This window comes from Rhinichthys klamathensis, unplaced genomic scaffold, assembly GCF_029890125.1.
Source record: "Rhinichthys klamathensis goyatoka isolate OS25496 unplaced genomic scaffold, OSU_Roscu_1.1 h1tg000292l_1, whole genome shotgun sequence".
Taxonomy (NCBI): Eukaryota; Metazoa; Chordata; class Actinopteri; order Cypriniformes; family Leuciscidae; genus Rhinichthys; species Rhinichthys klamathensis.
In genome coordinates, this window is record NW_026606811.1 from 86901 (window position 1) to 158989 (window position 72089).

The 72089-nt window shown below is 39.4% G+C and overlaps 3 protein-coding genes across 5 annotated transcripts in view; 1 reads left to right on the forward strand and 2 right to left on the reverse strand.

Moving 5' to 3' along the window:
* Positions 1–1053: 1053 nt before the first annotated feature.
* kiaa0232 (KIAA0232 ortholog) lies at positions 1054–29681 on the reverse strand. 2 transcript variants are annotated; one of them, XM_056269902.1, is made up of 8 exons: positions 29362–29681; positions 8896–9443; positions 8318–8503; positions 6529–6598; positions 6338–6425; positions 2429–5738; positions 2122–2230; positions 1054–1933 (listed from the first exon to the last, which is right to left on the reverse strand). In XM_056269902.1, exons 2-8 carry the CDS (start codon positions 9127–9129, stop codon positions 1917–1919), a joined length of 4014 nt encoding a protein of 1337 aa, XP_056125877.1. In that variant the 5' UTR covers positions 9130–9443; positions 29362–29681; the 3' UTR covers positions 1054–1916. The 2 variants fall into 2 exon arrangements, with proteins under 2 accessions (XP_056125877.1, XP_056125878.1); XM_056269903.1 differs by having other exon boundaries at positions 8318–8458; positions 29362–29680.
* Positions 29682–35364: 5683 nt separating this feature from the next.
* Positions 35365–49916, reverse strand: ptpn5 (protein tyrosine phosphatase non-receptor type 5). The gene is made up of 13 exons (XM_056269901.1): positions 49726–49916; positions 44545–44743; positions 43325–43435; positions 43107–43184; positions 42677–42915; positions 42086–42272; positions 41909–41993; positions 41723–41802; positions 41194–41331; positions 40619–40729; positions 37720–37880; positions 36099–36212; positions 35365–35849 (listed from the first exon to the last, which is right to left on the reverse strand). Exons 2-13 carry the CDS (start codon positions 44710–44712, stop codon positions 35756–35758), a joined length of 1566 nt encoding a protein of 521 aa, XP_056125876.1. The 5' UTR covers positions 44713–44743; positions 49726–49916; the 3' UTR covers positions 35365–35755.
* Positions 49917–57134: 7218 nt separating this feature from the next.
* The window catches only part of ptprja (protein tyrosine phosphatase receptor type Ja), a 26018-nt gene continuing 11063 nt past the window's right edge, over positions 57135–72089 (forward strand). Inside the window, exons 1-11 of one of the 2 annotated variants that reach the window (XM_056269896.1) lie at positions 57135–57339; positions 65867–65888; positions 66390–66587; positions 66804–66890; positions 67531–67779; positions 68865–69116; positions 69240–69515; positions 69649–69909; positions 70482–70733; positions 70913–71170; positions 71691–71954. In XM_056269896.1, the coding sequence (XP_056125871.1) occupies positions 57286–57339; positions 65867–65888; positions 66390–66587; positions 66804–66890; positions 67531–67779; positions 68865–69116; positions 69240–69515; positions 69649–69909; positions 70482–70733; positions 70913–71170; positions 71691–71954 (2173 nt within the window). In that variant the 5' untranslated portion in view covers positions 57135–57285. The remainder of the gene's footprint in view (positions 57340–65866; positions 65889–66389; positions 66588–66803; positions 66891–67530; positions 67780–68864; positions 69117–69239; positions 69516–69648; positions 69910–70481; positions 70734–70912; positions 71171–71690; positions 71955–72089) is intronic. The other variant, XM_056269897.1, reaches the window with a different exon arrangement.

Here is a 72089-nt window from a genome sequence, read left to right on the forward strand (position 1 = left end):
AAAAAAAAAAACATAGAGGGTACTTTTAAAATGTCAATTTTAGTAATTTCTCACTTGTAATATTTGTAACAAAACACAAAGCTGAATCGTCCAGGCTAGATTAAAGCTATGTTCGATCTGTTAAGGTCAAGAAGCAGACAAAAGGGAATAGATAAGTCACAGGTGTAAAAGATGGTATTAGATCACAAAACAAATTTAGGATGGACTGGATTTTGCATTATGAACATAAAAGGGTTACACCGTACCCCATTCCACAGCCATTAAAATTATATAGGCAAGCAACCTTTCAAACTTTGCAGGAAAAGTAATTTGGGCCTTATTCAAAGGAAAACAGAGGGGAATGAGATTAAATTAAAGTAACATTTCAAAAATAAACCCCATGTATGTTCCTCTTAGCCTTAAACAAAAATACATCAATATCATAAGGTTGTAGAGTTATTGTGTGCCAAAATACTATATTGCTTTTATAAACCCCTCTTCATATTAGATCTTGCTACCATGCCATGAGTATGATGCATAAGTTCACACTGAAACAGCCACAGATTTCTAAAACAAGTAGGAGGTAAAGAACATGAAATTAAACAACCTTCAAGCAATCAAATGCTGTTACTGGAAATTATCAATTTTCCTGTTAAAAAAAAATAAAGTAATCAAGCCATGTTATATGAATAATCAGTGGTCACAATTTTGTTGATTAAAGAAAGGCGAAACAAATAAACTGAAAAGCCCAAAATTTACACTAACCTTAAAGAAACAATACATAACATTATGGCTACAATAGCAAACTGCAACAGATATACACTATCAACTGTAAGGTGTAATAGTTTTTTTAAAGACTTAAGAAACAACTTATCTGAAATTATATGGGTCAAAATATTCTGTTAACTATTTTTCCATTATCTGCAGCATTTATATTTTACATGCTTTCCAGATATCTTGCCATACTTGTATTCAGGAAAATGTAAACTATTCTTTGCCACCAGAACTCTCTCCAAAATTAACTTTTATGAAAGGTAACTTCACAAATCAAACCAAACTGACAGTAAAAAAGAAAAAAAAAGAAGTGAAAGAAATAACCTAGCAAATTGTTAAACCTTTATCAAAATGGCCGGGAAACTCGGTAAACTCAAGCAAAGAAAGCAACTTCAGATTTCAAGGGCAAAGCTCTGTTTCTACATTCAACATTTTAGTTTGCTTATTGTTTTATTACACTTTCAATATATTACCCTGCTTTATTTCTTTAAGATGCTTTCAAAGCAGCATGGTAGGGGACAAAAGAAATTTTCTTTCAACACACCAAATCTCACACAACTCTATCCTCTACAAGTCATTTAGAAGGAAAAAATAAGACAAAAAGCAAAATTATTTGGCAGGGGAAGGGGGTGTTGCAATTGTAGTGCTTTCAACCTGACTTCTGAGTATTCATAGTTCGGTCACAGAAACTTTGACTATTAGAAGGACTGAGACTAGGTTCACAAGCACATGCACAATCAGTAGGACCACAGTTATAGTGTATCCTAGATCAAACATAAAAGTGAAGCTAAAATCTATAAGGGGTAGTAAATAAAGAACAAATCTTAATGCTTAACTATGCCTTTTTATTCTTTTCAAAATTGATCAACCTTGGACTTAACAGACTGAAAACAGGTCTATAATATATGCTGTTGACCAGAATCATCTATCTGTATGTTCAACCTATTGCCATGTTTTCCCCTCTCTATGTTTTCATCTTGCTGATACACCATTTTAGATGAACTGAGGAATAACAGGGCTTAGGACAGGGTGGTTAAGTGAGAACCCACTGTGGGCCCAGGGCTCACTGTTCTTGTAAGGCTCCTCCTATCCCTCCTCTGGTTTATGGTTGAAAGTGATAGGAGGAAAATAGCATAGGTATGCCTCCACGTTAAGCAGAAGATTCATACATTACTGCTTCCTAAAAGCAAAAAAAAAAAGAAAAAAGAAAAGTATTTAGTGTTATGCAAATTCCATTCAATGTAGTGTCTACAACTTTACATTCAAATTAATCATGATCATTATCTATTATAACTTAATGGGTTTGTTAAAGCAGAGTACAATTAACTTCCCTGTATCTAAAACTGTTCAATTGTGTATTCTTCTTACCTCCACACTGAGAACCTGGAAATAAAGGAGAACATAGAGTACTCTGCCACCAGCACTCTTCTTGCTGCATATTAGTTAAGCACTGTTCTCCAAAATTCAACAGAGGAAACTGTTGAAGTAAGGAGACAAAGTTAGTTTTTATCACTAAACAATATCAAGTACAGTCATGGTATATGTGAATTCAGTAAGTGCAGGTGATACCAATGTCTATATTAACAGCTAAAGACATGCTAATCTATTGTACAATTGTCCATATGCATGTATCTGAAAGTGACAGTTTGGTCAGACTGGCTCTGTAGTCACTTACCTCATGCATATCTTGAGCAACATCAAGTGACTTCCCAGTTTCAGGAATCTGATCAGTTGCAGCACATTCGCAAGACTCGGTCTCTTTGCTGCATTCTTCTTGTTGAACAGAGGACTGCACATGAGAACATGGCGTCGAAACCACTGCCGTCTCACAATGTACGCAAATCTCTTGTTCAGAAATCGGCAAAAGGGTGCTCCCACCCTCCTGTGAATCAAGTGACGTCTGGGCACTCTTCTCCATGCCAGACTTCTTTAATCTGGGTAGGAACTTCCCAGACTCTAGCTCAGATTTCCCATAGTAAGGGCCCTCACACTCTGCGTCCTCCTCGAGAGGCTTGAGGTCAGCCTGTGGGTCATCAAAGAGGTCTGCTTGACCAACTGGAAGACTTGCTTCCTCTTTCTCAGACTCTACATCTGACTCACTGCACCCACCTGGAGACAGTTCAGAGGCAGATATTGGCCGGAAATGGGTCCTTGGGGAAATTCGAATGGCCCGATACTGAGTCCGATTGATGCCATATAACCAAGGGCAAAAGGGCTCATTGTCTGAGCATAATATGGATTTTGGCTTGAATCCCGGGCTGAACGAGGCCATATCCTCTGGCTCAAAGGAGCACTCCACATGCAGGACCTGGGAAAAAGGGTTGTTTAAATCAAAGGATGAAAATGGGTAATCAAGTCCTGACTCTTCTCCACTGAACCCTCCGCATGATCCCAGTAAATCTTCATGGAAGACAACAGAAAATCCCTTATTCAAACCATCCCCTGGTCCCTTGGAAGTCTGCTCATTTTGACCAAGGGACACAAGAGGTCTCCACAACGACCTGTGGCCAGGAGCAAAGCGACTGCTCGTGTTCATGAACACATCCGCTCCTGCAATGGTTACCATGTCAGAAGATGTGGCTGCTGCACACTGCAACAAACTGCCACAAGCATCACCAGGTGGAACCATAGCCCATTCTCTGTCGCCACTTAGAGTCTTGAGTTCTCCATAAACCCCACCGAGGATAAATGAGGTGCTGTCCTGTGAATTACAATTCCAGGGCTTGGCCGGTGTTGTGTAATCCCCATCATTTATTTTAGAGAGCTTGTTTTTAGGAAGTCCCTCATCTTCTTTCTGCCCATCCCAAAGATGATACTCCGAACACTGCACATCTTTCTTTTGAATAATTTCACCTTTTACATCCTTGTCAAGACAGCTGCATTGGTAGCCAGGAGCCTCCTCTGAAAAGAAGTGCTCCCCTGTATTCTTTACCCCAAGTGTTAAGACACAGTCTCGGTCTCCAATAGCCATCCAAATGTCTTTTATTATCCCTGAGGTGTATTCATCATTTTGTTGATTTGGGACATCTGAAAACACAACAGCATTATGGAGTTTACTCTCATCCTGCTCTAATGCTATGCCACAAACAGACTCCAATTTCGATTTCTTATTGAAGGGCTGGTTGGACTCTGCACCTATATTTGTTTCTTCCTGCTGGTGACTCGAGTTCTCTTGAAAGAAATCTAAAAGCTCCTCCTCTAGGCATAAAGGTGGGATAAGGGAGATACAGCTGACCTCTTCATTGCCAAACAAAACAGATTCATCTGCCAGAGCATTGATCTGCTCACTATCTGACCGTGTCTCCTCTGAGTGGGACCATGGACTGCAGGTCCTCGTTGATAAGTTAGAGCAGTGTTCCGTTTCATCAAAGGCACTGTTTTTGGTCCAAATTAGCAAACGGGATTGTTTGTTTCTTTGTGGATCTAAACAGCTACTTGAATCTACATTGTCCTGACCCGCTGTGAGAGAGTCACAGGGAAAAGAAAAGGAAGGGCTATCGTACTGCAACTCAAAAAGTGAAAAGCAGTTTAGGTCAGAGATGCTACCACTGGCTTCTTGGAGATGATGCCCTACAAAAGCTCCAGATAGTTTGCTAAAATTAAATGGAACACTGTCCAACACTGGGGAGAGCCTGACTGGAGAGTCACCAGGACAACTTTCTCCCTCTAAATCCTCCAAGCTAGAAGATGAACAGCACTCCCAGACTTGGGCAATGTTTTCCATATCTTGAGTGATAGAAACATCTGCTTCTGAAGCTCCCAGAGAATCAACCCTTATTGCACTTTCCCCTTGCAGCTCAAGGCCATCTAAAACTACACATCCTGCTTCAAAGTGTTTTCGCTCAATGCTCTTCTGTCGAATCATGTTCAGGATTCGACTTTCTTGTACCGCATCTGAGGCACTAGGATCCAATATGGATTGATAAAGATCAACTTCATAGAAGTGAGTGAATTCAGACAGATGCTCATCATCTAAATCTTGACCATCTTCAGGAGGATGGCAGCTTGGAATCCCATTCAGTTCAGGAGCCTCTTCATCACCTTCACCAGGCACTTCAATGAAGTGGCCATCCACAAAAGTGCCTGCTGCAAGGTATGCCCTTTGAAAACAAGAATTTGCAATGCAGATTCCTTGAATTCTCTCCGATAGACAGTCCACATCAATGGACATAGCTAAGTCATTGGAAGAGTCTTCTGTACTCCGATACTTTGTCTCCAATTTACTTCTACTGAGAGGGACAAAGTACTCCGAGATGGGCTCTGTGTACCAAAGAGGCTCCTCCATATATTCCTTTTTATTGGCCTCTCCTCCTGACTCCTGTGCCTCAACTAGATTAGCATCTTTGCGGATCTCCCTCAGAGGTCTCTTGCCTTTTTTCATGTAGTGCTGCTGCTTAGGTGGGCCTCCAGTGGTACTGACGTTGCCACGTGCATTTTTCCGTTCCTCTTTGTCGATGACTTTTAGGGCCAGTTTGACCTGTCCACTGCCACTTCGGCCTCTTTTGTTTCTGCTGCTGACCTCTCGAGACTTGTGTCTTATGCGGACTGCTTTGCAACTAGGGGTCTGGTCACCCTGGTTACCACTGGAGCTTGAGCCAGCCTCACTCGAGCCAGAGGACCATGATCTGGGACGAAACCTTCCCTCAGATCGGTGTCTGGCCTGCCTCTTACTATGAGGTGCAACCTGATCATCAGGCACTCCTGTTGCACTTCCATGGAATCGGTTTTCCTTCTCCCTCTTAATGCGTCGCTGCTGGGCCCTCTCGCTGGTTGTGGTGGTGGAACTGGGTGCATCAACTGTTCGGTCTTTAAAGGCTTCACCTTCGCTGGTGCAGTCTTTTGGAGAGGATGTGTCTGTGCTTGTTTGAGGGACAGCAGATGATGATGAGCTAGAATATGTGCAGGCTTTAGCTTTGTTCCACACTGTCATAATTTCTTTGAGACAAACAGGTTTTTCTGACAGAGGTGGAAAGGCTTCATAGTACCTAAGAGGGAATAATAATAATTTTACTATAAATAATAATAAGAAAATTAAATAAGAGCAATAACGTCAAATACTGCATTAGGTAATCTTAATGTTGCTAACGTTAATGTAACGTTATGTAACGGTAATGGTCGAAGGGTGGTGATGGCGCAGTGGATAAGACACATGCCTTTGGTGTGAGAGACCCGGGTTCGAATTCACTGTGAGACACCAATGTGTCCCTGAGCAAGACACTTAACCCCTAGTTGCTCCAGAGGCGTGCGACCTCTGACATATAGCAATTGTAAGTCGCTTTGGATAAAAGCGTCAGCTAAATGAATAAATGTAAATGTAATGTTAATGACTGCTGTTGTAATCATACAACAAACAATTTTTCTCATCTCTATTTAATATGTTATGCAAGTACACTCACTAGGCTCTCTAAACAAAACACTTCCCATTAACCTTAAAGCATGCAGCACAGACTATATATTTAATCACAGCCTTTTCTGGTTTAATAAAGGCTACATTGCTATAAAATCATACTATTCGTTATTTACATAGAGATCATAACCCCAGCTACGCAACAATCCATATTATTACATTACAGACTTTACTTACATCTCAACCTGGTCCTTAGAAGAAAGGGATTCATCTGGTTCAGGAGAGTGAGATATATCAGATTTTTTATTTCCTTGCTTTTCTTTTTCTGTAAGACAGTAATAGCAAAGCAATTTAATTGAATCACTGCGATACACAGTTACGACTGCAGTAGGACAATGCAATTTTTGCATAACCTGCATGAGACCAACCTGCATGTTTATTTTGAATATCCTTGAGTTTAGAGCAAAGCTCCTCGACCAAGCTTTCAATTCCAGAATTCTGAAGGAGAAAAAAACAAACAAAAAAAAAACAGTCATTTAAACTTGCAGGGGAAATTATACAAATCACTGGTTTTGTGTGATTTAGACAATTAATAAATAGATCAAAATAAAAATCACACAGAAAAAGGAACAGTTTTCATAAAAAAAATAGGAACTAAATATAAAATTTGTTTTAAAAATTACTCTTTGATTTGAAAGCTCCAAATATACAGGACACGATAACATTAACCACATTGTTGAATACCTGTGAACTGGTTCTGGTGAATTTTTTTTACAGAAATAAGCATAAACACTGTTAAAGGCTTTGAGGCAAAGCCACATTACTAGAGCCATTACTTAAAGGTGACCTATAGTTCAAAATTGAATTTACCTTGGTATAGTCAAATAACAAGAGTTCAGTGCATGGACATGACATAGAGTGAATCTCAAACTGGACTGTTTTCGCGTTCTCATTTAATTCACGTTTATGAAAAACACCCCTGAAAAACGGTCGGTTCTCCACACAATACCGACTGTGACGCAATAGTCGGGATCATTAATATGTACGCCTCCAAATATTTGCATAATGCCAGCCCTCAATGCCAGGGGGAACTGCGCAGCCGAAGCATGGCAGTTGCTCAGTGTGGATGTACACATGAACACAAAAGTATTTTTTAGTTCCTTCATCTGGGCCTCTGAAGAAACAATGGGTTAATTTTATTTTCTCTGGAAATTTCCAAACATTTCACCGAGTGTTTCCTCAACTTGGGCCAATACAGAGCTGGCCTCGGATCGAGCTACCAAGCAACACTTTCTGATGTGTAATTGTTCAAGTTCAGACAGGTAATCTTTCTCTCAAAATCGTTCAATACTGTTTATGCATCAGTAAGTCAAGCCAGTGACTAAAATATCAGCTTCACATCGTTTCTTTTAGTAGGATGAAAATAATCGTATTTAATTTGTGAACAAATTATATACAGAAAGCGATCAAAGAACAATCTTTCCACACAGCACGAGTTTATCTGGACACTTGCCAAACTCGTTATGAAATCAATGACGCACGTTACTGCACAACGAAGCTCTTACTGTATTTACATCATCGTGTTTGCATTGGTGAAAGCAGAGAGAGTGCAGAAACTGCTTTGCAATGATTAGATCTTCATTCTCGCGATCAACAGACTGTCATCTGCTCAATGCTCATCACGGCAACATTTTATGTGATGGGAATAGATCTAAATACTTTAAAAACATCTCACGATTCGTTAATCTCGATAGCTGTTATAGTAAAAACTTATAATAGCAGTAGTAAAAGTATTCGGGAGAGAGTTTCACATGTAATGCGTTGCTATTTCATATGCAAGCATGTCAGCCAATCACAGCAGTGGCCGTTACACTGAATCCCACAGCAGACACGCCCCTTCAAACAGAGTGTTCAAATCAGAGGCTAAAAGCAGGCTAGGAAAAATGCCATTTATTTCTAAATTATGATTATTTTTTATCTAAAAAACATACTAACATTATAAGGGTAACCCAGGAAACATTATTAAAAAAAAAAAAAAAAACATTCTAGGGCACCTTTAAGTAGAATTTTCTTACACTCTTAATGAGGAGTGCTATTGTTGATTGTTTAACCATTCTTTGCTTCACTAATCCCACAACACAAACTCACAACAGTGGTGTGAAAAAGGTTGTAGGAATACAAAACAATTTGATAAAGTCCGTGAAGTAAAGGTCTTACTTCATCAGATGCTGAACGCAAACATTGCACAGCAGCTTGTTTCTTCATCTCTTCAAGACTAAGGTCAGTCACTCCCTTCTTCTTGCTCTTCCCCCATTTCTTCCCTGTTCCTTTCTCCCAGCCCAGGAAGATGTCATTTTCCTGTGCACAAGGAAAGTTGCTTAGTGTTGTTTGGTGTTTTTTTATCTGAATAATTGCAGAAATAATCTATAGATTAATAGAGTCAAAATAATCGTTACTTGAAGCCTTAAACTGAATGCAAAAAAATAAAATAAAACTGAGAGAACTACCGGTACTACTAAATACATAAAATATATGAAATGCTCCTGTATTAACTGATCAACCACCATTAAAAACAACCTGCTAGAATGATTTCATTAAAGTTGGTTTACATTAAAAACAAATCAATTGTATGACTTCATAAAACTTACTGCACACCTGTTATAGACTATTACAATTTTGGGTAAACTACTGCTTTAAGATGTTTTATTAGAATTGTAGTCACTTAAAATACAAAACAAGTCACTGAAAATATTAAAAACAAAGAACAACATTTTTCTGAAACATTTTCACTATACCTGGTCCTGCAGGTCATAGTCATAGCTGTCGTGCAGTAGCAGACTAAGGACATAGCGGGTGTAGATCATTGCATCTATGCCACATTTCTCCAACTCCTGACCCAGCCAGCTCTGCACTGGCCCTAGTGACTGCAGTGAGGACATCTCTGAGGACGACACAGGGCCTGACAAAGGGAAGCCCCGCGCGACTCTTTCAGGAGCAGGGCCGTCTGACTCTCCACTCATTGGACGCATGAGACTAGGTTGGAGCCATTCTTAAATGCAGCTGCATGTTCCCAGGTGGACATGAAAGTGCAAGACGGAGTGGTGTGAAAAGGACAGAGCTGATATTATAGTAGGGGAGGAAGGACTCAATCCAGCAGGGCAAACACAGGAAGGTCTACATGAAGAGTCATGTAGATTCTTCTGTATATTTGTATTGCTGTAAGCAAGAGAGAGGCTCTAATCTTCAGGCATGGCTTTGACCACTGGAAGCTAACAGCTTACTGAATAGGCTCACGTTCACTCATAAGGGTTCATCTTGGAGGACAGCTGGTTCCAGGCTCAACCTGAGAGAGTAAAAAACAACAGCATTTAGTTTCATACTAAATGTTTTTTGCTCTAGAGCAATTAATATACCAAGTCTTATTATAGGCCTAATCCAGTCTTTCAAGATATTAGTCTAGAAAAGACCTTTGTCAATCATCACAGCAGCAAAGAGTGTTCAGAACTTCAGCTGGCAAAAGGCTTTTGGCAAAAACCCACAAACCAATTTAGCCCACACGACTTATGAAGACAAGACCTTAAAATAGATAGTGGTACATAATGCAAAGTATTTCAAGGTGCTCTCACAGTATAGATTTTGGGGCACACCTAAACTCTTTAGGTGTTATGAAAATACACTGAAAGCCCTTTCTGAAACTAAGTGTGTCATGGCATTCAAAGGAAAATACAAATAAATTAAAACAAAATAATAATGCATGGTGATATTTTGAGACTTTTACTGCACATGATTAGGTCAATATTTAAAAAGTCAGTTTAACAAAAATATGTTGTGTGTTGCAAAAGTTGTTTTATTACTGAATTATTGTGGATTTGTTATAAATTCAACGCTTACATTTCCAGTGCGTGCTGTAGCTGATCATAACATTGGAAGCATCCACCCAAAATTGATAATGAAATGAGACGAAACAGAATTTTTTTTTTGCAGTATCCTGTAGTGTTGTAAAAAATCAAGTAAAAAATGTAACATCTCTTTCAAGTGGACGCATGGAAGTGACGTGAGATTGAATGCACTGAAAAGCCCTCGCACTACTCATATGCTGAGAGAGAGATACGACAGTAGAGCTGCACGATTAATCTTTAAAAGACTGTGATCTCGATTCAAACACCTACGCAATGATCTTCCATTTCATCCGTCTATTAAACCTTTGACAAAATCATATCGCAACATTAAAATCTGTGTTGGCTCTGCCGCTGACCCTGACCCAGAGAGAGTTGTCATGAAACAGCAGTCTTTTCAACCTCATAGTATCATCATTTCTGATACAATAGTTCAAATTATCATAGAAGTACTTGGATTAGGGGTGTAACGATATTTGAACCGAACCGAAAAACCGCGATACACCACCCACGATACGTATCGCGATACTCTCATGGCGAACCGAACACGCCCCGCCCCCTGCTGCCCCGCCCAGCCCCGGCTCATTGCACCTCATGTGTTATGTGTACACAACGAATACAGGGCTGTTGCCTAACCACCATTAACCACATATAATCGCAATAAGCTCAGTGTTTTGTTACTTTTGATAATAAGCAAGGTGTAATCTTTCAAATTATGTCTATTTGATCACGAAATGCAAACAATAAATGCCGTTTTGGCGCTCTTAGATGTGGCGTGACGGATATCACTGTATGCATGCGGATCATCTCTTCCTCAGTTACAGAATAAACATGAATGGACACCCGAAGGTATGTTGAAAGATACAGTATACTTACTGAAAGGCATCATAACTCGTGTAAACACTCAATCAGTGTTTCAACAGCGGAAATACGTCAATAAAACGCTTAGTTTTTCACATAGCTTTATATTTACCTCAGGCAAGTCATTCAGTGTCCACAGCTTGCTGGTTTGCTAACTCTTTCACTAAATAAATGCTATATATTAGCCTATATATTATATTTTACTTAACCTGTTTATGATATCTTGATTATTTAATGTATGTTTAAAATAGTTGTCATGAAAATAACAGCAACTGTGTAAATTATTATATAACAATAACAAATTAGAGTAAAAACATGTTAATGCAAAAATTGCCTTATGTGCAGTTTACATGTTTTCATACAATTTGTTATTTGAGTGTTGATTATTATTATATCATTTAGGCTAAAAGTCTAGGCTCTGTTGTTAAGCTTTAATGTTATAGTAATGTGCAAGTAAGGGCTGTAGTTTACAGCATTAGCAGATCATTTTGTTATCCTTGAGAAACGTTTACTTGTAATTGAATTAATTTAATGACAAGGACACAATTTGTTCATTAAAGCACTGTTTAATAAAAAATAAAAGCAATTTTAGCTTTCTAACACCCCCCACCGAAATGAACCGAACCGAACCGAACCGAGACCTCAAAACCGTGGGACGAACCGAACCGTCAGGTTTGTGTATCGTTACACCCCTAACTTGGATAAAAGTTTAGAGTTCAAATATAAATGCTGATGTCTATGATAGTGATCAAAATTGAATAATTGATAGCGCTTAAAATCAAATACATTGTTTCGCCACTTTTCAGTTAAAAAATGCATTTGTTATTGAATAATTTATTCAAGAGAATGTAGTATGATGCTTCTGAAATAAGTCAGAAAGATGTGATGAATTTTTTTTGTAAAAAAATTAAATTTTCTCCCAAGTGTTAAAAAAAAAATTGCGATTCTACAAATATATATATTATATTCACAATACATATAGAATCGGCACCCAAGTATCAAATCAGGAGATAGGTGTATCGTCCCAGCCCTATCACTAACATTATTTAACATGAATTAACATGTTGTTAACATGATGTTAGCATTATTTTACATCTTACTAGCATGTTTTAGAACGCTGCCAGCATGAATTACCATGTTGTTAACATGATTCAACTTTTTGTTAGCATGTTTTAACATGTCGTTAGCATTATTTAACGTTGCTAACATGAATTAGCATGTCACTAGCATTATTTAACATGTTATCATGAATTAACATGTTTGCTAGAATGATTTAACATGCTGTTAACATGATTTAGCATGTTGCTAACATGTCCTTCCTAAGCTAGTTGCTAGGCTTTGTTAGTGATAGTGAAAGTTGACCCCCTCAATGAAAGATTTTTAATGTTCATTTTTAAGAAAACCATTAGTCGGATCAGTTTGAAAAGATATAGCATACCGACTCTGAAGGTCTCAAGTCTGAAGGTCTAACCCGAGTTTTGCGTTGTAGCTTTAAAGCTCTACAAGGAGATACAGTCTAAATTTTGGCTCAGAAAAAGAAGACATGTTGAACCGTTTAACCAGATGAATAGCTTTATTTGAAATTATTCATTCTAGAATGATTGGGGTGATTTTGTTGGGGAGTGAATCTGCATTGAAAAACAAATTACAAGCATAGATAAATTCAATAGAACAAAGATACAAATGAAAAACAATGCTTTATGTTTTTCAGGTAAATCTAACAGTATTCACGTACAAAAATGTAATAATCAAATGTAAAATAACACTGCATAGTCTTCACTGTATCAATTAAATATAATTAATCTTTGTCAAAGCTACAAAAGGGATTTTCTCTTTGTATTTTGTTGTTTGAATAACATTAATGATACAGACAGCAATATTAGGCTGCTGTCACTTTAAGAGCTAATGCACATATCCAATCAAAGACTATAGATAAAGAAAGACGGTTATTTATGAATAGGAGAAGCTGCAACACACAATATGGCAAAATGCATTCTTAATAAAAGAGCCAATTGCTGATTGGTAAATTCATTGCGTCACTGCAGCTACCATTAGAAGCTCTGTTTCTCATATAGAAACCTAAGACTCGCGCTTGGGACTGCACATGCGCATTGGCTTGGCTAGCCTGAAAAATAAGCTTTTTTAACGCTATTTATTTGAGCATAAGAAATTACATTTATGGGACAGTTAATGTCAGAGTTTGTTGCTGATTTGAAATATGTTACTTGATTGTGAGTTCGGCAAGCAGTTTTTGAGAATTCAGGATTCCCCCCATTCAAATACATAGATTGCAAATACATTGCAAATATGGCCGCAGAGTGAACAGACCTTCCTTGAATGGGATCCAATTCATAGTTATCACGTTACGTCACATCTTTAAAGTTAAGCCCACCTGGAGGGCAAAAACAAGGCCTTCCTGCCCGTCAGTCATTTTTACCAGGTTTGTATTAAGAACCAATGTAGTAAGACGATGATACTGTATTAGAGACCACATCCAATATACACCTTATTAATGATGCATACTATAGACCAGCGAGGAGATGAACCCAGAATATAAACGCAACAGTTTCTCATCAAGCGTTTATCCATAGAAAACCTTTATAAAAAATAAAAAAAACATGTAGCACGTTGCGTTCATATTCTAGCTCATCTGCTCGCATATAGCATGCATTATCATCAATACGGTGTGCACTGAGTTTGATCTTTTAATATCACTGTTTTTGTACATAAAATCACTTTAAAGGGTCATGAAACCCTAAACCAAATTTTCTGAGATTTTAACAGAGGTATGTGTGTTGAACAACATTGAAGACAATGTTAGCATCTGTTAGATTTAATAGTAGGGCAAAAATGGTTAAATTTTAGTTTTTTCCAGCTATTTTCGTCTTCCGGGTTTAAAATCTTCATCGCAGGCTGTGACGTGGCAGAGCACAGTGTAGTGCGTTGATGACTCATCGGTCTCTCATAATTATTAATGAGACTGAATTTTTATATCCTATGAGAAGACACGGTCTCTTAATTATTCATGACACCACGTGGATCTTTCCACAGACATGTCAAACTGTGATATCGCGTAGTAAAGGAGAGAGACAATCATGGGACGCAAGTGCCGCAAACATTTTACCCGAGAGAGCTTCGAGAATTGGAGAATGTCGATGACCAATGCAAGTTACGTCTTGCGAGTAATGCGGTACCAAGTCCTGAGGACTTTTCTATCCCTTCAGAGTGTGTGTCTAAAATGTAACCCTGGTCATTTTACTTGCCTTTTGTTAAATAAGCGGTCGTTATGAACATTTTAGATATTTCGATAATATATCAATTGTATGCTTAATGCGGGAGACTTGTGAATGTGTAGTGTTGACGTGCGGGCCGGGCGACACCGTGTTGTGTGTGTGTGTGTGTACGTGCAGGCAGGCGAGCCTTCGAAATGATTCAGGGTCAGAGAGAGAAGCGGTAGGATGTGTGTTTGGACGAACGACTGAAAACTCTGAGATTATTGTTCATTATTGATCGTACATTGTACAGAGGTCAAAATTATTGTACAAATACGATAATTATCGTACATCTGGCAACACTGCTGGCTGATGACAGTTCCCCCTCTCCCCTGCCGTGCCACACCCACTCCCTCCCTTCTTCTCACAGCCATCCACGCCCATTTAAGTTGCATTTTTCAAAGATTATGAGCTAGACTTGAGCTGATAGAGGGGGGTTTCATGACCCTTTAAGTGTTTTTCACATAGGTGTTATAATGTCCCGCTGTTTTTATAGTCTAGATGGAAATAGGGTCCACGCACACCCCCCCGCTTTTTTTATGCCACGCTTCATTTTTAACCCTTTGGTGCACCCAAAAAATCAAAAAATGATATATAAAGTGGCATAACATTTGAAGTAAACAACATACAAAGACATTTGTAGTCAAAGTAATTTTTCAACAGTTTTTACTAGAATCACAGGCTTTCGGAAATCGAATCTGTATTCTTGACTAGCAGTGTTGGTTGCTTAGTTGGTAGCTAGCTAAAGTTTTGGTTTTATTTTCAGGCTCAATACTTCATACATACTTACCATGGGGAAAATAAAACATTGTAACACAGCTGAAGTGCCTCCAAAGAGGATTCGTTCCCTAACATGTATTTTACATGTCTCAACTCTTTCTGAGTCTGGTAATTTTACCACCCTCAAGGGGGCCCAAGCGACAAGCTATCATATCTACACAGTATCCGAGATATGAGACTCTGTGAAGCAGCCAGTTCACCATACCGCATGATGGATATTTGTGAACAGATTCCATTAACATTAAAGGACTTGCCTTTGGATACAATTGGCTATCACCAAAACTGCTATAAAAGCTTTACAGGGAAAATAGATCGTTTACAAGTGTCAAAGGCTTCTACATCTGGTGAATCATCATCATTGAAAAAGGACTCTCTGCGCCATGTCAAATCTCTGTCAATTCAATCTGAAGGAGCTCCAAGAAGGTGTTCCTTCTTGTTTCCCAATCAGTGCAATTGGACCGCCTCAAGAAAGTTAAAGGACAAGTTTGGTATTTTACACTTAAAGCCCTGTTTTAAGATCGTTTCTGATGAAATAGAATGGTTGAGATTGAAATTTGGACGCATTCTGCTGGCTAAAATTGAGACATGTTTTAAATGTATAGCACAGCTGTTTAATGAGGAAGCAACATATGATAGATAGGACAGAACAAGAAAGGCTATTAATAATCTTTCACTGCGCAAAATTATTACGATTGAAAGACTCCAATACCGTGCGGCACAAAGCGCTTATGCGCATCCCGAGCGCAGAATGATGCGCTTGAAGCAACACGGAGTCACAGCGCGCAGCGCGTCGAGTCTGCATTGAAAAGTTCAAAGCACAAAGGAAATACATATTGATGCGTAATCTATTATACAGTATCTATCTATGCAATAGTTTATTGATCCTTTTCTTTTAAGAGTTTTAAATTTCAGTTACTGTGCGCATGAAGAACAATTAGTGCTCTCTCTGACTCTACTCTAGTGTTGTGATTTAACAGACACCCGGTAGAAAATAACATGATTTAGTTACAGCAATAAAGTCCAGCAATATAAAGTTGTTCTCTTACGAGAGGTTCTCTCGTATTGCGTAAGCTAGCTTACGCTGCGGGAAAGATTCATCTTTGCTGAGATATTGAAGCCAAAAAATTATTTCATAATTTGTATCCATACACAACGCAGTTCCTCTGCGGCAGACCTAGAGCAGGCTAGCTAGCAGCTCATTGGTTCGCTCAGAGAGAACTGCTTAAGCCTATGGGAGAGCGGGGCTGAACCCGCTTCCAATGAGAGGCGCCCGCGCGCTCATTGCGTCATGGCCCGCCAGAATGGGCGTGGCCATGGTGTATATAACAGTCTCTCCCAGGCTTATATGTTGATTCATTTCATCTTCAGCAAGCTGCACGCTTCTGCTGTCCTGAGAAAAGCCGTCGCCGTCGAGAAGGCATCTCTCTAGCGAGCTCCCGGACCCTGAAGAAGCCGGCCGTCTTCGCCACCTTCAGCCGCCCTGCAAGCTAGCGCCATCCGACGACTGTATCCTTTCTCTTTTCTCCATTATATCTAAAAGAGCCGAGCGTCTTTTTAAAGATGTCTCGTTTTTCCTGCGGCTCTTGCCGCGCTCGTCTCGAGGACGGAGACCGCCATGTCATCTGCGCTCTCTGCCTGGGACTCGAGCACGCAGAACTCGCCCTCGCGGATGGAGGATGCGACTTCTGTGAGAGCCTGCCGTTGTCGTCCCTGCGGGCACGACTTCTGGCAGCAAAATCCGCTCCCGCGCCGCCTTCCTCTTCGCCGCGTAAGAAGAAACGCCGCTCCCAGAGGCCGCCGGAGCCCCCAGCGGAACAATGCGGGCCGCCGCCGCCGCCTCCCGCTTCCCGCTCTCCCTCCCCGCCCCTGCCGGACATACAGTTGCCGCCGAGTGGCCGCTCTGTCGCTTCCGATGACGCCGCGGAGGAGAAGGACTCCTGTTCACTGCTCGCATCAGACAGTGAAGAATGGTCATCTCTCGGATCCACGAGAGAATCGGCGGGGATCCGCGCCGGGATAGAGGAGGAACTAATGCGCCTCCTCTCACAGGCCGTCGAACGCCTCGGTCTCGAGTGGTCTCCTCCACCCGAGCAGGCCCCGAACCGGATGGACGGCAGCTTTTTTCATCGGCGCTCGACCCCCGCGTGCAACCGGGCCGCTCCATTCCTGCCTGAACTTCACGCAGAGCTGACGAAGTCCTGGAATGCCCCGCTCTCGGCTAGAAACCGCTCTGATATATCCGCCTCGCTGCGCTCGGTGGACGGAGCCGCCGAAAAAGGTTACTCAGCCATGCCGCCCGTCGAGGACTTGGTCGCCGCACACCTCTGCCCGCCCTCTGCTAGATGGCGCTCTTCCCCCACGCTTCCTTCGAAAGCTTGCAGAGCGACCTCGAGCTTTCATGCTCGCGCCTACGCCGCCGCCGGTCAGGCCGCCGCAGCGCTACATTCTATGTCTGTCCTCCAAGTATTACAGAGCGATATTCTCCGTGAGTGGGCCGAAGGCGGTAGAAACCCCTCCCCCGCTGTCACGGATCTGAGAAGTGCTACGGACCTCGCCTTTCGCGCCACTAAAGCCGCCGCACAAGCTCTGGGGAGATGCATGGCCAGCCTTTGTGTTGCCGAGAGACACTTATGGCTCACGCTCGCCGACATGGGAGATTCTGAGCGCGCCGCGTTTCTTAACGCGCCCCTCTCCCCGACGGGCCTTTTTGGATCTGCTGTCACGGGAATCGTCGATCGCTTTTCTGAGGTCCAGAAAGCTACTCAGGCGATGAATTTGTTTCTGCCCCGCCGCGCTAGCTCTTCCGCGGGCCGCTCTCGCGAGCCTCCTGCCAGAGCTCCACCACAGCGCCCCCCTCCGCAGACTCAAACAGCCCAGCGCAGACAGGGCGGCCGCCCTCGCTCTCGCTCTGACAGCCGCCGCAGACCGCCGCCCCCACGAGGCCCGCGACCTAAGATCACGCTGAAGCCTGATCATCAGAAGTCTGCCTAGCAAAGTCAAGAAAACGACGGTGCTCTCCCGCTGCGGCCGGACCGCCGTCAAAGCTTCGCCCTCTGCCAGTCCCCGTTATTTCGCCGACTGCTGTAGTGTTGACCGCCACAAACAAGCCGGTGTCCCAGCCCGCTTGCGAGCGACAAAAAGCCGTTTTTACGGCTACCCAGAGAAATCTCAAAAAGAGAAAATTTGCCAGTTGTGTAGAAAATGTGCCCACAATCATGTGCTCACCCATACACACAAGCATAACATATCCCGTGTCTCTATCAGAGCCCCATCACATGAAACGGGCACAGCCCGCTCTAATATCAGAGAACATAAACACGCCCACGAGCTCGTGTCCCCTCTCTGCTCGCTCTGTTTCACGGCCCATAGACTCCTCTCTGAGTGCAAATCCCGTTGCCACACACATTCAAAGCGCGCCCACACACTGTGTCCAGCCCGCTATGTGCAGCAATCAGGGCGATATAGCCATTCGGCCACTAGCCGCATGCTCCAAAGCGTGGGAAGCCATTCCAGGCATTTCCCCGTGGGTACTAAGCATTATAAAGAACGGCTATCTGCTACAGTTTCGCCGCCGCCCGCCTCGTGCGCGCGCGCGGCTCGAATCTACTGTCAGCCCGCTGGCCGCCGGCACGCTCCGCTCAGAAATTGCGACGCTGTTGCAAAAGGGCGCCATAGAGAGAGTCCCACCATCTATGACCGAGTCGGGGTTTTACGGCCGTTATTTTCTGGTTCCCAAGAAAGACGGCGGCCTCAGACCGATTTTAGATCTCAGGTCTTTGAACAAAGTGCTCATGAAGAGACCGTTCAAGATGCTCACTACCAGGAAACTCCTCGCGCAGGTGCGCCAGGGGGACTGGTTCATCTCTCTAGACCTGAAAGACGCCTATTTTCAGATCCAGATAAATCCCCGTCACAGGCCATTCTTACGTTTCGCCTTCGAGGGTCATGTTTATCAATACGCCGTTCTCCCGTTCGGCTTATCTCTGGCGCCCCGCACATTTACGAAGTGCATGGATACGGCGCTCGCCCCCCTGCGGAGCCAGGGGCTGCGCATATTGAATTATCTGGACGACTGGCTGATTTTGGCCCAATCACAGACGGAGCTTCTGTCGCACCGCGCAGTTCTCCTCGACCATCTGAAAACGCTGGGCCTCTCTGTCAACTGGACAAAGAGCTCCCTTCAACCCAGTCAATCGATTTCCTTTCTAGGAATAGATTTGAACTCGGTCACGATGACGGCTCGCCTGTCTACACAGCGCGCGCGCAGTGTACAGCGACTGGCCGCCTCGTTTCAGATGGGCACCCGCTCACCTCTGAAAACTTTTCAGAGGATGCTGGGTTACATGGCCTCAGCCTCCGCTGTGCTTCAGCTGGGCCTTCTGCACATGCGTCCGCTTCAGCTTTGGTTAAACAGCCGTGTACCCCACCGCGCGTGGAACACGGGCCGCCAGCTGATCAGAGTTACGCAGACATGTCTCACGGCGCTGCAGCCATGGACAGTAGCAGAATGGTTTCGACAGGGCGTCACGATGGGGACCTTTTCTCGCCGAAAAGTCATCTCGACAGATGCATCCAACACGGGTTGGGGTGCAGTCTGCGAGGGCTCACCGGCCTTCGGCCATTGGTCGACACAGGAAAGCCCCTTACACATAAACTGTCTGGAAATGCTTGCGGTCGAGAACGCGCTTTCGCGCTTCCTCTCGCTCATTCGGGGACACCACGTCCTGATCCGTTCGGACAACATGGCTGTGGTCTCCTATCTCAACCGTCAGGGCGGTGTCAGGTCCAGGAATCTCTTCCTACTGACACACCGCATTTTAGTTTGGTCTCAGAGCCGCCTGCTCTCGCTCAGAGCGACGCATGTGCCGGGCCATCTGAACGACGGTCCAGACATACTGTCCAGGAACCTCATCTCCTCAGGAGAATGGTCCCTGAACACACAAACGGTCCAAATACTGTGGCGGCTATTCGGCAGAGCAGAGGTGGACCTCTTCGCGTCAGAAGAGAACGCTCACTGCCCAATATTTTTCTCAAGGAGCGAGGACGCGCTAGCCCAGGAATGGCCTCGCCGCCCGCTCTATGCATTCCCTCCGATCGCTCTGCTACCACAGGTAATTCAGAGGATCAGGGACACACGCCACTCGGTGCTCCTCATAGCCCCGCGTTGGGAGAGTCAGAATTGGGTTCCGGAGCTCACTCAGCTGTCGCAGACAGCCCCGTGGCCCATCCCAGTCAGAGCAGATCTCCTCTCTCAGGCTCGCAGCACGATCTGGCACCCCCATCCACGGCGCTGGGCGCTACATGCATGGGTGATCAACGACTATTCGTTGATTTGCCAGAAGGAGTAAGAAACACTATCATACAGGCTAGAGCACCTTCCACGAGAAGGCTCTATGCGTCTAAATGGTCTGTGTTCTCAAAATGGTGCACCGACAAACATCTGGACCCACGGTCATGCGAGGTGCCGTCTTTGCTTGTTTTCCTTCAAGAGATGCTGGACAAGGGCAGGTCCCCCTCCACTCTCAAGGTTTACGTGGCAGCCGTCGCGGCGTTCTCTGAACCCCGACGCGCTCAGTCCCTGGGCAAAGACGAGTTAGTCATCCGCTTCCTCAGGGGAGCTAAGAGGATGAACCCTCCGCGCCCCCCTTCGGTTCCTATCTGGGATCTTTCTATAGTTCTCGAAGCTATGAAAGCACCCCCGTTCGAACCGCTCGAGTCTGTGGACCTAAAATACCTCTCGCTCAAAACCGTTTTTCTGACGGCTCTGTCCTCAGTAAAACGCGTGGGGGATCTTCACGCGCTCTCATCCAGCGCCGCGTGTCTCGAGTTTGGTCCGAATGATTCTGTTGTCATTCTCAAACCTAGACATGGCTATGTCCCGAAGGCGATTGGTACCCCGTTCAGGGCTCAGATTATTTCCCTATCGGCTCTGCCTTCATCCGATAGTGAGCGCGACGCCAATCTCCTCTGCCCGGTGCGGGCTCTGAGATTGTACACTACGCGCGCTGCCGCGTTCAGACGCGCTGAGCAGCTTTTCGTGTCGTTTGGGGGGCGCACCAAAGGTCTGGCCGCCTCTAAACAGACACTGTCTAGATGGATAGTAGACGCTATCGCCTCTGCTTACGCATCTAAATGCCTGCCCTGCCCTCTGGGCATCAGGGCGCACTCCACTAGAGGCATGGCCTCATCGTGGGCATGGTCCTGTGGAATTTCCATTCATGACATTTGTGTGGCCGCGGGATGGGCCTCCCCGTCCACTTTTGTCAGATTTTACAACTTGGAAGTTCCCGCCTTGCAGGCAAAATTACTAGCTGTCTAAACGACCAGCTCCCTAAGAAGCTGCATTACTGGGAGTCCCTCACACAACCGGTTCGCCCCTTGTGCTCTCCTTAAATGCTTATACACTTCATGTGCCCGCTCTGCCGGCCTCATACATGCTTATGTATACACTTCATGTGCCCGCTCTGCCGGCCTCATAATACATTCACTCCACGTTAAAAATCCCCCGGTATCACCCTGGGATTCATGAGTGGATTCATAGCGCGCACGGCGTTGACCAGGTGTTCCCGCAGCGTAAGCTAGCTTACGCAATACGAGAGAACCTCTCGTAAGAGAACGAATCGGTTACCTAACGTAACCTCGGTTCTCTCTAGAAGAGGGAACGAGTATTGCGTTCCCGGCCGTGCTTGCGCTACTAGCGTTTCGCTTCACGCTGAAATAAATCAACATATAAGCCTGGGAGAGACTGTTATATACACCATGGCCACGCCCATTCTGGCGGGCCATGACGCAATGAGCGCGTGGGCGCCTCTCATTGGAAGCGGGTTCAGCCCCGCTCTCCCATAGGCTTAAGCAGTTCTCTCTGAGCGAACCAATGAGCTGCTAGCTAGCCTGCTCTAGGTCTGCCGCAGAGGAAATGCGTTGTGTATGGATACAAATTATGAAATAATTTTTTGGCTTCAATATCTCAGCAAAGATGAATCTTTCCCGCAGCGTAAGCTAGCTTACGCAATACTCGTTCCCTCTTCTAGAGAGAACCGAGGTTACGTTAGGTAACCGATTCGTTTTATGCGAAACCATAGACCTTTATCTACAGATAAAGTATAATAACAGTAACATTGAATCATCTTAGAGAGTTTCATTGTGTTGACTGTCGTAACCGAACGTGACACGCTGTTTGAATGCTGAATGGAGAGTGACTGACAGCCGCAGCGGAGGGAAAGGTTTACGTGATCTTGAATTTAATGACTTAAATATTAATTTATATCTCACAATATACTATATAATGGCTTCAGAACACTTATAAGATAGTGCACGAAAACTTTATGGTGCTTTATAATGTTTTTGTGCCTTTTGTGGGGCTTAACAATAACACAGAATAGTATATAGGCCTACGCAAAATATCGGATTTGGATCGGCCTCGTCTGACCGATAACCGATCCGGCAAAAATGGCAGTATCGGAGCCGATACCGAGTAACGGATCGGTGCATCCCTCAGATCGTGTATATCCCTATATTTGACACCAACATCCTGCGCGATGTGACTATCTCGGATGCGCACATCGCCATATCGAGCTAAAATTATATCTCATGCAGCCCTACAAGAGGTCCACAAATAAATGCATGTGATTAATGCACCACTCCTTACTCAGCTCCACTGGCTTCCTGTTCCTTACCGGATCAACTACAAAATTCTTCTGCTTACCTTCAAAGCCCTCCATGACCTTGCCCCCTCATACCTCTCAGATCTGCTTCTTCCTTACAATCCTCCCCGAACACTTCGCTCCTCCACGGTTGCACTTTTAACTGTACCAACATTCAGACTCAGCACCATGGGGGCTAGAGCCTACAGCCGCTCTGCCCCACGTCTCTGGAATTCTCTCCCACCTCACATTCGCCAACTAGACTCTCTCCATCAATTCAAATCACAACTTAAAACACATCTGTTTAGATTAGCTTATCCTACATGAATTTCATCATTCCAACTTAATTTCCTGGATTTTATGGTTCTTAACATTTTATTGTACTTATTATTTTGATTTTACTATTGATATTATTGTTGGGCTTGTATTAATGTTGTTTAATTTTGTTTTGTAAGGTGTCCTTGGGTGTCTTGAAAGGCGCCAACAAATAAAATGTATTATTATTATTATTATTATTATGTAAGGGATAATGTATAGCGAGGCGGTTGTTAGCCTGGAGGGGTTGTATTCACTATAACAACCGCCTCGCTATACATTATCCCGCTCATTACATGGCTACCTACCAAATAAATCAATAATTTGACACAAAATATTGATTTAAAATGGAGTTTATTGATTTAAAAACCACTGTATTGCTTCCGCTAAAGAAAATAGTCCGTTTCGTCTCTGAACTGTGTCCATGGCAACGCTCTGTTTTTCATGGCAACGGTGTTAGCAGCGTCTGTTATCAAGAAATAACAGACCGCATTCTACATTAGAATACAACCAAGCCATGTAATAAGCTATAATAAGAACAACGACGCTATCAACACATTGCTATGATGATGCAGATGCATTGCACGTAAATGCCCGACGACAACGGAGGCGGCCTGTGGTGTGGGAACGACAGCGCTCCAAACAGTTCTGAGAGATCGTGGTTCAGAGACACTTCACGGAAACCCTTTGGTTGAAGCATTTTTTTGCTTTGTCCACTTACATCTGTCTTTGTTGACACCCGCCATGTGTGAGCAAACAGAGCGGAAAAACTGGGCGGAAATGAACTAAAACTTCTTCTGTTTTGTGGCGTGTTGCAACCATAAAAGGACCTAAAACTTAAATCGCAATTCATTGTTTATTCGGCAAATAACGTTTCCATCAGCGTTTATCGCATAAGCCGTATATCGATCAAGATAAAATCCGATGAGACCGAACGCATTTCATTTGAGTCGATATTCATGAAATTCAAACGAATTTTACTGTTTCCATAAGGCATTTTTCCTTCGATATCACTTAAAGGGATAGTTCACTTTGAAATTAATTTTTGGTATGTTTTAGCTTACCTCAAGGGCATCCAAGATGTAGGTGTCTTTGTTTCCGCAGTAGTTTCAATTTTGCTATTTTTAGGTCAAACTGTTCTTGTCTGTCAGTCATATAATGCAAGTCTATGGTCACCACCTCAAAGAGCATGCACAGAGAAGTCCAAATTAAACATGATTTAATGACTCGTAAATGTAAGTACACATTGATGGCCTAAGACACGAAACGAGCGGTTTGTGTGAGAAAACGAACAGTATTTATATCGTTTTTACCTCTTGTAAACACAGCCACATCCAAGTGATCTGAGGGCGCGGGCGCTTCGGTCTTTTCCGGCAAGCGCCGGAAGTGATCTCTCGCGCGTGTACGTCACTCATTGTTTACACAGAACAGAGATTGTAGGTAAGACGGCTAATTAAAATGGTACTAATTTGCGCTTATCCGGGATGTTTTAAACCGTCGTAAAAGAAAACAATTTAAAAAATATATATAAATAAAACAATTGTATGAGTGACGTACACACGCGAGAGATCACTTCCGGCGCTTTCCGGAAAAGACGAAGCGCCCGCCCCCTCAGATCACTTGGACGTGGCTGTGTTTACAAGAGGTAAGAACGATATAAAAACTGCTCGTTTCGTGTCTTAGGCTATCAATGTGTACTTACATTTTTACGAGTCATTAAATCATGTTTAATTTGGACTTCTCTGTGCATGCTCTTTGAGGTGGTGACCATAGACCTGCATTATATGACTGACAGACAAGAACGGTTTGACCTAAAAATATCAAAATTGAAACTACTGCGGAAACAAAGACACCTACATCTTGGATGCCCTTGAGGTAAGCTAAAACATACCAAAAATTAATTTCAAAGTGAACTATCCCTTTAATTCGGATAAAAACGTGTGGATGGAAACATAGCTAGTGACACTGACAGGTTTCTGAGAGGCGGGCCAGAAACGAGACAGACCCCAATAGCCACGCCCTCTAGTAATAGTTTTTGATGGAAGAGAAGAGAAGTCGTTTCGAGCGGGGAGGGGAGGGAAGGGTAACGTATTTGATTAAAGATTATAAGGGTACATGAATTTTAAAAAAATAATGAAGTGCACAGATAAATCATTTATAATAAACACTACAATATTACATATAAAAATACGAATGGTAAAATTTGATTTCATGACGACTTTAAGCAGATATTTTAATCTCCTGAATGAATAAAACATTTCAGGATTCACACTTGTAAGCAACTGCTGCTGTAAATCCCCTAAAGTGATTGTGAACGCTGCCATAGTTACACTTTCCGTAATTAGGCCTAAACTGCATAAATCTTGTCATAAATCATATAATTAGGCAAAAGTTCATACATAGATTAGTTACGGACCAGTTATTATTTATTGGTAAATTAACCAAAGGATCAATCGACTATTCTGAAAATAAACAATAGATTAATCAATCTATCCGGGGAAAAGAATCGCTAGATTCATTTAAAAAAAAATTTTTTTGCTAGTTCCAGCCCTAATTACGATATTTTATCCAAGTACAATAAGTAAAAATCACAATCTTAAATCTTTCATTGAATAAAAAACAGCAGCTCTTCAAAATCTCCCTTATTTGTGAGAACGAAGTTGACAATATTCATTTCTGAGTGAACCATTTTGGTATTGCCCAAGGTATGAGCATGTCTGGAATGCCACTTAATTATGAGTTATTCTGCTCTTCTTGTTATGCAAGACAATACATGAGTTTCAAATAACAAGTTTAAAAGAAACAGGTCCTACATGTCATGACTCTGTATGATGAGCATTTCGAGACAATTAGGCCTATCAAATGCAAATGATGCCCCACAACGTAACTTATAACAAGGTTTATGCCTTCTACACACAGGTGCACCATCAAGCATACTCAAGGTGCAGCTTTCTGTGGCAAACTCTACATGCCTAAGAAAAAACGCAAGCACTGTACTTGTCAATGCACTTTCATCCAAGACTTAATCTGTTCCCAAAGCATGACCCCAGCATTTCCTTCTCACCATAAACAGAAAATCCGAGTTTGGATATGCTACAACTAAATGTGGACATTATAATAAGAAAAAAAAAAGAAACTCTCCCTGTCTGACAAAATACATTTGTTGTGTTGGAGTAGACAAGACATTTGTTTCCACTCAGTTGAAACTGAAAAAGGTCCGTCACGCCCATCTTCTTTCGTCACTCATGTCATTTACAGTGAGTGCTGAGTGTCAATGTATTGAACAGCACTTTCATTGACTGTCAATGACCAGAAAGAAACACTTTAGTTTAGCTTTAAGCCCTTATTAGTAACAGAGGCCACAATGTTTACATTCATATGACGACTATTTTAATCATCTGAAATGGACGCAGAAGTCATAAAAATTAGAGCCCGACCGATATATCGGCGGGCCGATATTAGGCATTTTCTTAACTATCAGTATCGGCATTTATAATGGCCGATAAATGAATATTTTAAAAAATGCGGGTGCGGTGATTCATGTAAGGGTGGCGATGCCAATAAAGCACATAAAAGCTGTCACAAAGAACTGGCAAAAGTAATGATTGTGAATACATCAAATATAGCAAGGAGACATTTTAATTGTTTATTAATAAACAAGTGTTTTCAGTCAGTGTTGCTGCAAAGTTGACAACGCTGACTCGCGATCTTCAGAGAAATGCACATTTCATACGGATTACAGCAGAGAGCAGTCTGTCTTTCGTTTTGAATTGTTCTGTTTAAAAGTAGACAATTCAATATAGATATATTTCTCAGGTCTATACGCTGAGTTTCGGTTCATTTATGAGACGAGTTGCAGTTCACGCGCCGGCGTCTCCGTGTCGAGATTATCTATCTATTATCGATTATCTTATTTATTAAATCCAGGCAATTGGTTGATGAAACATTGATTAAAATCAAGATACAATTAATACAAAATGAAATTCACTTTAATGAAAGGCTTTGTGCTTTCTGTTTGAGGTCTCTGTGAAAGTTTTAAAGCACTTTAGTGCCACTTTCAGAGCTTGTCACATCCGTAACATTGTTTTTTCCTCATACGAACATGAAATATAAAATAAAATGAATATTTTATGTTCTGTTGAGAGCCAACCCTTCTTCATCCGGTTGGTAGTAGCCTATTACTTTTGATTTGCGCAGTGTAATTCACAGAATTGATTTCTCTGTACCAGCCTGTCACGTATTGTGTGAGCTTTTGATGACTAGGGAAAGCGCGCAGCTGAGAAGTCCTGATTATATTGTCTGCTATTTACTTCTTATTAAATCCAGGCAATTGGTTGATGAAACATTGATTAAAATGCGTTGCGCGAGTGACAAATCTCCGACAGTAAACTGATGCCCCATTCTGCTTTGTAACGGGCGCTTTTTCGCGTCTCGGGTAAACAGCTGTTGCGACGCGAGCAATAACGGCCGCGTCCGGTGTAGACAGTGTTAAAGCTCATTCTGCCTATAACGCTACGTTACACAAGCAATAATTTATATAATTATAACACTATGTTTCACATTTAGTACATTTTGCTTACTACTTATTTAAAAATAGTATAAAAGTACTGTACATATGTAATTAAAAACGTTTTCATTATGATATTATTAATTTTACTTTAGTAAAAAGATCTGAGTTCTTCCTCCACTGGTAGAGATTAGAGGAATTAAGACTAAAAATAGAAGATAATAAGGTTTTGTCAGTGACATTTTTGATATATTTATTGATACAAGTTATGTTTTATATAACGTGACTAAATTAATAGACAAAGTCGTTAGTGAAGATTATGCAACAGTATTTATAATATAATATAACATGCAATGCAAACTTGTTTGGTTACAGCTCAAATGTATCATTCTCATTCTATCATTCACCCTGTCTCCATTACATATCTTTGTCACACAAGTGTTTGATCACCACATTTGAGTGATCATTGCAAAACATTTATATATTTATTCTGTTTATACTGTGTATTCTATATACAGTACCCATCAAAAGTTTGTACACACCAATAGGAAAGTGTGTCCAAACTTTTGACTGGTACTGTACTATAATACACATACATAATATTGCTACTGTATTATAATATACACATAAATAATATCGGCCGATGTATCGGTATCTGGCTTTTTTATCGGTATCGGCCCCCAAAAATCCATATCGGTCGGGCTCTAATAAAAATGTCTCTTTAAAAACGTTTAAAAGTATGACAAGATTGCACACCAACATTATCCTGTAGGACAATTCAGATCAAGCACTTTTTCGTTCCTTTGAATTAACGTTACCGTAACGCATCGGAGTGCAAACTTGCAGTGTGCCCTTGACGTTTGCCCCTTCATATGGCTTAAGTTAATCAATTTAGAAAGCAAGCTTTACGATTAGTTATAATCATGTATTAAACGACCACCTGAAGGAAACACGGACCCTGGTGTCTCTATAATGTCTGTTTAAATAATATTAACGACATCAAAATAATACGCATTGTTTGACAATGACAGGAAAACAGCGGAATGACAGGACGCCAGCTGACTAGCTACGAGCTAACCATCACCTGACTCAAGCCAGAGACCAGAAAACTGAATACTGAAGCATTGAATACCGAAGTCACGTTTATATCTCCCCATCATTTCAGTAACGTTAAGCCAAACGACTAAATAAATGAACAAGGACAGTTTATTATTACAATAAAGGTTTCTCTCCACGGGCCATCATCTATAAGCGCCGCAGACGAAGCACAAACCACTTTCCCCTTACTCAGCATGATTCAGCTAACATTAATGTTATTCGGCTGCTAAACGATACTGAGAAAGTGCAAGATATAATCTCGCTCAAAGTAAGTTAACTTTAGGGCTGCCGCTCTGCTCCTTAACCAGCCCAAGTTGCAAAGTGATTCCTTGCAACGATTTCCTCATAATGCACAATAAGCTTCCTTCTCATGTTGTGAAACGCGTGATTTGGCTTTATACAGTGGGCAAAACCAATGTTATCGTCGTCTAAAGTGTCATTCTGACGCATTCGAGATGTAAACAGATGACCGGTCCGCTCATACAGTGTTGTCGGCTGGTTAACTCGGACACCATTTTACGCAAGAGTGAAACGCTAGTCCCGGTTTATCACTTCCTCGAAAACTACAGGCAACGTAAACATTTTTGCTTCACAACAACCGCCATGAAACGGTCCAAATGAGTGCTTCGTGGATTCAATCCAAAACCAAATATGAAAAAGGACGGTAGTAACCTAAATAATACGAGGTAGCGTTAAGCTAGCCTAGTGCACCGTTGTAGCTAAACCGGGGAGGAGGCGCGGCTGATTTCCCTGGCTACAGACGCTTGTAATACTTGACGAGACGGCCTAAAACATCAGCTTTATATTCAAGTCGTAAATGTGGAGCATTACCAATATATATAACACGCAACATATTGAAAGGCAGTTTAACATGGTGAAATAATCTTACCTGCTGTAACCCTACGCAGTAGCACACAGGAGAAGTAGCAGCAGGAGAAGCGATGACTTCTCTCCCGCTGCCGTTCCGAGCTCGAGCTCCGAGGTCCGCCGCAATCGCGTCACAGATATCAGGCGCGGGGTAAAATATGTTACGTCCTTAACTCGGGTTAGGACGCAGCTGACGACATTTTGGATCAAGGTGGACCTGCATCATATGTCTCCAAACATCAAATGACAATTCCGGTTGAGCCAACATGGTTGAGAAGGAAGGACTTTAAAGGCGATTTCAGACTCCATTTTACTTATCTCCAGGCAACAAGACAGATTACAAATGTGTCGCCATGGCTGATATCCCTCCGCGAGAAGTTGCATCAGAACGACCGAGTTTTTTTCGGTCTATTTACTGTTAAATAATAATAATTATTAGGTTAGCAGTCCTTTAATAAAGTGTAAAGTGTACACTGTTTCCTATAAAAAGCAGATGTTTGCAATCAGTATTATTTAGAATATTGCTGATTATAACATGCGTACAATTAAGTAAAATAAAATAAAACCATCTTAACTACAAGCCTCATTTATTGAGCGTATACAGGGTATAATAACTGCAGGTCATTGGTAACTGAAAATAGCAAACCATGTGCTGTCAGTATGGGCCTAACGTTACTTGAGTTAATCGAGTGGTAGAAATATGGCATTTCTAGAGCATTCAGGAAAAAAATGACAAATCCAATTAAACAAATCTTTTTTTCTCAAATCTCATATTTTTCCATCACCATACTCCGTAATATTAAGATAAAAATTAAAAATAAAATAAAATCTCCCCCAGTAAGTCTCATCAAGCAGCTTTTGTGCCTTTGGGCTCGCTTGGGCTTGGGCTGCCCACCACCATACGAGCTCCCTATCATGACACGGATTCGGACGCTAAGGACGACTGGAGCCCTCTAGCGGCATCGTCTCTAGTTCACCTGAGAAGTTGAACTAAACTACATCTGAGAACAGGAGGGAGGGAGGGGGTGGGGGAGGGAGGGAGGGGTGGGTGGGGTGGGGGAGGGAGGGAGGGGTGGGTGGGGAGGGGGTGGGGGTGGGGGTGGGGGAGGGGGTGGGGGTGGGGGAGGGAGGGGTAGGGGGAGGTTTGGAACAACTTGAGGGTGAGTAAATTATGACATTTTTGGGTAACTATCCCTTTAAGGAAGCCAGGGTTTTGGAAATTAAATACCTCTCTGTTACAACACTGATTATTGTTTGGGCATAAAAGGCATAATTAATCCTTTTAAAACAAATACGTAAATTCTCTATAAAATTCAGTAGGCTAAAGATCATTCAAAATCAAAGGAATTACAATATGCAACATTATGAAAAGAAATTAGTCGTATTGCATGTCTGACCTCTCCAAACGAAACAGATAAAGAAAATAATAACTCGTTAAGCAAAAAATTAAACTCTTTTTAAAATAGTAAAGGGGCATTTGTTTGGTCTAGGGCCAAATGGCTAGAAGGCAGGGGGGGAAAATTTGCATACTTTTTAAATGTACAAAAAAAATTATATCGTAGTGACCTCAAAATCTCATCTCTACTGTTGTAGAGAATATCAAAATTGTTTCAGACTTTTATCAAACAATTATATACGCCATCCTTCAACCCTGAATTGAGTGATCTATTTTGATATTGGATGAAAAGGCTACAATTTCATTTTTTTATATAGATTCAAATATTTTTTATGACTCTGTATTCCCCTATTGTCAACTAATATATATATATATATAGACACATTCAACAAAATAAATAATGAAAACCGAAGGTCTCAGTACCAGCAGGAAATGTAGGTGGGGGAGTGAATGAACAGCGCTCTCTTCTCTTAATACCCACAACTGAGGTGCCCTTGAGCAAGGCATCTAACCCCAGGTGCCGCAGCAAAAAAACTAAAAAACTGTCCAGTGCTCCAGGTGTGTGTGCACTTAAATGGGTGAAATGTAGAGCACCAATTCCAAGTATGGGACACCATACTGTGCTACACGTCACTTCACTATTTATACAAGCTATTCCAAGCATATACTGTAGTCACCCAAATCACAACTCACTCGTCTTTTCTTTTTTACAGGTCAATATTAAATATTATATTAGTTTGAGATGATCATTGAGCAAAACCCATGGTAAAACCTGGTTCCATGGCACCTTGTCTCTATGTCAATCAAAGTCCAATCACCCCATAGTCCTGATTAACAGAAGAATATTTTTTATTTCAAAATTAAAGCTTATACCAATAATACAAGCCATGATATTGTAAACGTAGTCATGTTACATTCTATTTGGATTTCAACAGCAGAGGAACAATACAAAAGCAATGAGGCAAATTGTATTTTTCAAACCACATCTATTTCACTATAGAACAGTATTCAAATGAAACCAAAACAGTTCATCTTTTTTTTAGATTGAAGGGTCTGTGCCAAACATTTCAACCAAAATCACAGGACAATAAATAAGAATAAAATATCAAAACACTGATCAACGCATGGTTTCTTAAAAACAAATCTTGAAAATATTTGAGTGAGATGAAGAAGCAAAAGGTCAAATACTCAGGTGGCATTGAAATATTTGAGCAATTAAGACAGCCGAGGCACAGGCCTCTGCATTCACATTCAAAAATCAGTATTTCATCTTTGTGCTTGTTTTAGCTTTGTACATTAGTGCATAAAGACATACTATGCTGGTAGTGAGTCATTCATTATGATAAAATGAATATCCATTTAAACACAAAACAGTAGCCTACACTTGCTTTTAAATATATTAAAATCACGGTTACATGGATATAATCCAAGCTAGTTTGGCCCAGGATCTAATTAGTGTGTATGATATAATGATATCCTCATTTGCTGGTGCCCGTGTGTCTGTTACTCTTCTCTGGCAACACAGACGGGTCTGACAGATGGAGTGTTCAGGAAGTGGGGTCCGACTGAGAGTGAGTGGGCAGTGAGTTGGAGGAGGGATAGGACTTCTCTAAACTGCAATATTGGCCCTTCTCTCATTATGATTCAAAAGATTATTCAGCTAACATGAAATCACATTATTTTACCCTGATCACATTTGTTGCATGCATCAGAATAATAATTTGGTAGACCCAATGAAAACAGGATTTATTTGTGTGATCACTGGTGATTAAGGCTACTAATGGCCTCCTGTACACTCATCCAACAACTTTAAAAAAAAAAGAAAAAAAAAAGGATTTCCTGTGGATAAACTCACTCAATAACAACTGTCCTAAAACAGTATAGTCCTGAACATGACAAGTTTGATGACTTTGGAAATGTTCAAACAATGTACAAGGATGACAAGCAGCTTGTAACAGACACACATTTGGTTCAACGTTTTAAAAATGATTCCTCTAAGAAATGTCCTGGTTTGAATACATGGATGTGCTGTCCACAGCATTTGTGCCATTATAGTGATTACCACAGAAAATACTTTTCTAGGTGGATGAAGTTTTGTTTATGCCAAGAGTGGAGTTTGCTCCATGCTCACACGTGACATTTGAAAGTTAATGAGTTTACAGGCTGTACCAGTCACTGAAAGATTGTCAGTAAACAATTTTGTTACACTAGTCCATGATTTACACAAAACTTTCTGTTTTTAGTGATTTATATTTTTGATAATTGCCAAACGCTGTAGATAGAGCCTGTATTTACATTCCTCTAAATGAGTAAATAGATCATTATGGACAAAAACCTGTTTTCTCACTCACTTGCACCTCGCATGCTCAATTCTTTATAATGATTAAAGAATCCTAAAAAAAAAAAAAGGATCATGGTTTCCACAAAATATTAAACAGCACAACTGTTTTCAACATGGATAATAAATGTTTCTTGAGCACCAAACCATCATATTAGAATGATTTCTGAAGAATCGTGTGACACTGAAGACTGGAGTAATGATGCTGAAAATTCAGCTTAAACATCACAGGAATAAATTACTCTTTATATATATATGTGTATTAAAATAGAAAACTGTTAAATTGCAATATTATTTCACAATATTACTGTATTTACTGTATTTTTGGTGAGCATTAGACTTCTTTCAAAAACATTTTTTAATGTTTTAACCCCCAAATTTTAAATGGTAATACATAATATAAAAAACAATGATAAAATCTACAAAACTAAATCTAAAATTAAATCTAAAAATAATAAAGATTAAATCTTTTGCAAATCACAGCATTTCCTTCTGCAAAGGAAACAAACTATGACAGAAAATACTACACCAGCATAAATTAATAATGTAAAAGAAGATAAACAAACTAAAAAAAGAAAGGCTGGGTAAGTGAGAGAACAGGTTTTACTGTGGAAATTTAGATTCTTTCCTTTAAAACTGGCTAAAAATAAATAAATTCTGGTTTCATACATATACACCATTTCACATGTTGGTGTTAAAACTGGTTTAGGGTTTCAAAGTAAATATAGAATTAGGATTGTTCCGGTTTTGCGGTATGGACCAATCACTACAGTCTTTGGCAGTGTAATAACAGCACAAAAACATAGAGACAAAACTCTTTCAATAAATATGACGAATATGTCAGTTCATTAAAAACAAATAATAAGATTCACTTAGTACCAACTAAAACACGAAAGCAGTTATGCAATAATAAAAAGACTATACAGCATGTGAATGAAAGTTATTCTCATTTCTTGCAAACTATCATCATGAGGCTTTGAACTAACAACACTTTTATATAAAAAAAAGCTTCTCTACACTTCCTAATTTCAGCTCAAAGCTGCCTGGAAGGAAACATCGTTTTGAGGACATATGACTGAATCGAGAACAACTGGAGACAATTAGGGTGGTAGCAGTACTACTGTCTAAAGAAATTCAGAGGAGAACTTGCATTGGTACTTCCAGCTGGATCACATGAGATCACTGATTGAAGATGCTTATTCCAACAGCAGAGAGAGAGACTCTGCCGTATCAGAAGCTTTTGCACATAATCACACACAGATGTCTGCTTGTAACTTAAACATTTCCTTGCTCATAATTAAAAAGAAGTTCAAAATGTACTTGCTCATGCAAACTGCAAGTCTCAGCAAAGCTGTACGAGCTGCCAATTCGGGCAAATACTGATTATACATCTTAACTAATCAGATATGCAGACCCATATATAAACAATGTTAAATGTAACCAGAGTAAAACAAGCAAATAAAATAAATAGAAATTAGCAAAAAACTTCACAACTATATATGTCCCATTGTCATGATTTCTGCTATTGATACAAGCTGATTTACAAATTTAACATTAGTTGGATACAGTGTTTCGGCATTTTGATACATAAAACCTTGAGGTGCAGCATCAATGCTTTTTAGAGTCCAACTAAACCATTTCGCATTATATAGCGTCCAACAACACGCAAACCAAGAAGGCAAAGGTATGCTGAGGGAAAATGTACATCATTCTGTACGGAGATCAGCCTCTCAGTCTTACTGAATGAGACTACGACAGGCTGTAACGCCACGCTGCGTTTAGATCTGCCCGACAACATCTACAAACAACCATACGGACCTCAGTACGAACAGAAAGACACATATTAAGGCCATTTTGTATTAAATGTATTAGGCTAACCTCTTCTAGAGACCAACCACACATCCGGAGTTAAAGTCTGATAATCATCATAACACATAGTAAACATTATTTCTCTCTCCTTCTGTTTCTGCAACACACACACACACACACACACACACACACACACACACACACACACACACACACACACACACACACACACACACACACACACACACTGACATTTCAGATTGCCAAGAGGTTGATCTTTCAACACGTGAGACCCCTATATGTACACACACACTTTACAAACAAATCTCATTGTTACATGGAGTTATAAATCCTGTAAAAATGTCTTAGCAGTAAAAGGAAAATTGCTGTATTTGTAGGCTCGGAAATTGAGGAGGTCCCTAAACCTAATGCTAAATGTACATCATAAATGGTTTCTATGTGTGTGTACTTCATGGCTTGGTGTCTGCTTGTTATTGTGTTCATCCCACCACATATGAAGTACACACACATAGAAACTTTGTCATATTTGAGCACTGATGGCCTGCTGAACGTTACTATGAGGGCAGCACTTGTGTTATGATATATATGATCCCTTTATGTTTGTTGTGTTACTGTTATGGTAAAGAATAAAGAAAAAAGTATATTTAATAACTGATTGGTGTTGTGATGTTGAATTTAGGTCGGCTAAAATGTAATATTGGGTCTGCTTCTAAAAGGACGGTTCAACCTAAACTTCTGTTGTGTTTGAATACAAGAGACTTGAGGAACTGAGGGTCAGTCCCTGCCCCATGTGTTCGGATGAAGGTCAACTGCTCTGAGGAGAGATGTGAAGGTTGTGCGCTCATGGAGGCTTTACTCTTCTGAGGTCTTTCGAAGCTGTCTTTCATACAGACTGAGTACATGATGAACAAACTGATACTGCTCCGCTGTCTGGATCATCCCACCTCTAAACACACAACAACAACAACAACATTAACAACAGCAGGAGACCAACTGTTAATACACGTCATCCACAGAATAGCATCTAGCAGTCCACTTTTATAGCACTTAACAAGAGACTATTATAACACCATATCTATGACTTTAGGGTGGCCTGGATACCACTGAGGGCAAAGAGCCAATGTTTATTCTGCTGCTGTCTCAGTACTCAAACTGACACTCATGTTTAATAGAACATACAGTGAATATATTTTACCTGTCCAAGCGTAGCTGGCTAGTGGTCTTCAGGATGTCAACCACCCCTTCATTGCTTAGCTGCTGGCATAAGATGGAGGTAGCAATGAAACAGCCAGTGCGTCCAATCCCTGCACTGAGAGTAGAGAAAATGGTGTTTAAAAAAATGTGTCAGTCCCGGAGAGCACAGGGACGACCAATCAATAGACAAAAGCTTTATTTGCCAAGTGTGCAGCATTTATTATGGGATATGATATTAAGTGCTCAAATGGATCATATATACACAAGTCCCTAGAGGGTTTCTTACTTATAGACTAGTCGGTTACAAAACTTCAATTTACAATTTGTCGATGCCCACATACCTAATATATACACTCTCCGGCCACTTTATTAGGTACCCCATGCTAGTAACGGGTTGGACCCCCTTTTGCCTTCAGAACTGCCTCAATTCTTCGTGGCATAGATTCAACAAGGTGCTGGAAGCATTCCTCAGGGAGTTTGGTCCATATTGACATGATGGCATCACACAGTTGCCGCAGATTTGTCGGCTGCACATCCATGATGCGAATCTCCCGTTCCACCACATCCCAAAGATGCTCTATTGGGTTGAGATCTGTTGACTGTGGAGGCCATTTTAGTACAGTGAACTCATTGTCATGTTCAAGAAACCAATTTGAAATGATTAGAGCTTTGTGACATGGTGGAAGTAGCCATCAGAGGATGGGTACATGGTGGCCATAAAGGGATGGACATGGTCAGAAACAATGCTCAGGTAGGCCGTGGCATTTAAACGATGCCCAATTGGCACTAAGGGGCCTAAAGTGTGCCAGGAAAACATCCCCCACACCATTACACCACCACCACCAGCCTGCACAGTGGTAACAAGGCATGATGGTTCCATGTTCTCATTCTGTTTACGCCAAATTCTGACTCTAACATCTGAATGTCTCAACAGAAATCGAGACTCATCAGACCAGGCAACATTTTTCCAGTCTTCAACTGTTCAATTTTGGTGAGCTCTTGCAAATTGTAGCCTCTTTTTCCTATTTGTAGTGGAGATGAGTGGTACCCGGTGGAGTCTTCTGCTGTTGTAGCCCATCCGCCTCAAGGTTGTGCGTGTTGTGGCTTCACAAATGCTTTGCTGCATACCTCGGTTGTAACGAGTGGTTATTTCAGTCACTGTTGCCCTTCTATCAGCTCGAACCAGTCTGGCCATTCTCCTCTGACCTCTGGCATCAACAAGGCATTTCCGCCCACAGAACTGCCGCTCACTGGATGTTTTTTCTTTTTCGGACCATTCTCTGTAAACCCTAGAGATGGTTGTGCGTGAAAATCCCAGTAGATTAGCAGTTTCTGAAATACTCAGACCAGCCCTTCTGGCACCAACAATCATGCCACGTTCAAAGTCACTCAAATCACCTTTCTTCCCCATACTGATGCTCGGTTTGAACTGCAGGAGATTGTCTTGACCATGTCTACATGCCTAAATGCACTGAGTTGCCGCCATGTGATTGGCTGCTTAGAAATTAAGTGTTAACGAGCAGTTGGACAGGTGTACCTAATAAAGTGGCCGGTGAGTGTATATATATATATATATATATATATATAAAATTATATTATATGTATGTGTGCGTGTGTGTTACCTGCAATGAACAATGACAGGGCCACTGTTGGATGGAGCCTGTTTCCTCGCTTCCTCCACTTCCTGAACCAACTCCAGGAGAGGCGGGGCCTTGTCTGGAGTTTTTTGATCTGGCCAGGATGTGTACCAGTACTGTCTGAGAGTGCGCTCCTCACCCTCACTCTACACACACAAAACATTCACATTGCACATTTGCAGTTCATAAACACACATGTATACACAAGAGCGTTTCTAGCCTTTCAATCAGTACTGGGCCACGGCCCAATTACAAAAGTGTCCCCTTAAGGCCATTTCACACCACACCGACAGACGCTGACCAACGGCGGCAGTAACCAGATTATAGCACATCACTTCTCTTAGACATTCTAATGCTGGGTAGTCACACATTATGCGATTTTGACTCCTAAATTATTGTCGTGACTTCGTGAAGCATCACAGATGCGGTGTCGGTTGTCACCTAATATGACACACTATACGGGATGAAACGATTGAACGATTGATTGATGCATTGTGCCCAAATCGGGTTGAAATCGTGTAGTATGAACCCGGCATAATTCCTATTCAGCATGTTCAATAGGTGAAAACAAGCTCTGACAAGGGCTAACACCGATCCGACAAAATCCGACGAAGTGTCTGTTGCCGTCTGTCAGTGCGTTGTGAATTGGCTTTATTTTGATACTGTTTTTTGTTACTGTTTTAGATATATAGAAAATGAACTGTCTTTACCTGCATTACAGAGTGTGTTGCTCGTTTACAAGCTGCACATGCAACAAAGAGCTGCTTCATGTGTTGCCCATATACTAACACAAACACACATTCTTTGATATATCTCTTTAAGATATCATATACGCAGATTTTGTGATTAAATACATTTCCTTCAATTATGTGAAACACTGCATTGCTAAGAATATTTGTTGCCATGACAGCAATGCCTCTAGAGGAAACACACCTAGAAGCTTTTCTGCTATTGCGCTCAACCTGGACTTCTCACTTTCTGTCCCTATTATCTTTCTACTCCACTTTCATGCAAACTTTTAGGAGGTTAGACTTTTCAGTAAATACGGGACTAGTTTTTATTAGTTACAATATATTAGTTATATTATAATTGACTTATTCTTTAAGAAAGTGATGGCTTTTAAACAGCAATTAATCTGCATTTCTCAAGGTCTGTGGGGAATTCTACTTGAAAAGAGGATGCAAAATATGATACAGTAATGTGTCTCATTTTTCATGGGTTTTAAACTAATTTAAAGTGCCCCTATTATGCTATTTTAAAGTTTCCTAATTTTGTTTTGGAGGTCTCCTACAACAGGCTTACATGCATCAAAGGTCAAAAAGCAGTTTCATTTTCTCATAATATACATTGCACATCACCACATTGTTCCATGATTCTCAAATGACTTGTTGGATGAATCAGTCTCATCCCTCCTTTCAGTGAGCTACTCTGCTCTGATTGGCCAGACAGCCCAGTCTGTAGTGATTGGGTCTACAGCTTACAGCGCCTGTCTGAAGCTAACGGCCTTTATACCATCTTGAAAACTTGAAAAGCCCTCAGCGACTGTACACACTGTAAAGACAGTAACAATGATGTTGATTTTACCAAATCAATCTGAGCACGAGTTTGATGATAAAACATTGGAAGAACTTATTCAACCCGAACATTCATCGCAAGGACGGCTTGAGCAGGAAGTTTCTCAGTGAAACGCTACTCAGTTTGAGGTACATTATGAGATGTTGCAACTGTAATTGTTGCAACTGTAATGTCCATCAACAAACCCATGTGTGTGTATATATTTCTAATTTATTGCAGTGCACATGCGGGAACTGTATCAATAATAGTGCATCTGTTAGCCGAGCACTAACTTGAATGACTGTAAGATTAAAGTTTGCTAAACAAATCTGGTTCCATCCTTTATCATTACACAAAGTAGTAAGAATGACAGACAATCTGCATTAATAGACACAGTTTTAGGTAATAGTGGCCCACAGCTGATTAGCAGAAGTATTTCAGTAAGACAGTAATAACGTGAGTTAGCCGGTTAGCCGGAGATCACAATATAAAACGCAAAACTACATATTTTGAACCCCCGGTAGAAAATGTATACATCAATAATTATTCATACTTACAGGTTGTTAGTCTGAGGAGCAAGCTGGTCCAAATAAACTGGGTACTGACCCATATTTCAAGAGCGAGCGTTTCTTTTGATTTGAGAAGCAGTCATCAGTAAAATGACGTGTTGTGGGCTGGCCAAGTTGTTCGTGGGCAGACAACGTACAACAAAGCATTATGCAAATGTATCTTCTAGTGACGTAGAACGGTAAAGCAATAGGATTCGAATGAAAAACTACTCGTATTGGCGGTTCAGAGACGATTCTTTCTTTTGGGAGACAATAACTTTATTTAACTTATTTAACTTTATTCGACTTTACAACTTTGCAGAACGTTTACATTTACAAACAGCTATGTTACACAATGCATGAATGGGAATATTCGAAAAACCATAAAAGGGGCCCTTTAAAGTTGCAGTAATGCTGTAATGTTGACCAGTAGGTGTCACCAAACTGCTCAGTAACGTGACAATGACATGCTACATTTTGCTAATAGACCAAAACATTACTAAGATATACTTAATACTTCCTGATACTTTCCTATACTTTGCTATTGTTAACTTTGTTTGTCTCAAAATTATATCCCTTCAGTTGGTATCAGTGTGCCAGATTTCTTTAATGAGAGTAATAAGAAGAAAATATCAAATTTCTCTCAACTTTTTGGTACAAATGTAACTGTTAATTAAGTCGGTTAATACATTAAAAGTCCATCAATCATTAGTTCACTTATAAATTAATATAAATGCAAGTCAGTTATTTTTACCAAAACGCACTCAAAACACCAAACAGACCTTCACAGTGAAAATCCTTAGACTGTAGTCATCTGCCTGGATGACCTGTTTGACAGTGATCTCGATACCCTCACAGACAACACTGTCCTCTGGCCAGTATTCTGTGCATTTCTGTGGATCACACAGACAAATATGTTTATTTAATTCATATTGATATCCAGCACAGCTCATTTTAACCCATGCAGACAAAAATCCATTCACGATTCCTGATGACTGAAATCAGGACTTGAAATTCAAATTGAAAATTGATATTCATTGAAATATTTCTAGGCAAGTAAAGAGTCAACATCACCTGAAACAGGTGCCTTTATTAACTTTTTGACTACAAAAATACAAAGTGAACATTTAGGAATGTGGTTTCATCCCAAGTAATTGCTCAGTATTAAATAGTGACAGCACCAGAGGTTGGACAAGAAGAGCAATTTAGTGTTGATTCAAGTTTACAAAATCCTGACAATTAAAGAGGAAATCCATCTGAATAATCTAGGATTTTTAATCACTCAGCATGAAAGACTGATTCATCCCAATCATGTGAGCATAGTGTGCATATGGTATATGTGTGGATATAGCCAGACCTCATTTTTTTCTTCAATATTGGTGATCATGACGATAATGGGACAGTGCTCCTGCCAAACCATCCTCCAGAAATCCCCCACTGTGTTTACAGTGGGACCCTGTGTGGCAATGTAAGCCTTTTCTTTCTCACCATAGCCCTAAAACAACATATGATAAAAACAAAAATGTAAATTCGAACAACTTTAAATGGCTATTTTGAGAAAAAAACACACAAAACTTTTGATAGTTTGTGATCTCATAATATATGTCATAAAAAAATAACTCCATAATTGTCTTTTCTTAAATATAATTTAGGGCTCATACATTTATTAGCTGAAATTTGAGGACAAATGACAGAATGTTACAGAAATGTTGCAAGAATGAAGCAATATTAAGAGCCCTCACAAAAATGCTAAATGATTAACAACCTTCAAAAAATGTAACGTTACACTACAAACTTGTTTATTTTATAAAATGTTATTAAAACAATTTAAATACTATATCAACCAGCAAAGTAACTTTTACAATTTGATGCTAACACAGACTCACCTTCAAATAATTAGCATTGATGTAGGTGCTGAGAAAATCACCTTCCTCGTTTGCTTTTAAGCAAACTCTGCTATGTGTGTCTGCAATTTAGAGATAAGACCTTACAAATACAAAGGTATGCCAATATCAAGAACAAACCTTATTAGATGTTTCCACATATAACTGTTTACAGAGTATTATACGCACTTGGTAGTATGGTTTTGTAGCGATTCTTCCTCACCACGCCGGGGAAAGTGTATTCTTTTGGGTCCACGAAGTTCATGGGTGTCTCCTGTTTCCAGCAGAATCCCAAGATGAGCAGTGACGTCACGTTACGATCGCTGTTTTGTTGTGTATATGCTTGTTACTGTGAATGATACTCACGTAGAACTCCGCCTGCAGTACAGCGTCGTCCAGTGCGCGCTTGTGCAGCTGCTCAGGGGTGAGCAGGTTGGATGCGTTCTGCAGGTATTCCTGTGTGCCCTGCTCTTTAGGGGACAGCAGCGCTCCATAGGGCTCTGTAGTACCAGGGGTGCACATGTCCAACGTCAGCGACACGTTAGAACCTCTCCTGAAAATCACAACAGTTTTTCAAGTGTTAAAGTTAAAAGCTAAAACTATTTTGACTACTTTTCTTTTTATAAGAGTTTGTTTTATGCACTTTAGGATATATAATTCTGCATAAATGAAGTGGGAATTCATCTGTTGTTCAAATATTTATTTAAAGTTGCCTTTTAAATATTGAACAATTGCTTTTTAATGTTTAATTATGACACAAGTGGTTAGCCTTTCCATCCTCACCACTTCTGCATTTATTATTCTTTCCTCATTGAAATATTTAGCACACTGTCACATTAAACACTTAACTAACAAAGCCATCATAGAATATTCTAACAGCAAACAACAACAAATTATTTATGAGTCGTACAATACATCATATGTGAAGCATCCAGAAAAAATAGCCTGTTTTATTACCTTTCCTGCAAGCCAACAGGTTTGACAGTGAGAGTGGCAGGGTCAGTTTCGGTCTTCATGTCCATAAAGCAGTCGAACACAGGCGTCTCCGGAACAGCATCCAGCTCGTAGAAATACTCCTGTTTAGCATCAGTCCATTCTGAATATGTAAAGGAGGGCTGCCTGCTCATGGACTGACGACGGTCGTCAGGGAAGCAAGATGGGTTGCCAGGCACCAGGGTTCTAATGCAGAACAGCGTCTGTTATGACAGCAAAAGGGTAAAAAAGGAAAGTTCAAGCTTTACACAAAGGAATGAGTGCATGCTAAACAATGTAGGGTTCAAATCAGCTGCTGCAACACAGATTATCCTGAGCACAAGTTATTGTATAAACAGGTTTGTCAACTAAAACTCTGAGTAGCAAAAGGCAAAAACATATAAAACATACTCACTCCAGTACCAAGAATGACTACACCTAAGAAGAGTGTGGCTATGAGGGGCAACGCGCTCTCCACCCTCCATATCTCCATCTGCAGACAAGTGCATTCATGTCTTTTTGTTATTTTGTCACTTCAAAAAATAAATGACATGCAGCAGTGAATTCCTTTCAAATATTATTCTTTCACATCAATCTTTTTTTATTCAGTCATTTCAGTTCTAGATCCGTCACCTGTTGATCATAGGCATCACTGGTGGAGAGAAGGTACTGAAGGAGATCCAAAACTTTATGTGCCGCTGGAAAAGCCCTGTATCCATTCAGCATGTAAAGGACCCACAAACCCTGAACACATCATCAAAACACATTTATTTTTTACACATGCACACACACAAACCCTTCAAAAGGTAAAAGTGACCTAGCCTACTTAACTGGGGATTGCAAAGAAAGATATGATGAGATGTTTTATTTGAATCACAAAATTTGTCTGAAACTGTCATTTGCGTTTCGGTAAGTTTAATGTCAAATTAATAAAAGAATATTGAAATAGTATTAATACATTTTAAAATAACCGTTTTCTATTTGAATATATTTTAAAATGTAATTTATCCCTGCGATGCAAAGCTGAATTTTCGGCATCATTACACCAGTCTCCAGTGTCACATGATCCTTCAGAAATCATTCCAATATACTGATTTGCTTGATAATATGCTGATATGTTGATTTTGCTTGCTAATATGCTGATGTCAATGTTGAAAACAGTTGTGCTGCTAAATATTTTGTAGAAAATGTGATGCATTCCCCCCCCCAGGATTCTTTGATGAATAGAAAGTTCAAAAGAACAGCATTTATTTGAAATATAAATCTTTTGTAACGTTATACATGTTGTTACTGTCTCTTGTGATTAATTTAATGCATCCTTGCTGAATAAAAGTATTAATTTCTTTATTTTTTAAAGTGACCCCAAACTTTTGAATGGTAGTTTGAATATATACGTCTTATACGGTTTGTCAGACAGGAAGGCATGTGGTGCAGTTATTGACTACAGGGTCGATCACAGCAGACCCTGGAACAGCCTGTCTTTCTATACTTATGCACAAACACACTCAAACAGAAGGATATTCAAGCACACAGATAGACAGGCACACCACAACAACTGTTTTATAGCTGTTTACATGACAAAAACCTTCATTATAAATTTAAAACTCCTGGTTTCAAAAAGTCGAAATTATTCAGCTACACAACATCATCACCAACTGTTTAATTTTAGCTAAAGCCAAATTTGCCACTTTTAGACAAAGCCAGAACATGGGAATACATTAAATATTCTCATACATACAGCGATTATAAATCAATAGACAGTCAATGGTGTGCGTACTGCATAAAGTGTGTTATGTAGGCTATCTATTAAGGATTTATTTTTTCATTATTTGAGAGAATGTGCATGAACTCACTGTGAGTTGAGACAGTGTGTACAACAGGAGGAAAGCTCCAGCTGTAACACTAGCTTTCAATACCCTTTCCCACAGAGCACCACCGACCCCTGGCAGGGGATCGTGAGTAAGTGAGGTGGCACTCTCCTGCTCTTTGGGTGCGTCCTCTCCAACAGGGGCTTCTGCCATGCTGCTCTCGAAACGTCCTGTCTTTAAACAACTGAAACAGACACAGAGAAAACCATATTTACTAGAGGCCGAATAGAGCATTTATTAGAGCAAACAGGAGCAAGAATGCAGCTGAATGTAATCAGAGAGTAGTACACTACATCTTCTGCAGTTCAGTCTCATAATTCATGGCATTGCTGTGGGAGGAATGACACATTTAGAGGTGGACTATGCAAATGAGACAGTGCTGCGGACATAACGCTAACATGGGATGTTATGCCATTTACAGTGCGAACAGCACTGTAGCAATCTTGTCACAAGATCCATAATGATCAGCATTAAGGAAATATTTAAGGTTTGAGGAGCAGTGATTAATGTTTCTAATTACATTACATTCACCATAAATTTTTTGAGTTTGATTACTGTTAGTCTACTGCTTTATTTTTTATTCATTAAATGAGAACCATTGACCATATAAGGAATCATATTTTCAAGTTTCAAAGCATGTTAAGCCATGAGCTCAATTCAGCTTATTTAAACTGAAATATTCCCACATCATGTGAGAGTTACTACTGATAAAAATTGTATCACTTTTTTCTTCTTTTTTTCATAGCAGAAATGCTTATGACACACTGTGTTTAATATTTAAACACTTACTGTGCACTGATAGTGACTATCAGTTTTCAAAAACATTAAAGGTGTACAATATCGCTGAGAGCTGACATTTCGACATATACACATAAACAAGCCATATAATTTTGTTAAATCCATGATCAATAAATAAATAAAAAATGGAACCTAGCCACCAATTTATTCTAGTTGTCACTCAAACTGCTTTGCATGAATATTGTATTGGATACTAATTTAGAAATGCTTAACTTGTCAAATAATGTGTAAAATACTAGTTAATTTTGCGGTTGAAATAGCAAATAATCACATAGCCAGAGATATATATATATATATATATATATATATATATATATATATATATATATATATATATATAATATACATACACACACAAGCAAAAGTCAAACCGAGCATGCTGTGTCACCTTTAGTGCAGAGTCAACACTCAGGGCTGGAGTGGATCACTCTGATCAATACTCCAGCTCCACACACACACACACACACACACACACACTGAGGTTGCATTTACAAGAAAAACAGTCACTTCAGCAACAAATACACCCATCCCCCTTTCTTTCACTCCTTTATCTCTTCGCTGCATTTCTCCCTTCTTTTCTTCTTTCCCCTATTCTCTTCCTCTTTTATCTTTCTTTAATGTTTACCCCTCTCTCTTCATACCTCTGACCCTCACCTTCGAATGGTCTCCTTCTATCCCTTTCACCTTTATCCATCTTTACTTCCCCCTTTCTTTTACCTCTCCTCTGTGATGAATATTATTAATTTATTTATCCCTGTACTCTATTCATGCAGCAGCTGGATGCTCTTGAATTATGAGAATGAGCTATAAAGAGCAGAGATCGCTGTTTTGAAGGAAACACACACATGCGTGCATATACACACAATTACACACCCTTCTCAGATTGTCTTTCATCAAACCTAAGCATAATCATCTCAAGCCACTTGCTAAATCAGCATTCAATTCCCAGCCACAAACTGTCCGACAGGGAGAGATGGAGAAAGGCAGGTATCTGAACGAAACCAAGGATTAAATGGGCCATAAACAAACTATTTAGTAATGGAAACTATGTTTTTGTCCTTTGACAATTTGACAATTTCTGTGTCATTTGTCAATGATAACTACTACACAGCATACATTTCCGACCATTCAAAAGTTTGGGGTTGGTACAATTTTTTTTATGTTTTTGAAAGAAGTCTCTTATGCTCACCAAGACTGTGTTTATTTGATTAAAAATACAATAAAAACAGTAATACCATGAAATATTATTACAATTTTCAATTGCAAATATATATATTTTTACTATTTACTGTATTATCAATGGTGAAAACAGTTGTGCTAGATATTATTTTTGTGGAAACAGTGATAAAAAAAATCAGGATACTTTGATGAATAGAAAGTTGAAAAGAACAGCATTTATTTAAAATAGAAACCTTTTATATTGTTATAAATGTCTTTACTGACACCTATGAGCAATGTAGTGCATCCTTCCTTGCTGAATAAAATTATTAACTTACTGATCCTAAACATTTGAACGGTAGTGTATATACACATATATTTAACTTAATATTGAATTCAACTCTATGGTCAAACTCTTAAAACTTATTGACTCAGCTTAATTTCAGTTAAGACTATAACTTCTGTAAAAACTTTTTCATTTTCACAAATGTAAAACTTTGCAAACTCAATTCCTTTCTCACTGAACTGCATAGCACATATCAATAATGAACTTATTATTTAAATTGTATCGTTTTAATATGTTGGCTTGAGAGAGCCATTTATATATTTAATTTTTTTTTTTTTTTACATTTATCTTAATTCTTAAAACCTAGTTTCACTTGACAAAAAAAATCGCATGCTTCTGTGTATACAAAAAGACTCACAAACACATTGCTTTCATAAACCAAAGCATAATCAAAAATATCCTTCACTCTCAGAGAAAGAACAGACATACTTCATAAAGAAACAATAGAGCACTTACTGTATAAAAAAAGCAAAGTTAGGCTCACATGACAGTGACAAACGCCTTTCTCAGGACCTAAAACAAACTAGGAGTAGTAAGAAGGAAAATGAGAAATAGATATTAGTGAGAACTGAATTAAAAATCTCAATTTAAATAGCAGTATTTATATAGCAGTAGATGACCATTCTTACTCATGCAGCTCTGTACAGGGCGCTACAGATGGCGATACAAGCAGAAGACACCGCGTGCCAAGTCAACCAACAGTATGGAGTCACTGAGCGGTATCGAATAAATAGCCCTCCATGTGTGTCTATCACAGAAAAATGACAGGTGGTCAAAATATAGCAGGAGATATGATTAATCCAAGCAAGACGTTCAGAAATCAAACACAGTGCAGACGACAGGCTAGACAAAAGGACGAAAAAACAATGAAGAACTTAAGGCCTGTGGGAGACATATCTCAAACCCGAACACACACTCAGTCTTCTCTACAATCAGTAAACAATAGCTGCAGAGGTCTGGTCTGGTGATGACGTGATCTACATTGGCATGGGGGTAACCATGGAAACAAATACACTCAGCAGCAAACGGTTTATATAGAACCACAATCAACACCCCCCTCCACACACAGACACACAAAGGTACACACACTCTGACACCCACACATACAGACACGCAAAGGGATCATGCAGCAGACAAAATCCATAGTGGAATAAAAGGAGAAACACAGTTCCCATCTGGCACAGACATTTCCTGCCTATTGTGTTCGAAACAAATATGAAATCCATTTCTCTTTCCACAGTTCTAATGAGATGCAAACTCATTATATAGGGCTTTTTAAAGTCATAATCTATAGCCAACCCCTAACCAATACACATATAAACAGCATAAACTAAACATAGACATATCGCACAGCCTCCGCACTGTACAATGAGGCAGACTTTATACATCCTACACACTATTCTGAACTAAATCAAAGTTAATATGCGTCAGCAATGCTTTTAACAACAACAATGGAGGGTAATAACTGTTGGCAATTTAGCATGGCCTTATTTATTTTCATTTTGGATACATTAGAAGTCTATATATCCATAAAATAATAATTTTTAATTCTCCTCAACAAAGAATTAGCTAATGGTAATACGGATTTTTTTTCTATGCTAATAGTTTTAATGAAAGAAAACAGCATGAAAGAAAGAGAGAGAGAGAGAGAGAGAGAGAGAGAGAGAGAGAGAGAGAGAGAGAGAGAGAGAGAGAGAGAGAGAGAGAGAGAGAGAGAGAGAGAGAGAGAGAGAGAGAGAGAGAGAGAGAGATTACCTGCTTAATAGCAGCCCTACACTAGGGCCGGTGTTTCATTGTGCTTGCTCGTACGAGAGGATTACGCTTGATGCTGGATGAGTTAAATCGGTGTGTTTTTTGTTCTGCAGACTGGGCCCAATATTGTGCTGCACCTTTGGATTTCCATGAATGAAAGCTGTCATGGTTTCCAAAGAACCCACCTCTCCGTCTCACTCTCCATTTCTGAAACTCATAGCTGATGTGATTAACTGGTTGTATACATTTCAGAGATGAATGACAAAGACAGGGCCACAAATCATTTGTGAGAAAGAGCGATAGAAAACGTAAGAGTCTGAAATCACGGGCAGGGGATTATTTAGACCAGTCTCCCCAACCCATGAAATATAGCCTAAGTCTCACTGGCTTAATGCATTGACTAAAAGCAAACATCCCTTTTTAAAACTAATTCCTGCACAAACAGTCATTATATTGATCCAAAGTCTGAATTATTCAAACAAACACTAAAAAAACCCCCAAAACAATATATAATAGTCTGACTGCATATATAGCCCCCATATCTCCATACACTCATCTGTTATAGGCTACACACACAGGATGGCAGTCTATCTGGAGAACATCAGTCACACAGCGGAAGGGATAAGATAGTCAACACTTGTTGAATGCCATTTAAGGACCCAAAATGCATCCTCCCATCTTCCAAAACCCACCAAATGGGCTTTGTAAAATGATCCACTACATCTATAACATACTGATAAAATGAATCTGTTTTTCATCATCATAAACATGAAGATCATTTACTTCAATTTCCTACCAGTCATTGTGTTCACCAACCAAAGACAATGTTTAGATTACTTATGATAGCCTGAATGACACATCCCAACGGTGAGCTAGTTTTTTTTTAAAGAACGAAACAGCCCGTATAAACAGGAGTAGGCTACATGCACCATACTGAAACGCCTCGCTGACTCGCTCATTGACTCGCTTCGCCTCTTCATTGATACCAACACTGCGTCGAGCGAGCGTCTCAGCATCCTCAAAAACACGACACGCTCTTCCACAGGACGAAATGGACACTGAATAATAATGTAAACCGCGCCGTCTATGGAAAAATACGGATGCGCTCTTACCTCTCGGTTGGGTGAAAGCGATGGAAATGAGCGCGGAGATTCGCGCAGCATCATTAATATTCACATCACAGCGCTCGCGGAGACGCGCGCGGAGGAAGAACAGGCAGCGGGAGACGCTGCAGTCGCTGCAGAGCCGAATAGCGGCCCTCCATATGAGTCCGCCTCTCTCACAATGAGGAGGGTCTGTGTGTGTGTGCGTGGTGCGCGCGTGAGCGCGCGCGTGTCTTAATATCCTCTGACTCTTTCTTCCGAGTATATTTTTGTTTGAGTTTTTAATAGGTGTTGACGTGTAAGGTATATTGTCTTTCGCGAGGCGGATGGTGCGATGCTTCGCTTCAGGTGGCAGCTGGAGGTGTAACCTAGGCAACGGGGTTACACCTCCATCTCGGGGTAGCTTGGGGTGGAGGGATTTAGAGCCCTATTCTCTCTCCGGTCCCATCAGCACTCACATTAGCAACAGCGTCATTTTTTCCATAAACCTCTGGTACTGTTCGGTCATTTTTGACTGAAAATTTTAACTTTTTCTTTTTGTAAATATTTTTTCAATTGTACGAAACGTGGTAAAGGTTTTTTTGGCACTTGCAAAAGTAAACAAAAAAATAATTAATTAAAATAAAACAATAATAATAATGGACACGAGTCGCGAATTTCATCTAGTGGAAACGTTTGGTACTGCGCCCAAACAAAATCTCATTTTTGAGATATCAACCCTAGTGAAAAAAAAAGTATACTTTATTGTATTTGAAATATATTCCCTAGTACATTGCAAATATACTAACAAAAATGGTACTATCCTTATTAAAAGTATATTAGCATCATGCATTTTCTTATTTTCACAATACAACTTTTAACACACTTTAAAACAATTGTACATTTTGACCACCACAGGAGCAGCACCAGAGGATAGGCAAATGAAAGCACGTGAAAACTTTTTCTTTCTTTCTTTCTTTCTTTCTTTCTTTCTTTCTTTCTTTCTTTCTTTCTTTCTTTCTTTCTTTCTTTCTTTCTTTCTTTCTTTCTTTCTTTCTTTCTTTCTTTCTTACCTTATTCATCATTTTCTATTATTGGAAACCAACAGACTTCATATTCCATAAGTCACTGCTTCCATCTAGTGGTGCTCAACTATAGCCTGCATGCTGCATTAATAACCACGTTAGCAGCGCCACTCGTGGTCATGATACGCAATCGCAGCATGAGTTTTGGAGAGCTGGGTAACAATACACTTTTGGCACCTTGGTTATGAGACTCTGAAGAACCATGTGCATCTAGTTGTATATATATAACTAGTTGTCATACTCTAGAAATATTTTCTCATGTAAATATTTCTGTGGTTTGTGTGGCATTTCTCTACAGAGGCTGGTGTGGTTGCTGCTGCTGTTATAGCGGTGTTATACATAGCTGTGGCTGTGGGAGGAATGGCACAGGTAGGCTGGCTATGGCTTCTGTTTCTGTGGAAGGGGTGCTATAAGCCTAGATACAGCTGCTATATAGCTAATGCTGCTGCTAAAAAAATACTGTCCAAACAGATCAGAACCCCAGGGAAATCTTATTTCTACACTTATTTCTATGTTCAAGGTTGTCTTCAAGTCAAACCCTGTAAAACCTGACATATGAAATAATAGTGAGAAAAATCAAGTTTTTTTAATGTAACAGGTTTTTTTTTTTTTAGAAATATATATATAAAAAAAAAACTTTATATATATTGCATATATATCTTTCGTTGAGTATCATATTTTAGTAGGCCTCAAGTAGGAAAAAACACTATGAAATAGATGAAGATGGATAGATGAATAGATAAATTCTATTCATCAATAGATAGAATTCTGATAATTGTTTGTAATGTAAATCAATGAGATGAGATCTTTATAACAGAACAGCACACTACTAACACAATGTCACAGTGTTTGGTTGTTCCCTGGGTTAAACACTAGAGGTCCTCAGTTTTCACGGTGTCTATGCATTCTCACTACAATTCCCATGATCCTGTCTGTCACTGATTGTTCATTGCCTTACAGCTGTTTCTCGTCACCCTGTTAGCACTTGTGTATATACACTCACATAAAGGATTATTAGGAACACCTGTTCAATTTCTCATTAATGCAATTATCTAATCAACCAATCACATGGCAGTTGCTTCAATGCATTTAAGGGTGTGGTCCTGGTCAAGACAATCTCCTGAACTCCAAACTGAATGTCAGAATGGGAAAGAAAGGTGATTTAAACAATTTTGTGCGTGGCATGTTTGTTGGTGCCAGACGGGCCGGTCTGAGTATTTCACAATCTGCTCAGTTACTGGGATTTTCACGCACAACCATTTCTAGGGTTTACAAAGAATGGTGTGAAAAGGGAAAAACATCCAGTATGCGGCAGTCCTGTGGGCGAAAATGCCTTGTTGATGCTAGAGGTCAGAGGAGAATGGGCCGACTGATTCAAGCTGATAGAAGAGCAACTTTGACTGAAATAACCACTTGTTACAACCTAGGTATGCAGCAAAGCATTTGTGAAGCCACAACACGCACAACCTTGAGGCGGATGGGCTACAACACCAGAAGACCCCACCGGGTACCACTCATCTCCACAACAAATAGGAAAAAGAGGCTACAATTTGCAAGAGCTCACCAAAATTGGACAGTTGAAGACTGGAAAAATGTTGCCTGGTCTGATGAGTCTCGATTTCTGTTGAGACATTCAGATGGTAGAGTCAGAATTTGGCGTTTACAGAATGAGAACATGGATCCATCATGCCTTGTTACCACTGTGCAGGCTGGTGGTGGTGGTGTAATGGTGTGGGGGATGTTTTCCTGGCACACTTTAGGCCCCTTAGTGCCAATTGGGCATCGTTTAAATGCCACGGCCTACCTGAGCATTGTTTCTGACCATGTCCATCCCTTTATGGCCACCATGTACCCATCCTCTGATGGCTACTTCCAGCAGGATAATGCACCATGTCACAAAGCTCGAATCATTTCAAATTGGTTTCTTGAACATGACAATGAGTTCACTGTACTAAAATGGCCCCCACAGTCACCAGATCTCAACCCAATAGAGCATCTTTGGGATGTGGTGGAACGGGAGCTTCATGCCCTGGATGTGGATCCCACAAATCTCCATCAACTGCAAGATGCTATCCTATCAATATGGGCCAACATTTCTAAAGAATGCTTTCAGCACCTTGTTGAATCAATGCCACGTAGAATTAAGGCAGTTCTGAAGGCGAAAGGGGGTCAAACACAGTATTAGTATGGTGTTCCTAATAATCCTTTAGGTGAGTGTATACCCTGTCTGTTTCAGTGTTTGTCATGGAGTCCTTGTACATTGTCCCCTCACTTCTGTTGTTATTTCGAGCCTGTTTCTAGTGTTTGTCTTTTATGTTTTTGGATTGCCTTTTTGGATTTTGACCTTTGCCTGGACTGGTTGTGAGTACGGATTACCCTTTAAATAAAACTGCTTTTGGATCTCTATTCCCTGTGTGTGCGTGTCGTGACACACAAATTGCATATAAATATCAGTTGTCACTCTATATCTCCTAATAATGTCAGTAAGATGACATTGAAATGCTTAGTTTTGTGATCAAAGATCTGTAGTTATTATTGTAAGTAGAAAAACATAATGCAAAGCAATACAATGCTAATTCTTAAAAAAATTATGTATGGATAATCAAGTAAACCTAAGTTGCTTCAGTTACCCTAGTGAAAAATAAATATACTAAAATGTATTTGAAATACTTTTATTTTATGCTTAAGTATACTACAAATGCATTTACATATTTATGTACTTTTAGTAGCCAATACTAAATTGGTATACTTAAAGTCTGCTAAATTAGAACAACTAATTTTGTACTTACAGTAATGCAATTTAGTTATCCAGAAGTAGTCCTGAGGTCCAACTAAAGAAATACTTATATTTGATTGTGCTAAAGTGGAACTATTGCAAGTAAGAAGCCCATAGGTACACTTAAAATATCTTGCATTAATAGACTGCTATTATACAGAGACCATACTATCCTTACTAATAGTGATATTAAACACATTTTAGGCTTAATATTGAGAAATGTGCATTGTGCAATAAAGAACTCCAAATAAAGTTTAATTATAATATGTATATCAGTAAGTCTCAAGCGATATGTCAGTAAATATGTTAATGGTTTTGTAGTATATTTAGTATGAAATAAATGAATTTTAAATACATTTTGGTATAGGTTTTTCTCTACTGGGGTACTATAATAACAATATAAAAGTTATTCTTACATATATAAAAATCAGTAAAGATTTCACAGCAACAAGAAATGTACCAAGAGAAGAGAAACGTTTTTGGAATTATACTAAAAGGCCTTTTACTTTACAGCTATGTACTCTTTGCTGATACTTTAACAAGTGATTCTTTAAATTTGTGACTTGTTGTGGAGGATGGTATTACTTTTATAAAGGATCATATTTATTGGCCCACCTGGAGAAAAAAAAGAAGATAAAGTACATTGAATGAGGAAGGCAGCCATATCTAGGAACCAGAATATCAAAACTGAACTGTTTTTGACTTGGACAAACAGTAACCAAGAACAACCTAAAACCATTTAACAAAGAAAAAAGAAAGAAAGAAAAAAACTCCCCATACGAATGCTCTGGCAACCACCCACAACACCCATTGTGGTGGGAAGTTAAGCACCACTATTTTCACTTTTTTAAAGAAAATGTAAAAAACTTGCTAAATTAATTTACAAACATCCATAGACTATTTATACATATACAAAGTTTTCAGCAAATGAAATAAAACTGCAGCTTACAGAAGTGTTTAGTTCTATGATCAGTGCAGTCTAAAAAAAAAGCTTCAATTGTGAGCGGGGAGATAAGAGTTTCACTGTTTCATCCACCAGAGATCTCTATGTATGACCACTTCCTGTTTAGTCACTGCATTCTGCCCTACTCTTGCTTGCTTTCTGTTACCCATGAGACTGCATAGTTCACTGAACAGGACTGAGACCCCCCCCCCCCCCCCCCACCCCACCCCCAAAAAAGAAAAACTGTTGCAACACAGAGAACAGTGAAACACGAAGCAGAGAAAACTGCACACAAGCATTTACAATGCAACACTGTTATGGGGCTGATGTACCAAATCATCAAGATTGCTGCTAAACTGTTTATGAACAAAATAAAAACTTACAGTTGTGGGGAAAAAAAGTTAGCAAACTCTTGATTATCTGGATTTTTGCATGGATAGCTCCAATAATATGATCTGATGTTTGTAAGGGCCTTTGGATTGATATGTTTTTCAGCTTCTTTTTTTAAAACGGCTCCACAACATTGCCAAAAAAAAAAAAAAAAACTGTGTGGGCAATTCAAAGACCCACTTACTGTAAATATTTCTATAGTAGTATTTGTATGGAAAAGTAATCTTTCAATCTAGTGTTTAGAAGCCGGAAACATGACAGTCCTAAATAATTGACAAACAGGAAGGCTGAAATGCTGGCCTAAGTAATGTGACAATGAACTATGCAACAAAATTACTGTTACAATTCACATTACGGCTGATCAGTTTGCTAAAACTACAAACAAAGCACAATATAGATTTTTGATATACAGTGATGATTTAAAGAACTAGTTAATAGTGAGATGGTAAGCAAGACTTGATAGCAAGACTTGAAGATGTTGATGCTAATTTGTGGCTTGTGTTGTGGTATTGTCACATTCTAAAAGACATTCATGCATAGTTGCAGTCCATAAAGGAATTGTTTGGGAAGGCTGATATGTAAATGAAAGGTAGGGTAGGTTATTTTCAGAGAGGCAAGCAATAGCGAGATAGCTTTGAGCATAAGATCCCTTGAGCATCTCCAAAGAGCATCTCCAAAGCCACACCTCCTTTAAAACACATGAACGCGTACAGCAGGGAGCAAACAAAAGAGAGACGATGTTTAATTACCTCATGTCTCAAAGCACATAGCATTAAAATAATAATGAACATAAACCACTTAAAGAGCACTGACCTGTATCACCTGACTGCTACAGATTAATTTTGGCATTGATAGTACACAAACTGCTCTTATAACGTCACAGGATTTGATCTCTTCCAAATTACAGCAGTTATGGCATGAACGCAGCATAAGCTTGTTGAGGTGGCTGGAGCATAAGGAGCATAAGAGGTGGCTGCTGTTTAGGTTGCGGTGCTCGGTGACTGACGTCTGTCTAAAGGCCCTGATATAGCCTACTTCAAGCGAAATCGAAGAACGAACTGATGTGATGTCATTTCGCCCAAAATGAACTTTGATTGGAGTTAGTTTTGGTAGTTCAAACAGCTTGCTAGCTAAGCCGAACTTTCCGGAAAATTTCGCTTCAGCTGGTAAACACCTTTGTACTACCATTGGTCCTTGGCGATTACATTATAGGTAGGTGTGCGCTGAGGCTCCGCCTTCTTTCACAGAAGTTCATTTCTTCTGTCCAATCCGTCAAGATCAGACGTCTGCTCTGCATAGCATGACACGTTCTGTTGACGATGCACGGAGATGTGAAAATACATACGTTGGCAGGTAGGACAACACATTGCTGCATTCGGACCGAATGCAATGATTGGACAAACATTTTATGGTCCTACGCCTCTCACAGATGATATACATAGACAGACCACTTAACTTGATTGCTATCAGGATGTGAAGAGACTTTTAACCAGCATAAAAAAGTTTTTTCTAGAAAAATCACCTACCCTGTCTTTAATATTGATGGAGACAACAACAATTTGGAGCTGGTTTGATTTTTATATTTACTGTAATTATTCTCACCTACACAAATGTTTACACTCTGATATCTAACAAGTCTTGATGACACATTATAATCTCTCTGATCACCAACACAAAACTTGTCAATAAATCAACGGAACAAATCAGTGGACAAAACCATGCCAATGCTTACCATGACTATTTGCATTTATGAATAGAGAGCCCCTTTCCATCTAATCTATTTCCATCCTCCCTCCTTTATAGCAACTTTATGGTCTTGTCGTTCAGTCTCACTTGTTTTGAGATCCTTATTCATTTGCACTTCATCAATATTTTGGCTTCGTTTTAAAGTTTCTTTTCACCAAGGTCGTGGGTCGTTTTACTGATAAAATGAATGCACGCAGTTGCTTTGGATAAGAGTGTCTGCCAAATGCAGAAATGTAAATTAAAACTTGCCTGTGCTAAAGCGTAAATTGATTAAAGCAACGGTTAACTATCATCTTCGTCGTTCCCTTTGAATGCATTTTTGAGAAGGCTCAGCCTTGCTGTCTAAACTGACGCCTGCAAAATGATTGTGTAAAGGGTGAACGTCCGCTGGTGCTGTTATAAATGTTGATGTCTGTGCTGGATAAAGACTAAAAGACATCGATGGGCGTGTCTAATCATTTCGCCCCGCCCATATCACCCAGAGAAGAGAAAGAGTCGAGATGAGACAAGTTTAAGAGCACCTGGACCAGGAATGAGCCGCATCTCGCCTTTTCATCGCACACAATAGATAGAGACAGTTTTATAGATAACAAAGACTGAGAAATTAACCCAATTATGAAATGACATAAACATTTTTTTTTTTTGCCACTATGGGTCAGCATTATTTACTTCAGGCCAGTGTCTTGTTTGCTGTGCTCGTCTCGGTAAGTGTACAAGTGTTTGTGTTGATGTTTTAGATCCGCGTTCGTCTCTCTTTTCAAATCTGATACTTCAGAGTATCTACTGGTTTCGTGTCTCTATTAAAGTATCATGCTTGTATGACATCCTGTGTGAGTGAACTTCGTCTGAAGTTATCTCAAGAGTTTTTAACTGTTTAACGTTGTTTTGGAACTTCGATTTACGTTTTGTTGTAGCCTACTTTGAAATATAATGAAACGATCTGACGTGTGTTAAACTGCGTTTTATGAGATAACAAAAAGAATAATGTTCAATTCAGTTGAATTCAATGCACATTTATGCAAATTGACACATTTTGTTTTGAGCTGATTCAAAAGTTGGTTCATGGAAAGTTGTTAATAAGTTCTGTTCCTACTTACAAACTCTTCCCCAAAACTGTTGACCACAGCTACACATTAGTGCACATCGCACAGTTGTGAATAGTGATTAAGCTGATCATATTTCCATCTATCTGTTAAATTAAAATGACCGTTGTAAGATGGCTTGCTTCAGTAGTTTTTTAATGCTTAATCGTGATATTAAATATCTGTGAAGATTTTCCATGGTGTTTTGTTTAACCAGAAGTGCAACAATTATCTATGCAAATTCTTATGTTCATCTCATCTCAGTATGCGTTGGTGTGACAGAGGCTGGCAAACTGACAGCAGTCATTTCTGGGATAGTTTTTCTCTTGACAGTGCTTTATGGATTAAATTGTTTCTCTTATAATCAACCTCACCCAGATACAGGATTCTGACCCTCTCTGCGATGGTGTGATATGGTATTGCCTTTTACATATGAAGTTCACTTCTGTTGTTTCAAAATCATTTTGTATTGTCGTTTTATACCTGTTGCTTCTGAAACAGTGGCAGTGCCTTGGTAAATTGATACCAATAATCTTATGAGCTACTGGTGTAACTTGGGTGGAAACGTCATGGACAGTTTGGTCCAAACTTAGATAAGGCCTGTGATTTTAAGGAATTGCCTGCACTGATTTTACAAGAAACCAAATGATGATTCCACGGCCTGATATAGAGGAAACCTCTGTTCTATCCTCTTGCGCAAATGTGCGTGCCAAGTTCCTTTAATCCTTGATGTGCAGCAATTAACACCATCAGGAAAGTACAGTGTTTTGCATAAATGTCTCATGAAAATAATGCCCAGCCCAATTAGGAAGAATAAACTGCTGTGGGCAGTAGAAGAGAAAAGGGGAAACTGTGACATGGAGCTGCGGAACAGGGAAAAGAAAACGGTGTACATCCCCCACCGATCCCCCTCTCATTTCTAATCACTGCAGCCATCTATTGCGATAACCGGTATAATGGGTGGTGTTGCTATTTGAAGAAGAATTCTTTTACAGCAGGAGTAGGTCATTTTGGCTGTATGGGTGGATAACTTGACATGCATATTGTTCTGAGTTACATGCATGCCATGGATTAAAAATTATAAATAAAAGTAGACTTAAATTGCTGTATTCATCTATCCATCGTCAATACTAGAGTATCTTCCAGCATCAGGCTGAAGGCAGGGATAATTTGCTATATTCAATTATACTTTAATTAAATGAAATGTTCTCACATAATTTGGTATAACCATCTGACACCATCGCTGGACTATGGCACCGCCACAGATCTTTTTTGTGAAATTTCAAGTTGTATAGTGTCCTGTGAATGCCACAGTTACACACGTTTGGAACAATGTTTACAGTTTAATTAAAAAAAAAAAAAATTATGTATATATATATTTTTATTATATTTATTATTATTATTGTTTATAGTTCAGAATGTTTTATTTTAATGTTTCTCTTCTATAGCTACTCTTGATCTGTAACTTGTTACATTTTTTGGTAAATTTCTTAGCTTAACTAGTTACATTTTTGAGTTGCTTTGCCTAACACTGAACAGTGATTGAACTGAAAAAGTAAATAAAACAGAAGCGCTGGGCACAATTGTGCAATTTACTTGAAAATGTTCTTCATTTCTAAAATTTGGAAATTCAGTACATTTCCCTAAGTTTGGAAATTGAGTCGTCTGTCAGATAAAGCTAGGCTTTGTGTATGCTTGTGTCCAGTTAATAATGCCCTCTTGTAGAAGGATTCTGGCCTATCCTGGGGTGGAATAGATCACAGTTGTGTGTTCAATGTAAATTCTGGTCTGTTCATTCACAGTATTCAATGGTTTATTGTATGGCATGGCTAGTTGAAATACGCACAACTTAAAATGTCAGGCGTCATAAAATTGAACAACAATAATGTAACATTTATGCTAACATGCAATTAAAGCCATGATTATTCTATGTAACTTGTAAATTATTCTTGTAAATTACTGGTCATAAGTTGTCTGTCTCTCTATATCTTATTCTCATTTCCTGTCATGTCGCTGACTGTCTACATGACATGCCTCTGCCTTCATTTCCAAAACACTGTTAGAGAAAACTCTATTTTACTAAATCTGTAGTAAAAGGTTTTTACTTTTTATACATTTATACAAAAGTTCAAACATACATGCTTCTCTCTCTCTCTCTCTCTCTCTCTCTCTCTCTCTCTCTCTCTCTCTCTCTCTCTCTCTCTCTCTCTCTCTCTCTCTCTCTCTCTCTCTCTCTCTCAGGCGTGCACACACACACATACACGCAGACATTTGAAACACCCACTCAGAGGAGTGTTATGTGAGGTAGTCTTTCATCGTGGCTTGGGAAAGATTGTAGGTTTATCATTGACCAAATGGAGAAGTAACAGTAACATGCAAATATGGTGTCTGCCACCTGAATTTGCATGTACTTTGTAGCCTAAAATTAGAAATCAATACAGTCTATAATGATTCAAATATAGTGTGGAACATAAGCACAAACATTTCATACAGTAAACAATGTTCTTTGTGCATATACCCTAGTAGTACATGTGACCATTTTACTGTATTACAGTAATGCTATCCTCTTTTTAAAGGCGACTCTAATAACACCCCTACAGTGTTTCTGCAGACAGATATGATGATGAGCTCTCTGTGTAGTGTGTATTTTGAGATCTCTGACCCTCTTTAGATGGGGACAGTCATCTAACACAGCAGGGTGTATCACAGAAACCAATCTTGTCTAAATCTGAAATGAGGAAGTTTGAGGCTTTCGTTTTTAAAAGTGATGCCTACATATTGGACAGTGAACAACTTTAGTTTGACTCAAGGAAATTTGATGAAGCAAGTTGAACCACAAAGACTGAAGCATGTTGAACCACAAAGACTGAATGTCTTACAGCCTGCTTTCGGTACTTAACTTCCCTATGCAGCATTTACATTGTTAGCACTTTTGAAAATACACTTGCATGTGTATTATTTAGGACAATTAAATCTAATTTGACCTAACCAGAATTAGTTCCTTAAGTCTGTTTACATGCACTTTTAAAAGTTGTACTAATGAAATAATTCTTTTTTAAAAACATTTAATGTTGAGTCTGACTGAAACAGGACTAATGGGGCCACACAATGTGATTATCGGTTGTCTAGCATGTATTTGACGTCAATAAATATTAATATACTTTTAGTGCTTTGGTGGTAGTAGTAGCTGCAGCATATATCATAAAGAATGTGTATGTTTTTGGTCTGTGTATGTTTGTTTGTATAAGTTTTTCTAATTTTCTAGTTTGGTTTCATATTGATAATATCTGGAGGGACCAGTGCCTTTTATTCTAGAGTTAGGGGAATTGAAGTGGCATTCTGGTTAAGGCCTCTTTCCTGCGGGCTGTGGAAGGGCCGATCTGTAGGGCTGCAGATAAGAAGAAGCGTCCATAGAAAATGAGTGTGCGAGTAAGATTTCCAAATGGAACTAAAAGGCCATTTCCAAAGTTTCAGTCCTTTTCATTAGCTATAAGCTGCAGGTACTAGGTAAACATATACGACGTATATTTATTTGGTGCATATTTGTCTAAATTTAAGTGTTAACAATAATTTATAATGACTTTCCAAAGATACTTAGCATGAGTGTCCCCTGAATACAACTGACTTGTATGGACCCCTTTCATAGACTGTGGTGACTTTCCGAAGTTATTAATATCGTAAATCTAGCAAAGTTTATATATACATATATATATATATTTTTTTTTTTTTCCAAGACATTTGAAATTAGACTTATTTTTAAGACATTTAATGTACATTTATAAGACTATACTTTGTGTTAAAGCTGCTGTGTGAGTGTTTCTAATACAATGGCTGAGGGAGTGATGGCAAATTTGATATCTTGTTGGATCAAATGGTGCGTGCAGAAATTATATTTGTTATAGTTTTCATTCACCACTATAGAGGTTTACCCAGCTTTGACAACTTCACTTCTGAGAACCCAGGAAATGTTAAAACTGCGTACATTGAAGCGTGCCCTAGTGAAAAAAAGTATACTTTATTGTATTTGAAATATATTCCCTTTTTCAATAGTACATTGCAAATATACTAACAGAAATTGTACTATCTTTAAATATATTAAAAGTATATTAGCATCATGCTTTTACCTATTTTCACAATATAACTTTTAACACGCTTTAAAATAATTGTACTTTATTTTAAAAGACACTAGTAATGTACTTGTCACATAAATAAAGTACACTTTATTATCACTAATCAAGCATGTAATTAGTCCCTACACAGGCATATACTTAAAGGGTTAGTTCGCCCATTTAAGAAATGAAGTTGTATGAAATCCTTACCAGCACTATAGTGCATGCATACACACTGACCCACTCTGTTGTCAACTCCCTGGTCAGAGTTCTGCCCGCTGGAAGTTTTTCAATGAAGTACTCCCGGTTATTTTCCGGGGTCACAAAACTGTGCGTTTTTACGTGAAAAAATTATTTGCGTTTCAAAGCTTGATTCATTTACCACACAAAAAACACGCCGGTCAAAATTCATACCGCAGTTTTAATCGGCACTATTTTCTATCCTTTTCTATCAATCCGCGCTGCTGTCAACGTCAACAGTGCGCACGTTCCGATCAGCTGTTGATAGCGCGACTCGCTGACAACATGTCTGACTGCGAAACTTCTGATGATGAAACCAATTTTAGCACAATGTCAGACGGATCAGATGATGAAAGTAATTTTAGCACAACGACAATGTTATTGATTGCAACACCAAACCTCAATTGTGTGTGTGTTCAATCAAATTGTTTTCTCAGCAAATTGTACCAATATCCCTATAGGCTATACTGTTTTTATATTAGACATCTTTTCACGTGTTTTATAATGGAGTCTAAACATCAGCTTGTTTACCGTACAGTTTAGACATGGGATCATAAAGTTAGTATATAGTGTATATATATATATATATAGAACTTACCCGTGGTACTGGCAAAACTCTTTAATTTTTCTTTTTCCTCCTTGGTTGTAATCGTCTTCGCTGAAGTGAGCACTACACACACGAAAATCCTTTATTCTGGATATTTTAGCTCCCGCAGAGTATAGCCGATGGCAATCAGCCAAAGCTGTCTCATAGTTATATTCGAAACAGGAAAACGATGGAATCTGAACTTTGATCCCGGCACATCCTTGTGGTCACAGCCTGGGAATTAAAAAGTTCGCACCATTGTTAATTTAAGACTTTTTACGTCGTTGTCAATCGATTGTGTAAACACTATGGAACAGCTGATCGGAACGTGCGCACTGTTGACGTTGGCAGCAGCGCGGATTGATAGAAATGGATAGAAAATAGTGCCGATTAAAACTGCGGTATGAATTTTGACCGGCGTGTTTTTTGTGTGGTAAATGAATCAAGCTTTGAAACGCAAATAATTTTTTCACGTAAAAACGCACAGTTTTGTGACCCCGGAAAATAACCGGGAGTAGGCCTACTTCATTGAAAAACTTCCAGCGGCCAGAACTCTGACCAGGGAGGTGACAACAGAGTGGGTCAGTGTGTATGTATGCACTATAGTGCTGGTAAGGATTGCATACAACTTCATGTCTTAAATGGGCGAACTAACCCTTTAAGTATACTTGAAGTTGTTCCAATTTAGTAGCCTACACTAAATACACTTAAAGTTATGCTTTACTACAATCTAATTACAATTAAAATATACTTAGTACAAAATTAGTTGTTTCAAAATGGCACACTTCCAAGTTAACTATAATCATTAACACAGTTGAAGTATAATGATAATTAGTCTGCATGGCTGCAAGTATACTTAGCATATTTTTTTTCCACCAGGGTGTGTTTTACAGGTGTAAGGTGATTTAGTTCCAACAGCTTGTTAGATATACTAAGAATTAGGAACTTCTGTAAAAATAACAAATTTGATACAATAAGTTCCTGAATTCATATCTAAATTAATTTCCTTTTTGCCATATCTGTTACTTGTAGATGGCTTGGACATGAAATCAATAATACTGCATGACTAAAGCCTTGATAAGGTGCTTAATACTGACCCTTTCAGCAGTGTTTGAAGTCAAATTTTGGGATGCATTATTGTCAATGTGTTGCTTGGAATTCATTAGTTAATACTTAATGCGACTAGAGCCTCATTTGCACTTCACATCAGTGTGTTATCCATGCAGCTGGTTAAAAAGTTTCAGCCAACAAACACATGAGTGCATTATGATCAAACAAATAAGCTGTCCAAAGTTTTCACGATTATAGATTAAATGTGTTTTAACTATTGTTTTTATTCATACTTATTGTTTCACGTTTTTGTTAGTGGCTGGAATAAAAATAACCACAGAGAGTTTAAAGAGTAGAACAGTATTATTGTTACCAATATGGAAGTTGTGGCTGGGCAGAAAAAGAGATCATTAATTTCCTTTACAAATTTGACAAAAAAGATGTCCCAGATAAGCAAGAAATCATAGCCAGGCAGTGGGTGTCAATTTCATAACGGGCCAATGAAAACATTGCTCTGAGAAAGGGAAAAGAGCTTGGCATGATCTGCTTCTACATCTTCTATATACACTCTACCGGTCTAAGATTGTGAATAGAATACATCTGCTCAGTCTTTATTATTTATATTCTCTACAGTTTAATACTAAAGCCATCAACACTGCGTGAACTAAGAAATTAATGTATGGGAAACATGTAGTGACCAAAAAGTGTTCATCAAAAGTATTGTGTATTTTAGCCTATTTCCAAGTAGGCCAATTTGGCCTTAATAAAGATAATATTTTAGTTTCGTAAGGAAATTTGTGGGCCAAATGTTTTTCTACAAAACTAAATTCAAACCTTACAAGGTAACAAAATATAAAAGAAAAAAAAGAGTGACAGACCATTTAGGCCATAAATAGGGGTGGGCGAAGATGATAACTTTTTTTCATTATTTTATCTTGTTATTAAAAATAAGAACATAAATCCACATTACAAATACAATATAATATACAAATGAAATAAACTGTACTTTTTTATTTTTTCACAGTAGGTGTATAACCGTAGTATTCAAGTAAAAAATTGAATAAACAAATGTAAAAAATAAAACACTACATAGACATCACTGTAGTGTAGAGCATGCACTGATTCTTAATAAAGCTACTGAAGTTATTCAGTGAAGAGCAGTACGTGATTTTTATCTTTGTCTTTTGTTTATGGAAATGCAGAAATTAAATTTAAAGCTCCAATCTCCTCCCGAAAAAAGTCGGTTGAGGCCTCAATGACTACTTCACTCAGAGAAGCTGTCAATTTTTCAGCTGTCAATCATGACGTCACACTCCCGTTTTTATAGCATCAAATAACTAACTAAAACCAAACTTTTTTTTTTTTTTAAATGAACATTTGAACTTTCGCCAGCGTGATAAAAACTACATAAAATGACAGAAATAATTTTTGGGGAAAAAATTTATTTGAAGTGTAATTTGAATTAGTTTGCCTCACGTCCCATTAGATTACATGGAGAGGGTGGGGTTTATGACCTATACTGGGACCAGACAGCTAGGGGCGATCGAAAAGTTTGGCTTCACTTTTCAGGACGTGTGCGGCACACTTGGTTGGGACGGAGGCGCCAGAACTACCCCAGATAGCACAAGTCTATTTGATGTTATATTTACATCTGGAAGACGTATTTTTAAGAGTGTTTGCCCATCTGCAAGATGTCTATAGGACGTTTCCTGTCAGATGTCAAATAGACGTTTAGAAGATGTCAGTTTAACATGCATTCTAAATCATTACATCTTAAAGACATCTTCTAAACGTCTATTTGACATCTGACAGGAAACGTCCTATAGACGTCTTGCAGATGAGCAAACACTCTTAAAAACTCTTTATACTCGTAAATATAACATCGAATAGACTTGTGCTATCTGGGACAACTGATAGAATGTGCGCTCTAGCACGATACTACAATATTTCTTCAAAAGCAGATCGTGGAGACATTTTAATCGTTCATGATCAAAAATCATGTTATTTGACACCCCTAATAGATCTATATCTGAAATAGATATTGCACAATGCACTTATTCAGTAAAGTTGTGCTTTTGTAGGTTGAAACTTTCTTAAGCCTGTTAAGCAAGCAAAATAGAAAAGTATTACATCTGATAAGTGACAGTGTTGTTTTCTTCCCCAGATCCCTCATGTTTACTCTGCCTGTAAGTATAATCATCTCTAAAGTCCCTTTCTTTTCTTTTTTTACTTTTTACTTTAACAGTAGTGGTGATGGTGGTGTGTGTGTGTGTGTGTGTGTGTGTGTGGGTGGGTGGTATTCTGTTTTGAGGCAAATATAGATTTGCATACAGTCATTGATGTATTGTTTACATTACGGTACTCGATCCATTTCTTCCAGTGTTTTAGAAATAGATCCTCTATAACCATACTACCAAGTAAGGGGATGTCCTGCTTATACCAATGCCTTGTAATTCTCTTCTTACCAGCTACACTTGATATATTAATAAGATATACATATTTTCTCAACTCTCTGTTTAATATTTCCAAGATATAATGTTGTGTAAAGTCCTTTTCTAATAATAACCATTTTACAGCCTGGATAAATGATACCAATAGTTTTAAGCTTAAACCACTCAATCTGTTTTGCAACATCAAATAATGTGGGACATTTACCGACTGTACACTGGTTTTGTGTCTTTGTTTAGGTTCACTGTGCCTATACAAGATAAACCCCACAACGTCAGAAATCACTATGTTTGTAGGAGACAGCTCCCTTTGCAGTGTGCAGAACACCAATATTACAAACACTCCGAATAGCATCATAGTGACTGGACTGCAGCCTGGAAACACATATTTCTTTAAAATCAACTGCTCAGATGTGTGCTGTGGAAACTTCTCCACCAGTAAGTCTTTACTACTTCTAAATAACAATTGATAAGGTGTAAATGTTTTAGTGGTTTTGAGCAATGAGGTCACTGTTGTTCAGAAAGGAGCATTATTAAGAAAATGATATTTCTGCCTTTTTCACTCTCGTTTACATTCACCATTTCACTCTTTCATGCACTTTTCTCATTCTTTCATTCACTCACACTCTCAATATTTCTCTACTTGCATAACAGATGCCTCCATCACGCAACTCAACTCCACCACAATATATCTGAACGAGACGGGCCAGTTATCATTGACCAATCGATCTTTTACTCTGCGTAAGTCCCAGCCAATCACAATCGCAAATGCATCAATAACATAAAATGAAAATAAATTTTTAGACAGCTGTATGATATAAGCTAATATTTTTATATAGCAGCAGCTTTGTTTAATACGTGTAAAACATGAATGATTAAAGGAAATTCTGTCATCATGTTCTCATCTTCACATTGTTCCAAACTCAAATTACTTTCCTTTATATGACTCGTATGACCAGTCGGTCAAGTTCTAGAAAGGACATAAAAGCACCATATTACTCAGGGCTCTGTGTTCCAAGTCTTCTAATATGATACAGTATTATAGCTTTGTGTGAGGACTTATTTGTGCATAAACATTTACAAATATTGTGCATGAAGATGGTTATGATGACATAACATGCCAAAATGTATTGGTTCTTGCATGTGACATCCCTGAAATTAAATGCATCCCTCAAATTAAATTTGAGACCTTTTTTTCTTTTTAAACCTCGAAAGCCTTTGGTCACAACCATTTTCATTGTATGTTAAAAAACAGGGTGAATGGTCTGCTAAACATCTGTTTTATCATGAGAGTAAATAATGACAGAATTTTCATTTTTGGGTGTCCTTGTTGACTTTCTTGCACTCAGCTAAGTCCACATTCGCTCTCTTGCACTTACAGGCCCCGACCCTGTTAGTAACGTGTCTGTGTACTCCATCACAGTGAGCTCAGTGAACCTGAGTTGGATACTTCTAAATGGCATTAGCCCGTATTATAGAGTAGCTTGGGATTTAAACCTGCTCACTACTAACCAAACCTCCATGCAAATCTTACATCTTGCACCCGGCACCAAATACACCTTCAAAGTCACCTCTGTGGCCTCTGATAACAGCACTACGGGGCATGCTGCTGAGATATCTCAAAACACAAGTAAGTACTCTAGGCAGAATAGAATAGGGGGTTTAAAGGTGTCTCTATTGTATTGTGGAGTAAATCGATCCAAGGTTTGTGTGTGGATTAGCCTGGTTAAAACCAGACCATTCTCAGTTGCAAAGCATCATAGACAAATCATTTCAAGAGGGGCGTCACCAACGGACGTTGCGGATGGACCTAAAACCAATCAGAGCGATGAAGGAGATGACGTATGTAGAGCGGCTCCGAGTGTTGTTCTTTGCTCGGTTTTTAACAAAAAGGAAACGTTTAAATCGCTAAAAACAGACGCGATAGCTGAATAGAACGAGTGATGTTCGACGGCGGCATCCATCTTTGTAATGTAGGCTACAAAATCTGCTTCAAAATCCCAGCGCTGTCGTCATCGTGTAAAGCCCGCCCCAACGTTTCTGATTGGTGCCTCGATTTCAACGGATTGGAAATGGGTTTGAATGAGCTCTTTGCCAGACAGAGCAAATCTAAATTTGTCGGAAGTTGTCTGGGTTTTCCCAGGCTATGTGTGGATGCCAATGGCTGTGAAATGTACTTCTACATTACCATTCACAAGTTTAGGTCGGGTAAACTTGTTGTAATGTTTTTGAAAGAAGTCTCATGTTCTTCCAGGCTGCATTCATTTGATCAAATATACAGTAAAATGGTAATATTGTGAAATATTACTACTATTTGAAATCTCTTTTTTTTGTATTTGAATAAACTCATCAGTGTCACATGGTCCTTCAGAAATCATTCTAATATGCTGGTTTGGTGGTCAAGAGATAGTAGTTATTATTATTATTATTATTATTATTATTATTATTATTATCTATGTTGAAAACAGTTGTGCTGTTTAATATTTTTGTGGAAACCATTATGATTTTTTTTTCAGGATTCCTTGATGAATATAAAGTTTTTAAAAAATATTTGAAAAATAAATCTTTTGTAACATTATAAATGTCTTAACTGATACTTTTGATCAATTTAATGCATTGTTCCTGAATAAATATATACATTTCTTCTTACACTACCGTTCAAAGGTTTGGGGTCAGTTTATGTATGTTAATGAAGGTCTGTTTACCCGTGTTCAGGTCCAGCACAAGTTGAGAATATCACTGTGCTGAATTACAGTAACAGCAGTTTGACCGTGGTTTGGGCAGCTCCTCTCGGTCGTGTGGACTCGTATGAGGTGAATGTGTCCGGTGCTGAGCCGAAGACCATCACCATCTTCACCAACTCTTCAGTAATCGGTAACCTCATGGCAGGACGTGTTTACAACCTCACTGTCACCTCCATCAGTGGAGTCCTGAAGAACATCTCTAACATATTGCAGACTGCCACTAGTGAGTCAGAAAAGCTTCACACACTCTCCATCTTGTCACCAGAACATCAAACAAAACCTTAATGCATTTATTACATCTGCAGGTCCATTTATAGTGTCTGTGTGTGTGATATTTTCCTCTCAGAGCCTAACCCGCCGGAAGCTCTTGGCGTGAGCGGTCAGACTAATGTATCTATTTCTTTGCTGTGGTCGAAACCCTTATCAATGGATGGATTGACTGTGTCCTATGAAGTGTTGTATAGATCCAATACTTCAGGGGTCAACCTGACTTTGATTCAAACCACCTCTTTAAACACGACGCTCACAAATTTATCATCGGGTAGTCAGTATGACATCACTGCTGTCACCATAGGAGTAAAAGATCTCAGAAGCACTTGTGTAAATCTCATCGCATATACAGGTACTGCACAGCACGAGCACACTGCATTTAACTTAAGCTGTTGATCGTGTAAACTAAAAATTAACGCCACAATTATGTTTACAGTATATTTTACTGGGTGTATGGTTGTATAAGTGTGTTTGTGTTTCCACAGTTCCTGATACAGTGCAAAATCTGGTGGTTTCCGCTGTCAGCACCAATTCAGTCAATCTGACGTGGCTTCCCCCTAATGGGAGTTTCAACCTGTTCTCCTATAGTATTAGCATCTCTTCACCCGATCAGACTCTCAATACCACATCCAACAATTATCAGATTACTCAGTTGCAGCCTGGGACTCAGTATAATTGCAGCATCAGAACACTCATAATAGCTGCCAGGATATCTGGACCCTCACAGTTCATACAGTGTAATACCAGTGAGTCTAAATACTACACATCGCTCTCTAAACTGTAGAAGAATATACTCTTGTGTAATGTTGTCTGTCCTAATGAGGTTTTCAGCCAACTAATGGGCATTTTGCATTATAGTCCATTTGGTAGGTATGTGCCAATGTTAACATTAACGCTGCGTTAATGTTAACATTGGCACATACCTACCAAATGGACTAGCACCATATTTGATCCTTTTTGACAGGAATGAAAATGAGACTGTGAGGGATAGAAGTACAGTGTGTTCAAAGGATTGTACTGTTTTTTTAACAACATGTCAGCTGTTCAGCTGACAAAATACCATTTCAAAAGACTTTCAGGAGACAAAAGCTCCCTGAAACCGGTTTAAAGGTTGTGAGTTGTGACAATTCCATGTGATCTAAGACCTTTATTTAGTGCACTGCGTGTCATTGTAAAGGCTTTAAGTCTATCCCTCAGAGCATTGTTTTCATTCATGTTAAATTCAGTATGGCTTCTAAGGTCTTTAGTCTTTGCTTACTCAAATTCACACACATTAATATGTCTAGTGCAGAATATAATAGTGTGCATTCTCTTTCAGAGCCACTGCCAGTGACTAATTTAACTGCCTCTCCTGTCGGCACCACTGTGATGCGCCTGTCCTGGTCTCATCAGAGTTACAACCAATCTTTATATCTGTATAATGTGAGTGTAAATGGGGAACGATGGATACAGAATAGCAGTGAGACCATAAATGTCTTTGACCTGATCCCCGGGAACAACTACACCTTTACTGTGCGAACTGTAGTAAACGGCATGATCTCTGAACCTGTAGCCATCTCTGCCTTCACAGGTATTCCAATTCACACATTTCTCAAACACGTCTCTTATACTACACACCACAACGCAGTAAAACTACTAGATGTATGTAAAGATGTATTTATTCCCCACATTTTTACAGGACACTGTCTATACCGCTGTGATGTTGATTAGTAACCCTCTTTCTCCTCCTCTCTTAATATGTGTGATCAGTTCTTGGGAAAGCGTCCAATATTTCTGCAGTAGGCAGTACTCAGAGTATGAGAGTGGATTGGAGACCGCCTGCTGGTATTGTGAGTCTCTACAACGTCCAAATCCTGCTAAACGGAACTGTTTTAAAGACCGAGAACCGAACGAATGAGACTACCGTGGTGTTCTCAGACTTGCTGCCTGGAACTCAGTACTTGGTCATTGTGACAAGCATCAGTGGACCCATAAAGCAGGACAGCGATAGTGTGTTAAATGCCACCTGTAAGACCCTTCACACATTCTGAAATAAACACTGTGAATTACTCATGTACAAGCACTTAAAGCACTACTCGCATTAAACTCATACTGCACACTATTGTATGGGCATTTGCATGCACTTTGTGTGAAAAGTAAGTAAGACATTTGCTTTCAGAAACAAAGAGCTGACTAGTCTGTTCTAACCAGGCATATCACACTGGAAGTAGCACTTGAGTATGTCCTTTTAAAGAAAGAGTATTACAGTTTTCACACCACTGTGCAGTTTTTTGATAAATTTCCCGTTTCCTAATTCTTTTTTTCACAGTGCTGTTTATTAATAGTTTAAAGTTTTAAAGTTCAAATGTACTTTTACAGCAGCTTTTGTTTAGTTTAGGTGATATGGTAGTCATCCTTAGATATTTTTGTTACAGATTTCATAACTTTTATAACATACATGGATATGAAAATGTGAAATGATGACCTGTAGGTGGTGCTCTCTGCTTGTGTGTATATCACATCTGTGACTGTTTTGTTGTCATTTCAGTGCCTACTTCCCCTGGCGAGTTAAGGACAGAGCAGAGCACAAACTCTCTGTACATCAGCTGGGCTCGACCGCTCAACATGAGTTTAGTGTCACACTACTACTTGCAGTACAGCAACAACACACTCATTACAAACTCGATGAACTGCAGCCAAAACTACAGCTCTCTGACAGGACTCAGTGCAGGTGTCCAGTACAGCATCACTGTGAGGACTGTTGGTGCACTGGGATATTTGAGTTCTCCTCAGAATCTCAATGCATATACAAGTAAGCAATGCACATTTGTTGTTATTCATGTTTACACATATATATCACGCAAGTTTAAATGAATACACTTTTGAACTCTTTCTCACTATAAATTTGATTTCGACAATACAATATTTTGATATTGTATTGATATAT

What these genes read in the sequence shown, in the direction of transcription:
- kiaa0232 (XM_056269902.1), bottom strand. Translation starts at nt 9,129, where the DNA reads ATGCGTCCAATGAGTGGAGAGTCAGACGGCCCTGCTCCTGAAAGAGTC. An exon ending in TATTCAAAATAAACATGCAG is followed by an intron (nt 6,426 to 6,528) that starts GTTGGTCTCATG and finishes ACTGTCTTACAG; the next exon opens with AAAAAGAAAAGCAAGGAAAT. An exon ending in TTGCTCAAGATATGCATGAG is followed by an intron (nt 2,231 to 2,428) that starts GTAAGTGACTAC and finishes TTACTTCAACAG; the next exon opens with TTTCCTCTGTTGAATTTTGG.
- ptpn5 (XM_056269901.1), bottom strand. Translation starts at nt 44,712, where the DNA reads ATGGCAGAAGCCCCTGTTGGAGAGGACGCACCCAAAGAGCAGGAGAGT. An exon ending in CTACAAAACCATACTACCAA is followed by an intron (nt 41,803 to 41,908) that starts GTGCGTATAATA and finishes TCTAAATTGCAG; the next exon opens with ACACACATAGCAGAGTTTGC. An exon ending in CCTGTCATTGTTCATTGCAG is followed by an intron (nt 36,213 to 37,719) that starts GTAACACACACG and finishes CTCTACTCTCAG; the next exon opens with TGCAGGGATTGGACGCACTG.